The sequence below is a fragment of the Pseudogymnoascus verrucosus genome (assembly GCF_001662655.1).
Source record: "Pseudogymnoascus verrucosus strain UAMH 10579 unplaced genomic scaffold scaffold_29, whole genome shotgun sequence".
NCBI lineage: Eukaryota > Fungi > Ascomycota > Leotiomycetes > Thelebolales > Thelebolaceae > Pseudogymnoascus > Pseudogymnoascus verrucosus.
In genome coordinates, this window is record NW_017263680.1 from 1 (window position 1) to 55,854 (window position 55,854).

General features: G+C 52.2%; 21 protein-coding genes across 21 annotated transcripts in view; 10 read left to right on the top strand and 11 right to left on the bottom strand.

Moving 5' to 3' along the window:
• Positions 1-416: 416 nt before the first annotated feature.
• VE01_05861 (uncharacterized protein) lies at positions 417-2,362 on the top strand. Its single transcript, XM_018275319.2, has 2 exons — positions 417-1,799; positions 1,849-2,362. Exons 1-2 carry the CDS (start codon positions 647-649, stop codon positions 2,277-2,279), a joined length of 1,584 nt encoding a protein of 527 aa, XP_018129328.1. The 5' UTR covers positions 417-646; the 3' UTR covers positions 2,280-2,362.
• Positions 2,363-2,906: 544 nt separating this feature from the next.
• VE01_05862 (uncharacterized protein) lies at positions 2,907-5,379 on the bottom strand. The gene is made up of 2 exons (XM_018275320.2): positions 5,214-5,379; positions 2,907-5,158 (listed from the first exon to the last, which is right to left on the bottom strand). The coding sequence occupies exons 1-2, from the start codon at positions 5,326-5,328 to the stop codon at positions 3,174-3,176; spliced, it is 2,100 nt and encodes a 699-aa protein (XP_018129329.1). The 5' UTR covers positions 5,329-5,379; the 3' UTR covers positions 2,907-3,173.
• Positions 5,380-6,191: 812 nt separating this feature from the next.
• On the top strand, positions 6,192-8,461 carry VE01_05863 (uncharacterized protein). Its single transcript, XM_018275321.2, has one exon. The coding sequence runs from the start codon at positions 6,672-6,674 to the stop codon at positions 8,277-8,279; it is 1,608 nt and encodes a 535-aa protein (XP_018129354.1). The 5' UTR covers positions 6,192-6,671; the 3' UTR covers positions 8,280-8,461.
• Positions 8,462-8,619: 158 nt separating this feature from the next.
• On the bottom strand, positions 8,620-10,637 carry VE01_05864 (uncharacterized protein). Its single transcript, XM_018275322.2, has 4 exons — positions 9,606-10,637; positions 9,489-9,546; positions 9,037-9,423; positions 8,620-8,963 (listed from the first exon to the last, which is right to left on the bottom strand). Exons 1-4 carry the CDS (start codon positions 10,446-10,448, stop codon positions 8,842-8,844), a joined length of 1,410 nt encoding a protein of 469 aa, XP_018129330.1. The 5' UTR covers positions 10,449-10,637; the 3' UTR covers positions 8,620-8,841.
• Positions 10,638-10,928: 291 nt separating this feature from the next.
• Positions 10,929-12,834, top strand: VE01_05865 (uncharacterized protein). Its single transcript, XM_018275323.2, has 4 exons — positions 10,929-11,211; positions 11,256-11,633; positions 11,716-12,194; positions 12,254-12,834. Exons 1-4 carry the CDS (start codon positions 11,124-11,126, stop codon positions 12,407-12,409), a joined length of 1,101 nt encoding a protein of 366 aa, XP_018129331.1. The 5' UTR covers positions 10,929-11,123; the 3' UTR covers positions 12,410-12,834.
• Positions 12,696-18,447, bottom strand: VE01_05866 (uncharacterized protein). The gene is made up of 6 exons (XM_018275324.2): positions 17,577-18,447; positions 17,112-17,471; positions 16,058-17,035; positions 15,920-16,009; positions 14,676-15,872; positions 12,696-14,566 (listed from the first exon to the last, which is right to left on the bottom strand). The coding sequence occupies exons 1-6, from the start codon at positions 18,162-18,164 to the stop codon at positions 12,821-12,823; spliced, it is 4,959 nt and encodes a 1,652-aa protein (XP_018129400.1). The 5' UTR covers positions 18,165-18,447; the 3' UTR covers positions 12,696-12,820.
• Positions 18,448-19,516: 1,069 nt separating this feature from the next.
• On the bottom strand, positions 19,517-21,391 carry VE01_05867 (uncharacterized protein; the record flags this gene model as incomplete). Its single annotated transcript, XM_018275325.2, has 4 exons — positions 19,517-19,761; positions 19,816-20,467; positions 20,565-21,098; positions 21,174-21,391. The coding sequence occupies 4 exons, from the start codon at positions 21,389-21,391 to the stop codon at positions 19,621-19,623; spliced, it is 1,545 nt and encodes a 514-aa protein (XP_018129332.1). The 3' UTR covers positions 19,517-19,620.
• Positions 21,392-22,291: 900 nt separating this feature from the next.
• MET14 (Adenylyl-sulfate kinase) lies at positions 22,292-23,611 on the top strand. The gene is made up of 3 exons (XM_018275326.2): positions 22,292-22,771; positions 22,863-23,115; positions 23,201-23,611. The coding sequence occupies exons 1-3, from the start codon at positions 22,764-22,766 to the stop codon at positions 23,570-23,572; spliced, it is 633 nt and encodes a 210-aa protein (XP_018129412.1). The 5' UTR covers positions 22,292-22,763; the 3' UTR covers positions 23,573-23,611.
• On the bottom strand, positions 23,585-25,339 carry VMA5 (Vacuolar ATP synthase subunit C). The gene is made up of 5 exons (XM_018275327.2): positions 24,851-25,339; positions 24,697-24,791; positions 24,553-24,644; positions 24,005-24,497; positions 23,585-23,942 (listed from the first exon to the last, which is right to left on the bottom strand). The coding sequence occupies exons 1-5, from the start codon at positions 25,146-25,148 to the stop codon at positions 23,733-23,735; spliced, it is 1,188 nt and encodes a 395-aa protein (XP_018129327.1). The 5' UTR covers positions 25,149-25,339; the 3' UTR covers positions 23,585-23,732.
• Positions 25,340-25,613: 274 nt separating this feature from the next.
• VE01_05870 (uncharacterized protein) lies at positions 25,614-26,506 on the bottom strand. The gene is made up of 4 exons (XM_018275328.2): positions 26,235-26,506; positions 26,015-26,174; positions 25,855-25,952; positions 25,614-25,798 (listed from the first exon to the last, which is right to left on the bottom strand). Exons 1-4 carry the CDS (start codon positions 26,371-26,373, stop codon positions 25,686-25,688), a joined length of 510 nt encoding a protein of 169 aa, XP_018129339.1. The 5' UTR covers positions 26,374-26,506; the 3' UTR covers positions 25,614-25,685.
• Positions 26,507-27,107: 601 nt separating this feature from the next.
• VE01_05871 (uncharacterized protein) lies at positions 27,108-30,088 on the bottom strand. Its single transcript, XM_018275329.2, has 2 exons — positions 28,553-30,088; positions 27,108-28,499 (listed from the first exon to the last, which is right to left on the bottom strand). The coding sequence occupies exons 1-2, from the start codon at positions 28,849-28,851 to the stop codon at positions 28,004-28,006; spliced, it is 795 nt and encodes a 264-aa protein (XP_018129338.1). The 5' UTR covers positions 28,852-30,088; the 3' UTR covers positions 27,108-28,003.
• Positions 30,089-32,608: 2,520 nt separating this feature from the next.
• On the top strand, positions 32,609-35,518 carry VE01_05872 (uncharacterized protein). The gene is made up of 3 exons (XM_018275330.2): positions 32,609-33,261; positions 33,316-34,856; positions 34,924-35,518. The coding sequence occupies exons 1-2, from the start codon at positions 32,888-32,890 to the stop codon at positions 34,595-34,597; spliced, it is 1,656 nt and encodes a 551-aa protein (XP_018129337.1). The 5' UTR covers positions 32,609-32,887; the 3' UTR covers positions 34,598-34,856; positions 34,924-35,518.
• Positions 35,087-37,975, top strand: VE01_05873 (uncharacterized protein; the record flags this gene model as incomplete). The annotated part of the gene is made up of 1 exon (XM_018275331.1): positions 35,087-37,975. One exon carries the CDS (start codon positions 35,087-35,089, stop codon positions 37,973-37,975), a length of 2,889 nt encoding a protein of 962 aa, XP_018129336.1.
• Positions 37,976-38,233: 258 nt separating this feature from the next.
• VE01_05874 (uncharacterized protein) lies at positions 38,234-39,107 on the bottom strand. The gene has a single exon (XM_018275332.2). The coding sequence runs from the start codon at positions 38,827-38,829 to the stop codon at positions 38,413-38,415; it is 417 nt and encodes a 138-aa protein (XP_018129335.2). The 5' UTR covers positions 38,830-39,107; the 3' UTR covers positions 38,234-38,412.
• A 254-nt stretch (positions 39,108-39,361) lies between these two features.
• Positions 39,362-41,260, top strand: VE01_05875 (uncharacterized protein). The gene is made up of 2 exons (XM_018275333.2): positions 39,362-40,496; positions 40,591-41,260. The coding sequence occupies exons 1-2, from the start codon at positions 39,692-39,694 to the stop codon at positions 41,055-41,057; spliced, it is 1,272 nt and encodes a 423-aa protein (XP_018129334.1). The 5' UTR covers positions 39,362-39,691; the 3' UTR covers positions 41,058-41,260.
• A 687-nt stretch (positions 41,261-41,947) lies between these two features.
• On the top strand, positions 41,948-43,374 carry VE01_05876 (uncharacterized protein; the record flags this gene model as incomplete). Its single annotated transcript, XM_018275334.2, has 2 exons — positions 41,948-42,184; positions 42,234-43,374. Exons 1-2 carry the CDS (start codon positions 41,994-41,996, stop codon positions 43,372-43,374), a joined length of 1,332 nt encoding a protein of 443 aa, XP_018129310.1. The 5' UTR covers positions 41,948-41,993.
• A 195-nt stretch (positions 43,375-43,569) lies between these two features.
• Positions 43,570-44,146, top strand: VE01_05877 (uncharacterized protein; the record flags this gene model as incomplete). Its single annotated transcript, XM_018275335.1, has 2 exons — positions 43,570-43,989; positions 44,048-44,146. 2 exons carry the CDS (start codon positions 43,570-43,572, stop codon positions 44,144-44,146), a joined length of 519 nt encoding a protein of 172 aa, XP_018129309.1.
• VE01_05878 (uncharacterized protein) lies at positions 43,816-47,860 on the bottom strand (the record flags this gene model as incomplete). Its single annotated transcript, XM_059463743.1, has 9 exons — positions 43,816-44,563; positions 44,652-44,980; positions 45,035-46,086; positions 46,156-46,596; positions 46,650-46,685; positions 46,738-46,912; positions 46,952-47,236; positions 47,309-47,748; positions 47,806-47,860. Coding segments are annotated over 9 exons (2,814 nt in total). The 3' UTR covers positions 43,816-44,562.
• Positions 47,861-48,162: 302 nt separating this feature from the next.
• Positions 48,163-50,151, bottom strand: VE01_05879 (uncharacterized protein; the record flags this gene model as incomplete). Its single annotated transcript, XM_018275337.2, has 2 exons — positions 49,503-50,151; positions 48,163-49,410 (listed from the first exon to the last, which is right to left on the bottom strand). The coding sequence occupies exons 1-2, from the start codon at positions 49,761-49,763 to the stop codon at positions 48,163-48,165; spliced, it is 1,509 nt and encodes a 502-aa protein (XP_018129340.1). The 5' UTR covers positions 49,764-50,151.
• A 1,205-nt stretch (positions 50,152-51,356) lies between these two features.
• On the bottom strand, positions 51,357-53,163 carry VE01_05880 (uncharacterized protein). The gene has a single exon (XM_018275338.2). The coding sequence runs from the start codon at positions 52,567-52,569 to the stop codon at positions 51,433-51,435; it is 1,137 nt and encodes a 378-aa protein (XP_018129379.1). The 5' UTR covers positions 52,570-53,163; the 3' UTR covers positions 51,357-51,432.
• A 716-nt stretch (positions 53,164-53,879) lies between these two features.
• The window catches only part of VE01_05881 (uncharacterized protein), a gene marked incomplete at its 3' end in the record, with an annotated part of 2,587 nt that continues 612 nt past the window's right edge, over positions 53,880-55,854 (top strand). Inside the window, exons 1-3 of the mRNA XM_018275339.2 lie at positions 53,880-54,778; positions 54,834-55,203; positions 55,267-55,783. Coding sequence (XP_018129380.1) covers positions 54,400-54,778; positions 54,834-55,203; positions 55,267-55,783 — 1,266 coding nt within the window. The 5' untranslated portion in view covers positions 53,880-54,399. The remainder of the gene's footprint in view (positions 54,779-54,833; positions 55,204-55,266; positions 55,784-55,854) is intronic.

The following is a 55,854-nucleotide window of genomic DNA, read 5'->3' on the forward strand; positions in this document are numbered from 1 at the left end:
TTTGAAATCAAACTTGCAGTCCCAGAAAACAAAGACGATGTTGGTTGTCTGAGAAAGGGACCAACACAAGGGTAAGGGCCCACACAAGGTGTAAGGCGTTACGGCTAGGCTAGCTTCAAGCCACTAATGTGCCTAAGCGATGAGATCTGTCGCTTTACAGTAGGCATGTAAGCAAGTAAACAACAAGCACGTTATCACATTTGATTACCTGCATTGTACTATACCCCCACCCTACGCACATATCGATGGGGGACTTTTGCAGCCGTGTAGGGACATGGGGAGTGTGCGAATAGGCTCCCAAGTTTTTATGGTGGAGGTCGCGTTTTTTATTCCTATTGGCAAACGCCTCCTGGTCGATAATCAGCCACAACGTCTCCACCGACATGTGCGCAGGGCGAGGGATAGTAGATTGATGAGCTTATCTGCTCAACCCGATCGCTGCAACTATACCAAAGTTCCACCTAGTACCAATGCTGACTGCGATCGATCTTACGGAGTAGTAAAGGCACCCGGTGGTCAAGATGTTTGGTGTCTCTCTAAATCGTGCCATCTTGTACTGCTTGGGCTTGCACTTAACTTGCAGTGCCTTCGCTCTCCAAGTTCTCACTTGCAACGTTGACTTCTATCCGCCTTCACTCCGTCAAAGATGGCCCAGATGACCCTGGCCACCGCAATATCGGGCTTTGCGACCCTCTCAGTAACGGTCCTGACACTGACCGTGCTGTATTCCCTTAGTCTCGTTGTGTACCGGCTGTACCTGAGTCCGCTTGCACAATTCCCCGGGCCAAAACTGGCCGCCGCCACCAACTGGTATCATAAGTACTTCGACCTATTAGCCAAGCGCCATGGGGGCCAGTTCCCGTTGGAAATCAAGCGCATGCATGAGAAGTACGGGCCGATCGTGCGAATCGCTCCCGATGAGCTTCACATCGACGACCCGGAATACTGGCAGGAGGTGTACTGCAACAGTAGCGCAGCAAGGCCTATAGACAAGCAAGAAAAACTGCAAGATCGTTTCGGTCTTCCCGATGCCATCTTCAGCACTCCCGGGGCGGAACTGCACCGCTCGCGGAGACAGGCAATGGCTGGCTTCTTTTCGCGCCAGCGCTTGCGCGAAACTCAGGACAGAGTCAACCAACTCGTCGACCGGGTCTCCCAGCGTTTATCGAAAGAGTATGCCGGCTGCAATCGCGTCCTCGATATAGGCGATATGTTTTCGTCCCTGGCGGTTGACATAGTGACGGAACTGTGCTTCCGTCGCTGCACCAACTGTTCAGAGGCGCCAGACTTCAAGGCGCCGCTTGTTAACACGGTCATAAACAACATCTGGTTGAGCCACTGGAATGCGCACTTCAGATTTCTGATAAAGTGGATTGAACGGCTTCCAGATGCCGCTATCGCTACTTTGGTGCCTCTTATCAAACCGATCTTGGATCTCAAGGTCAGCATCGGCCAGCAGGTCGGTGAAATACTCTCAGAAATGGACAAGACTTCCATCGGCACGAAGGACTTCCGCGGCTCAGATCACGACACTATTTTCGATGAAATGCTCGCATCAAAGCTCCCATCTAATGAGCTCTCATCCGACCGACTGACTCAGGAGGCGATGGCCCTGACCACGGCGGGTGTGGAGACGGTGAAAGCAACCATTACCTTCGCTATTTTCCACGCCCTGGATAACCCCTCTATCGGAGCCCGTCTCAAGGCAGAACTGACGGAGGCTATACCCGATCCTGCCATCATCCCACGCTGGGTCGAGCTTGAAAGGCTACCCTATCTAACCGCTGTTATCAACGAAAGTGAGTCGTCAGATAATTGGCTCACCGCGTAGAAGCTGATATAATATAGGTTTGCGTTTGAGCTACGGTACGACGCAGCGTAGCCCAAGAATCAACAGGCTGCACCCCATGCAATACGGACAATGGGTCATCCCACCCGGGACGGCAGTCGGCATGGATTCTTACCATATGCACATCAATGCAGATGTATTCCCAGATCCATTCGTCTTCCGTCCAGAGCGATGGCTGGATAATCCAAAGGGTCCAAATGGACGCCAACCATTGACGAACTACCTCACCACTTTTGGCGCTGGCTCTAGGATATGCGTTGCCATGCATCTAGCTTACTTGGAGCTCTATGTGGCGCTTGCTGTCATGTTCCGTCGTCATGAGCTGCATCTCTTTGAGACTGATCGGTCTGATGTGGACTTCGCTCTGGACATGGTAGCGCCCATGCCACGCCGGGACAGCAGAGGTGTGAGAGTGACGGTGAGCAAGTGAACACTGTGGGAGGAGTTTTATCGGCTTCTCCTATAGAATCCGTATATTAGCTCTAGCATATTAAATAAAAAGTTTTACTTGTTAAACCCATAAAGACTATGAAGTGTCTGATATGTCATTATATTATTGTTTATATAAAGGAGAAAGGAAGAAGCCTAGAGGTTAAGGAGACCATGTGGTGCTACTACAACAGCCCCTAGGTTGACAGAAATGAAGGCCATCCTCATCTAACAAAAAGGTGTCTAAGCAATCTAAACCAGATTAGAGTCAGAGTAAGTCTGACGATAGCAAACCAGGGCCGAATAAGCCTCGAAGGTCTAAAAGGCTAGAGGCCAAGAGGCTTAAAGAACCTGCGTTGCATTGAGATTTACTTATAACCTAACGTAGTTAACGTGCATCCCTCGTCGAGATCTGCACCCCGTTACGAGACAGACATCGGTACTTTGAATTTAATTGATTCTAAATTTGTGAACCCATTGAAAATTCCGGTATTTTTATGTTAATGATGTCGCCGCCACAGCTATTTTATTGCTCGTAATGCTTTCATCGCGAACTACCTAGCTTGCTGTCGTCCATTCCCATCGAAGACATGTTACCTCCACCACGAGACTAATAGCAGTGTTAGGTGTACGATCGTTTGATATTTCTGGGACTATAGATATGAGAAGGCTGCGAGTCAAGCCTACGAGACGCCAAGAGTCCAAGCTTAGGACATGCCAAGAATCCAAGCTTGGGACACAGAGGTCATCACACAAGGCCCTCTTTTTGCGGCAGGCTTATAGATGAAGGCGAGTTTGGTGTCGCTATTTTTAGCCTGTGTACTAGCTAGTGGTATATATAGGGCTTCGCACCCATAGTTACTGTAACGAATTTGCAATACATTGCGACTAGCTACTATTTCTTGTCATCTTCAGAAAAAGCCAGCTTTGACAACGGATCAGCCAGCTTTGACAAAGTATCGGCATCAACGGTCGTCGGAGGAACCCATAACGCGGGGTTCTTGAGGAAAAAATTTGACGCACGCATCATTATGCTGACTGGCTCAGCAGGCATAATAGGGAAGTCCTCTGTGCGGGGGAAATGCGTGATACCGAATTGTAAGAAGCATACAATGTCAGTGTTCTCAATGGGCTCGTCTCTTTCTGCCCAGTCGACTACCGTCTCATTCTGTGGATGTCCGATTGTCCCCTGTGATTGACTGACATAATCACCGGCGGGGAACAGCTCATAGTCCCGATACGGCGTAACCCAGAGAGTCTTGCGTGCAAAGCCTGCACGCTTCCAAACGATACTCCCGGGTTTGGCTAACAGAGGGGCGCTTTCCCGACTAACGATTTTATACGATACTGGTTTCTTCGCAACAGGGTGGAGGACGTTCGGGTTGACAATATCCCATGTTCGGCTAGTCTCGTGGCAGTATTGTGCGGCGCCCTCTTTGCTTGTTCTCAATGGAGTCTTTTTGCTGTAGAAAGCGTTTCCGTAGTAATTTCCTGGCGATCCGACAGCATCATCCGCCGCTACAGCATCACACTGTATCACGGTATTATTCGGACCGTCTATCTCTGAATCTATGCGTAACGAGAAGATGTGTTGGTGGTTGTGGGCGGTCACGCGTCTTGCAACTTCGGTACCGTATGGTGCGGCTTCCTCTGACGGATGCAGGGGATAGGTATTAAGCATTCCAGTTAGCTTCACCTCAAGTTGGTATGTGCCATCCAAATGGAAAATATGATAGAAACCGTACTCGTAATTTGCTGCTGTGATGATCTGAGAAATGATGAGCTTCCTATCACGTGCTGAGATGACTCTCCCATCACGGAAATCTGTATGTTTGTAGAGCAAACCGTTGTCCTCTTCGTGGATGCAGATGGCGTTCTTGACAACTGCGGCCTCACCTGTAGATATTGCCATAACTCCGTCAAGATAGTGGATCGCCCCCTTGCAATCACATCCTAACTTGAGCGAGTTGGTCATGAATCCCGTCCCATATTCACCGACATCAAAAGCGTGTTTCCTGTGATGAGGTGGCTCAGGACATCCATAGGGGACTACCATCTCCACTATGCTTATCCTGTTGAAGAGAGTCCGCTCTCGATTTTCGTAAGGATCATCAACGCGGATGTCGGAAAGAACGATACCTTCACGGTAGTTAAAACCAACGTGCATACTGAAACCACACCAAGACAGCTCATTTCCGTCTATAGAGAACGAGACTCCCTCAGGTTGGGTAACATTGATTGGCTTTAATCTTTCCGGTTTGTACGCATTGCTAACGAACTCGGGAAGATAATTGTGTTCGTCCATGGGTACAGCAGTTCTCTCTCCGTTCACTCGGCGAATGTCGACACTCAGGATTTCCTTCTTCTCAGTATCAACGACAACACTGAAGTCCAGGGGATGTGCGTATTGGTTGTCGTGTTCTGAGCTGCGGTAATATGCGAGACCTTGCTGAAGCCGGGTATCGAATCCCCAGCGTTCCTCGTGTCCGATAGACCATGCGTCAACATAGACCTTTGACATATCGGTGATTCCAATCTCACGGCATGCCTCAATCACACGAGGATCACTTCGCGTAAGACTCTCGGTGAAATCGAGGTCTTCGAGGGTCAATGTAGGCATGACATCCGTCATTTGTTTCCAGTCTTCCACACTGTTGTGGGTGAGGTTGACAATGACTTCAGCACAATTTGAAGAACCTGTCTCGAATACAATTGCAATCGCCTTTCGGTCTGGCCGAGGGCCTCCAGCGGAGCGGAATGCTGCATATTCCTTCTTTGGAGGCTCACGTAACGTGATCGAGTTGAACTTGATTTGCCGAGGGTTTGCATGATTGCGTATCAGCTTTGTAACAACAGGTATTTCAGTGACCGTGAGCTGATCTAAAGGGTATAGTTAGTGTATACTCAATAACATCTATTGTTGTCATCTAATTACCCAAGGGATGGTTGGGCTTGGTTGTGGATGTCGATGGGATTGAAGAGCAGCATTTGGTATCTGCTGGTTGGCGGTAAATGGCATAGCCAGGAATGGATGCAGTGTCAGTCTCCATATTGTAAGTATTTTATGATGTAGTTCAGATACGTAAAAAAGAGGATGGAGCCACTCTTTATAATGTTACCACATTCACAAACAAAAATCTATGGCACGTGATTTATCGCCAGGACTTGCCTATCATGGTTCCTTCGAGGGCTCCGTTTCTAGGGGAGCATGAGTAGAACGAGGCGCACTTCACACTAAACCAATACCAAGTAAAGTATTAGCACTTGTGCTTAACCCACACTTAGTCTGAGGCTGTTTACCATTAAACCGCCTTGAAAAGACAACACATTGTTTCCTAATGTGGGAACACTTCCAAAGAGGAAATTGCCAATAAGAGGAATCTAAATATTAGATAAAGGGCAAAGACGGGCTGATATGGCTGGAGTTTCCTTTATGAACATAGCAGGTCGGAATTATTTGAGCTTCCATAAGATTCCCTCCGATGATTCCGAACTGCTACGTTCCTTTCCGTACTTGTAATCTGCGGTTTTTCATAAACTAATTGGCCACAATCTGGAGTTCCGTTGAGCACAAAGCAGTACAAGACAGACTATTCCGCTATAGGCAGGTGTATATATGATAATGGTATCAGACATATATGGAGATGCAGGGCGGGGTAGAATGTAGTAGCGCAAGTGTTGTTGGAGATTGTCAACTCGAATAAATTTCTCTTGAGAGGAAAGCCAAGCAAAATCTGCCAATCGTGGTTTACCCCACAATCAGACTCGTAGATGGCTAAGCTAGTCCTAATAAAGTAACTGCAGGAGATATGACATCTATAGCGCCTCTAGCGCCTCTAGCGCGCCCCCACTTTTTCTTTATCTTCGAGTTACTTTATTCCGCTAAGCTTTCCCCGCAAATCCACGCAAAATGAATACCGAAATTCTAAAACCCGTCAGACTCGAGCACCACGGAATGCGAGTGGCAAGATAAGAATACTGCGCTGGACCCTGCATTTCACAGATTATAAATGTAGACTACGCTACATATAGCAATTTGAGGAGATGTGTTCGTCTGCAAGATTACGTCTGCAAGATTATCAGCGAGCTTTGTAGCCGTTGTATAGTCCAGGATCTGGGGAAACGCGATATGGCCCCTGAAGCCGCACGCCGGAATCTGGGGTACTGATAATGGTAGAGGCTGTATCACTCGTCTTGATGCTTTCTATCAAAGTATAAGGAAACCACCCTCTCTGGGTTGTTGCTTACTTTCAATTACTTTCTATACCGAATATTCATTGAATTCTCGCATGACAAGTTTACATCATTCCATACGAACCTTGAGATTCCACATTACTATATCTCCTTACATATACATTCGGATTGGCGCCATATCGCCAACACCGCCATTATCATGGGCGCTGAAACTCATCATCATATTGAAAACACAACGAAAGCCCTCGACGACGTCGACGAGAACACTCAAGATGCCCTCGATTTAGCTGCCATGGGCCATGAGCAATCGCTCATACGAAAGTTCAACATATGGAGCATGCTCGCACTCGCCTTCAGCGTCTTGGGTACCTGGGCAGTCTTCGCCCAAGATCTTGCGATCGGCTTGGCCAATGGAGGGTCCATCACCATCCTCTGGGGCCTATGTCTCGTCACATTCTGCAATCTTTGTGTTGCCGTCTCTCTGGGCGAGATGTGTAGCGCTATGCCCACTGCGCTTGGGCAGGCCTATTGGATCCATCGCCTTCTTAATACACCACGCGGAAGGTTCATTTCGTACATGTGTGCGTGGATAAACACATTCGGTTGGTGGGCTCTCAATGCGTCGCAGATTGCTTTTATGACAAATTTCGTTCTGGCAATAAAGACTATATTTGACAGCGACTGGGAAGGTGGTACTAAAGGTTGGCTGCAATTTGTCGTCTATGTTGGCATCACAATTTTGTTCACTGTTGTAAATGCCGTTGCATGCCGGAGAGATGCTGTTCTCCCATGGTTCAATAACATCGTCGCTATTCAATTTGGTGGCCTATTTATCGTCATCTCACTGGCTATGCTTATCTCTGTTGGTACACGCATGGACTTGCATTTCCAGTCTGGAGCTTTTGTGTTTGGCACATGGGTTAATCAGACTGGCTGGCCAGATGGAATTACATGGTTCACCGGTCTCATTCAGGCAGCATATGGTTTAACAGCTTTCGATTCTGCGATTCACATGGTTGAAGAGCTCCCTTCACCTCGAACGAATGCGCCTCGAGTCATGTACCTTGCTGTTATTTCCGGCGCTGTATCTGGTGGACTTTTCATGGTAGTTTGCTTGTTCTGTATCCAAGACCTAGACAGCATTCTCAACTCCGACCTGCCATTTATACAATTGGTCACTGGCGTAGTTGGTCAGGGTGGTGGTGCAGCTTTGATCATTTTGTTCGTGATCAATGGATTGGGACAAGGGGTTAGCGTCATGACGACGGCGTCACGTCTTACCTGGGGCTTTGCCCGCGATGGAGGGTTGCCTTGGAGCCAATACTTCTCGAATGTGAACAAGACGTGGAAGGTTCCCATTCGGGTTTTGTGGGCGAACGGAGTCATTGCCGCCTTAATTGGCACTCTCTACCTCTTCTCGAATACCGTGCTGGAGGCAATCGTGAGTGTCAGCACCATTGCACTCACGATATCGTATGCGATGCCAATCTTGACGCTTGTCATTGTGGGCCGAGACAAGCTTCCACCCGGAAAATTCATGCTTGGTCGTTGGGGATATTTGATAAATTGGATCAGCATTGTATACTGCTGTATTACAACTTTTTTTTTCTTTTTTCCAGGCGCACCTAACCCAGCTCCGGCGGACATGAACTATGCCATTGCCGTGTTTGGGGTCATGCTCATAATTTCGGTGTTGTTTTGGTTCTTCGGAGGGAAACGGACCTACTTACGAACGGATGGAGCTATGCGGGAGGTCTTCCTTGCAACGCAGCTTGAGAACGGTAGAGATAAGGTAGCGAAGGATTAAATGTACCTAAATTTATATATTCAGCGTTTTTAGGAATTTATCTGTAAAATATTATTATTTGTGCCACCACGCCCCTGTTTACGGGTGGCGTGACATGGGCGACCCTTTTGCTGGGTTTCTACGGGTTGGGTCTAATGCCAGACTGAGCTCCATCGAAGGAATTAGCCAGAGCCATCAATGACCAAGAGAGCAAAAATCTTCAAAAGAGCGAAGAGAGTCAAGAGATCCGAGAGAGCTACGAAAGAATGAAAGTGAGCCAAGATCGACGATATACGGCAAGTGGGGGGGTTTACTGAGTGCCACGTAAATGAATAAGAGGATGCACATAATACCGGAAATACCCGCCGTATGTTCTGACCTTTAAATTCTCGTACGGACCAGGCGATGGATGACATATTTTTGACGCTGCAGACGTGATCTCTCCGGCTCCGCCTGGAGTTGTTTCTACAGCGGTCCGGGTTCATTTTTTTGGACGACGGCGCGTTCCCCACATACCTGACTCTTACCATTCTAAATCCTCCAGTGTTATACAAACCAAACGCTTAAACGAGACCACAGACAATTAGAAGCCCGCTAACATAGGATCTTTCACGATGTACTCCTCTACCAATTTAGACGCCTTCCTTGACATGCTGAAGTTACACCAATACCCCTCATCAGTTTTGCACATGACAGTCGAATTGACTATAAGAAACAATATTAGCAAGTCATCCTTGGTTAACATGCAGAGGGGTGCCAATGTTGCAAATGTCCTTACATCGCTGCGGCCTACTTGCTGTCCCGCTATCCCCAAAGACAAACGCCTTCACGGGCGCGCCCGCATCGCGCTCCCTTTCATCCTCCTTGACAGCAGGAGAGAAATCCAATTCCCTCCATGCGGCAGACCAGTTCGTGACGAAATAGGACTTTTCAAATGGGCGGATGATATGGGACCCTTGCCCGCGGCGTACCATTTCCTGCATGACGGCGATGCTGATACCGATGTCTCGTGGATCGGTCGCCTCAATGATGGCTTTGCGGGTATGGTATGCAATCTCACTAAGCGGTGTAGATTTGCTCATGGGGAAGCGGGCAGTGCTGTATGCTAGCGCGTTGTGGACAAAAGCGTCACGGTTCTGGTCTAGCTGCGGGAGGCGACCGCGGACTTTTGAGGGGGGGCATTCGCGTCAGTAAATGGGTTCGAGATGCTGGATGCGGAATAGAGCTTACTGTTTACAGTTTGAGAGAACGATAGCATCTGAGGGAGCTCATAGCCCATCCGAGTGAACTAGTAATATCGTGAGTGACTGGTCAATGAGTATCATTAACGTAAGTGGGAGGGCATACCTTTAGAAGGATACCAGACACGATGTCGCCGTTAGTTATGCCAGGATTTTCACCATACTTCTCCGCCAATTCCTTGCCATATCGCTCACGTAGAGATTCCACCAGCGGAACAGGAATGAAAACAGTGTAGGCGTCCTCTACCCGATCTCGAATAAGCTCGGGGATTAATCCCAATATAACAAGTGGGTACTCCCCCCACCTCCTTACCGCCACTCGTCCCTTTCTCTTCACATCCTGCGGTAAATAGTCGGCGTAGTCTTTCATGTTTGCGAAAATATCGTTCTTGACCCCAACCATCGGGGGTGGCGATACGCCTCCGATTATACCCATCCATGCCTTGATGATGTTCGCTAGCCCAAGCTGATCCCCAAACACATGCGGCACACTGAGGGCGATGACGGTGGCATCCACAAAGAGAGACACTTGAGCGTAGATCAAGGGCTTGTCCAGTTCATCGCGCTCGCAGTCTAGCGGCCAATCCGCCGGTCTGAACCATTCCTCTATGGTGCGGATATGAGGGAGTAACGCAATTCCCTTTTCAGGAGCAGTGGGTCTCGGGAATGACGGAACTTTCTCTATAGAGTGGTCGTACTGCTTAGAAGTCCAGTTGAACAGCGCATAATTGTCATCGAACGTCAGTGGGAGGTGATATTCAAGCTGTCCATCGTCCCTTCGTGGCGCAAATCTCGCACCCAACTTCTGCCAGTGGTCGCGAATGAGGGTATCTAAGGAATTCCTGAGAATCTCTTCGTCGAGGTGATCATTCAAAACGAAGAAGGTCCGCGTGCGGATGCTAGTTATAGGCTTCTGTTGGTCGGTTGGGGGAATTGGGATTATATCCATTGTTCTTTCTGTGCAGTTGACATTAAGACATGGAATTTTTAGAGAAGAACTGATACTAGTAAGCCTTATATATGTAAATTAGCTATACGCCGAATCTGACGTAAGTTTAACTCATTAGACTTAGTAATGTTACAGGTTGAACTTGTGAAGTAGTCGGATCCTTGTATAGTGGATATCCTATCCGAATCCATGTGTATATCCACTTTTCGTGTTCGCACCTAAATGAACTGTTATAGTGTACAGCTTACTGTACTGTACTTCGTACTGTAACTATAAGGTAGATACAGTAAGGAAGGTGTACGTGGTGTACGTGGTGAACGTGAGTAAGGCGGAAATCGAGTCCAAAATTAACAGATTAGGACCATGGCTTATTCGTATCTTCAGTCGCTGATTGGTTGTGGGAGGCTAGCAATTCAGCGTTCCTGGCAGTTGAATGGAATCTATGGAACTAATAGCGACCTACAATCTCACGTCAGCAAATGAATTTTCCCATGTTCCTAATTTGTCTCCCAAGTCTATCCAATCTCAATGCGTACTTACGTCCGTATTCGTAATCATACCTTACAGAATAAAAACGATTGATTACCTTTGGGGTGCTAGTCCATTACCATATCAACATATCAAGTCTACAGCATCACTTCCTTCCTCGCCAGCGCCAAAAATCGTGACCATAACATGACCGTGCGTGTTGACGTAGGGGAACATGCATATTCCGCCACATTATGGGAATGGATTGTTCTCCTCTCAAAGGCGACCGCGATAAGTAAGTACTGGACAGGAGAATGTGACCCATCACTAACACACTAGCTTTCCGACTCATGTTGAAAGCCGCAAAGGCAGGCCGACGTGACCAGAAGAATGGCTTGACTTTCCACCAGTACATCGCATACCAAGGAATGCGCGACTACCAGTGCGGTCTAGATGCAGTCGCTATCCAAAACCTGCTTCCCTCGACGTCTAAGACTTGCGAAGGATTCGCCAGTAGGCACAGGATCGCGAACTCAACTATTCGGCTTCCTTGCGGGACGACTGCCCAATGGCTCGGGCCCCGCAACGCGCTCAAGGTCGTAGTCCTCTTCCATGGCGGTGGCTACATGTCGCCGGCGCTCAGCGAGCATGTCTCGCTCGCATTCGGCATGTCGGATCCCTCTCGACGAGACGCTGCAGTTGTGGTTTTGTCATATAGTAAGTACCTCACCCAGCCACCCCCTAGCAATTCTGCCTAGATCAAGTTTGATTCAACGATGCCAATTCCCTCACCTCGCAGATCTCGCCTGTGAGAGCGCCAATCGCTATCCACGCCAGCTGCAACAGGCCGTTGCATTGCTCGGCCATCTCCTTCACGTGGAGAAGGTATTGCCATCTTCGATTACCCTGCTCGGTGACTCGGCTGGTGCTCATCTATTACTAAGTCTCGTCTTGCATCTGAGCCATCCAAACCCACTGGTGACACCGCTCAAATTCTCGGGCAGATTATCCGGCGCCGTCCTCGTTTCGCCGTGGGTCACCATGGATACGTCTGCGGCGTCAATGCAGCTCAACAAAGATAAGGACGTGCTAAGCGCCAGTTCCCTCGAATACTGGGCACAGAATTTCTTAGGCGGCGCGGATTATGACTCCTGGAATACGCCAACTATGGCGCCAGAGGAGTGGTGGGGGGATTTGCTGGTAGATGACATCCTCGTCCTATATGGACACGATGAACTACTGCGTGACGATACTCTCATATTCTGTGAGAGACTGCGAGTAAGTGCATGCTGGTGTTCTCTGGAGCACATTTGTTACAGTACTCACGCTGCATATAGGCTGGCCATGCGAAAACAACCGTGTTGGACTTCCCCGGTGAAGCCCATGTGCACATGCTAATGAATCGGTTCCTGCGTATTAATAAACCTTGCAAGTCGGAGGAAACGCTTGTTAACTGGATGGATAGTCATCTAGGAGACGGCGACTGTGTTTAAATCCATAATAGGAACTAAGAACTAGTGCCACATGGTGAGAACTCGACCCAAATCGACGGCTACTAGATTAAGGGTTAAGCGGCAGGGAAGAAACCGAGAAGGGACGAGGAGGTAGAAGGAGGACGAGAGAAAGATGACAAGGGCAAGAACTGTCTTTGCACTGCTTAGTACAGACTAACTAGCTCGCCCTGAAATTCTTGCCATTCTCGAGAAGGGATAACTTGCTGGTGCATTCCTAGAGCGGCTCCATTGTATTTGCACAGCTTCACATTTAGTCTTCACAGTTGCCAGACAGCTAGTAGTTTCTTTGAGAGATTATAAGCTTCAAAGGTATCTAGACTAAAAGCACAAACACTTATCGAACTCCTCTCAAAGCTCAAGAGATCCTCCACCAAAAAAAGAGAATAAATATCAGACATCCCCAGAAACCCTTGATTCCTTGGCGACATTCATGAATACTTCCTCGAGCGTAGGTCCCGTAATCGTATAATCGCTCAACAGCTTCCTACTACTCTGGTTATATTCTGTAGAACTGCCCTCGCCCACATGGGTTCTTGTTGCCTGTTCCTGATCTTCTACAACATTACCCTTTAAACCCTCCATGATCCTCATGATACTTCCTAGCGCCGACCTGTCATGAGGGAGATTAAATCTAATCTGTCCACAGCTCTCTATAAAGTTAGAAACCATGCCATCAAAGCTCTTCTTGATGGTCTCTTCCACCTCTGCAACGTCGGTGCCTTGCTCACGCATGGCCCGGATACTATATGCGCCTCCGTGGGATTCCTGGAGCGAGGCAAGCGTTCCTGTTGCAAGCATCCTGGTCCCCATGATTGCTACATTTGTTGCCAGCGCTTCGGCCTCTTCCATGCTGTGGGTGGTGAGAAGGATGGCGCGATTGTTAGAGATTTCCTGGAGCGCTTTCCAGAGAATTCGCTTTGCGCCTGCGTCTTGACCGGTCGATGGTTCGTCGAGTAGGAGGACTCGTGGATTACCAAGTAGTGCAATGGCAACTGATAACTTTCTTCTCGTGCCACCGCTCAGTGCCGTGACCGTCGTTGTTTCAAAAGAGCTAATATTAAGCGCACTGAGAACCTTTTCAACATTTCCGCTAACGTCCTTGAGACCCTTGACAGTAGCGTAAAAATTGAGTGTTTGCCTTACAGTCAAATTGTCAACGGCATCATCTTGGGGACAGACTCCAATTTGCCTGCGGGCTTTGTGTGGGTTTCGAAGAACGGATACGCCATCTATGTAGATGTCACCGAAGCTTGGTCTGAGTTCACCACGAATCATGTTGATAACTGTTGTCTTGCCAGCACCATTTCCTCCTAAGAGTGCAAGTGTCTCATTTGACGATATATTGAAAGAGGCGTTCTCAACTGCGGAAATCTTGCCGAAGAATTTGCTGACGCGAGACACATTGAGGAGCTCTGGTGACGCTGCTGTGGCTACCCTGCCATTCTTTTCAACCTCAGATGGTGCAGTTACCGGTCCATCGCCAGAGTCGACAATGTAGTGAAGACGGGAAGGCTTAACTTTGCGGCGAAGCCAATCCGCACTTCCATATTCATATATTCCTATGGTTGTAATAAGGAAGAGAATCTGGATAATAAGGTTGACGTAAGGGCTGCCGTAACGCTCATATGATCCCGGGCTAGAAGACCCTTCTTGGTCTCCATATTTGCCACACAAGATCTCGAAGGTGTTTGATGCAATCCACAGTGCTCGTGCAAGATTGGCAGCTGGAGACGATAATCCAAGCCCGTACTGCAAGGCAGAGTATGTTTCATGCATTGTCCAACGATTGCCTGCTGCCTGATTGACAATGTACCCAACAAAATAGATAACGAACAGGAATATGTGTATCCCTGCTGCAACAGCGAAAGCTGCCTTCTTGACAAAGAGTGAGATAAGGTATGACCCTAAATAGGTGGCAATACCGAACAGTATAAAGATCCCAAAAATATATCCAGATTCAAAGTAGAGTTTAGATAGTGGTCCGGCGAAGAGCAATCCCCAAGCAAAGACCGACTGGACGAAGATAAATTGGGCATCAAAAAGAAGGTAGCCAAGCCACAGAGCAGCAGGAGAAACTCCATTACCATAATGCAAGGCCCGGACGTTGTTGACTCTCTCATACACGGGATAAATCGCCTATTAATAGTTAGTCTTGCCTTCTGAAATAAATTATCAGATTATGATGTGTCTGGGTTAGGGAATTGACTTCAATTTGGCAGTATGAAAGGTGGTTCTGGCAACTTACTGATATACTAGTCGCGCAAATAAATGCTAGAATAATCAGAGCCGAAATTGGGAGGCTTAAGGAATTAACCTTATTGCTAGGCGAGCGCATATTCCGAAGGCTGGCAGTTATGTCTCTTGCCGTTCCGGCTGAGGTGGATGAGTTCGAAATTCTATTTGTGATGAGATTGAAAATTTCCGAATACTGTTTGAGTGAATAAATCGACCCTTCACTCAAATAGAGAAGTGTGGCCGTCTCGGGTGTTGGTGAGTATATGCCGAACCCAGAGTAAGAATGCCCAGAATAGTTCGTGATCTGCGTCACGATGTCATCTAGGCCAACAAATAATTGTCGGGATGAGGAAATCAAATCATTGATCTCAGTGTCATTAAGCCTCCCCTCTTGATATTGTCCATCAACATATGAGCCCTGAATCTGAGAAGAACCTTGGACAACGAGTGGGCCGATGACAGACTTGTAAAGTTCATCTTGAGTAGACCCTGACCAAGCAGTTGGAGGCGCCAGCAACGCCACAGCTTGGCCAGAATATGAATAGAGAGCTGTCAAAATAGGTGGACGTAATACAGGGTAATAAACGTCGTACTCGTTGTCCTTAATGTGTATACCGTCTGGATTTCTGAACATGTCGCGGCTCTCCTGACATGTTTGAAGCGGTTCAAAATCGTAGTGAAACTTCGCCAAAGCTGCTGTAATTATGATCACTATGATCAAATTGATCCCATAGCTGATCCAACCTGCCTTCTGCTGTAGTAGTGTGTACCGTTTCATAAACAGAGCTTGGACTTGACGTACGAACCCGATAGTTTGGGCCACCTCTAGGTTAATATCGATTGCCTCCCTATTCTCAAGGGCATATATCTTCTCACCAATCACCGTGCTTGTTTCTTCGTCGCCCACAAAGCCATCACCGCCATGGGAATGAATAGCTGTATCCGAAGTGACTTTGAGGAATACTTGCTCAAGAGTCGGAAAGACTACATCATATGTATTGTCGTTGTCCATACCCTCTAGTTCGAGGAGTTTTGTGGTGGACTCCGCCGAATTAGACATTTGGTATACCATGCTGTTGTCATCTGAGGCATTGGAGCTTCGAATCACGTAGCCATTACCAAAGGAAGCTTTCAAAGAAGTCGCAGGGCCTTCACAGACTAACTTGCCCTTGTAAATTATTGCGATATGGTCTGCTAATATATCCGCCTAATAGAGTTTAGCAATTTGAGTGGGTTTAATTGCGACTAACATACCTCATCGAGAAAGTGGGTTGTTACAATCACAGTGCGCCGGGAATGACCTTTTTGGATAATATTCCAAATATTTCGCCGAGACAATGGGTCCTATGAAGTGTTAGTTAATCGGGGGGTAGAAAGGGAGTTAAGACATACTAAGCCGCTCGAAGCTTCATCAATACAGCAAACTTTCGAACCACCGACGAAAGAGATAGCAAGCTGTAGTTTGCGCATTTGGCCCCCACTGAGAGTCCTAGCAGGTGCATTAACCTTCTCCAATAGGTCACACTCAGCAACCACGTCATCATCGTCTGCAGCAGTATCCTCGTCGGCAGCTGTCTTTAGTTTTCTCCATATCTTAATATGTTGCTGGACTGTGAGACCTTGCCAAAAAACGTTGGCTTGTGGGCAAACACCAAAGCTGACACCAGCCTCATTGAGTTCTAGTTGGGAGCCTGTGTCCATCGACACCATACCTGCGATACATTTAAGAGTCGTAGTTTTTCCACCACCATTAGGACCTAGAAGGAATGTCACGGATCCCTTTCTCACTTCTAGGTCAAACTTGTCAACAGCAACTACTGTCTTCCCTTTCCTGGAGAAAGGCCAGTACCAGCGCCGCTTCCCAAGGTAGGTCTTTGAAAGCTTCGTGCAACGTACAGCAACATCAGAACTAGCTTCGATGCGTTCGAAGTTTCTAGTAACACCCCAAAGATTTCTCTCGACGAGATAGGTGCCAAACGAAAAGGCGACGATCTGCACAATAAAGAACACAATGTAGAGGTAGCCGTCGAGATATTGAACTTTTTTGGTGAGATTTTCTGGGTCCTTGGGCATCCTATTGAGAGAGAATGCCCTAAGACCTGCCTCGCGAAGTGCCACGTCCTCAATTAGAGTAGCCCATGTAGCAGGAGGAAATAAGAGTGCGAGTGCCGTAATCTGCGCCGTTGGTTCTCTGACCGTCAACGTTGCTGCTAAGGTGATTAGGGCAAGTGCAAAAGATAATGTAGACGAGTACAGGCCAGCGAGATTGGCTTTGCCGAAAAAGGAGCCGAGGAAGTGAGATCCCATGATTAAGGATACTCCGGCGAGTAAACTAAGGAATATCATGAGAATATCTGAGGTTCTAGTGAACTAAAATATTTATTATTAGTATGTGTAGTCACGAGGATATGAATATACGGAGAGTTTTGTCAGAGAATATGCATACCAGTACTTGTGTCATGATTATTGAACTCAACAAAAAACCAGGAAAGTACAAGCTGAAGAATGATAAGAACGTTGATAAGATCCTTGGTGCTATGCTGACTCCTTGTGCTGCCATTAACTCAGCCATTGATGTCTCTCGCTCAATTGCAACAAATGTTGCTAGGTGATAAACAACTCCAATGAGTATGAGGAAAAAGAGAGGAGCCGCAAAACTCGCAACTATTGCGAGCCAAAATGCGGACTCTTCCGAATTGTTGCTGCTATCAACACCGAAAGTACTCGATCCAAAGTCGTATTTATTAGGGCCAAAGTATCCCGCCCATGCCTGAGTCGATGGTTTTGCTACCAAGGGGTACTCTCCCTAATAGAGTTCCGAGTCAGCACTATTCTAGCAACAATTGTCTGATAGAGAACCCATAGTTTCCATGGTAGATCTGTTAATGAATGTACCGGAGAATGCACTTACAATCACAGAGCTGAGCGCCCACTGAAGTGGAAGTACTCGGTTGGTAAGAGTATTTTCACCGTTTCGCCAATTCATAAAACCCCATTCCTGGCCAAAGGACGCATCGAGAACGATGCTATATTCGACATTCGTTTCATTAAAAACAGAAAAGATCACCCCTCCATAGCATTCGCTCTGACCTTTGAGGGTTTGCTTGCAAGCATCGTAGAGACTATTGCCGTCATTAATGATCTCAATATTCATATTTTGCATGCCAGGTAGTGCCAATATCCCGTTCAAAACAGGCTCGACATCCTCGCTGGTGGTGCCATTCAGTACAAAGACTAGCTTTTGTTTGGAGACACCATTCATCGCATCTGCGAGATCTTTGATGGGGGTTGAGCTGGTGGCGATTCCATAGTCCTCAGCCGACGAGGCAATTCTCTTGAGGTATTTCAAGTAACAGAGAACGAGGGTGATAATGAGCGGGAAGATCAAGGACCTAATAACCGTTGAGGTTGGCGAGGTGTAAAAGATAAGAAAATTCTTCTGGACAAGAGCAATGGTTTGACAGGATATCCTCCGCCATTGAATTGGTTGGCGCGCCATGGTGAAGTGAATAGCTTTCGACTGGGGAAAATATGGAGGCTTTAGCCCCTGAAAAATGCCAAGAACCCTCGGTGGAAAGAGCGTGTCGGGCTTTGTTTTGTCAGGATCAAGGTGACTGATTGGAAAATGGTGATACAATAGCGATTGGCCTACTCCATCAAGACCTATTTCACAAACAAAACACTTTGAAAGTATAACTTTTGAAAACGAGAAACCTCAGTTCGAATTGGGATTCACGTTCTTCTAAGTGTCTACGGTCTCTTGAATTCGGGTATGGGTAGTGTCTACAATCGCTTACATTACAGACAAAAAATGGTTGCCTATTTCTCCTGTTGGAGATAGAAGCTGCATGAAGTTAAGATTGCCATGTTGTTCAACCAGTGGTGCAGGCAAAAGTGGAGCGCCCACACTTTGACAGGTCAAAGCTAGTCTGTATTTTACAACACATGCAAATATAGGTGTTGCAGGCGGTTACAGTATAGACAAAAAATGGATGCCTAATTCTGCTGTTAGAGATAGAAGCTCCATGAAGTTAGATTGCCATGTAAATATAGGTGTTGTAGGATTCCAATGCACGGACCACCTACAGTCGTTCCCTTGTAAGAAACACCACAGCTTTTCGATACATATTGCGAGTATCCACATTACAGGCTGTCATTCAAGCCCCTTCCGTCAGAACCTGCGACTGAAGGGGGATGCAGGGGTTCAGGCTAAGATCCATTTGCGCTCCTACGAGGCCCACGCCCTTCAGCCCGACTTCTGGATACGAGGATCTGGAGCCAAAATCCTCTGAGAATCTCCGGGCCTCGTAATCACTCTCTTGGCACAACGGAACAGAAGCCCCTATTGAGCATGCGTTGTCACTTGCAGCTGAAAGAAGGAGGCTGCATGTGCCCCCTGTGCTTTCCATCTTCCCGTGAACTACGATCCGATTCCCGAGACGGACCCAAGAGGAAACCACTAGCTGATTCCAGACTAGAGCTCTTTGTACACGCGATGAGCTTTGGACCCTAGCTATGCCACCATCATGAAGCATTATCGTTGTTTTTATTTTACCGTAGTGGGTAGGAGATGTGCATTGCCACTAGGAGCTTTAATGGTAGAGTTAAACTACCCTTTAGCTACTCTCCTATGAGGTTTAGGGACGTATTAAATATAGCTAATAAAAGTAATTAAAGAATCTACTACTCTAGATTATTACTATATGGAATCCAAAGGTTATATATATAATCTAGCCTTTACCTTTTCAATGTCAAAGAGTTGCTATTATTTACTGGAATAGTAGGTAGTAAGTAATAGCAGCTTATAAAGTATGTTAATTATGTCTTTATATTCGTATATCTATAATCTTTCCTTACGCCATCTTATGCCATACCTACACCACTAGTTGACTTTTTACCCTTTGGCTGTTAATTTGTTACATTTTTCCCTTATTCTTAACCTACCTAACAACTATCTAATACTTCGTCGTCACAGCCTCTGCACACTCCCTCTCTACAAGCGCTGCATGCGCCGCGCTTCGCGGCGTAACCTTTACGTGGAATGGCGCGGTGTTGTGTGTGATTTGCGGTATGGTCATCGTGTCGATCTTGTGATTCTACTTTCGCCATTAGAAGACGGCACATCAAGAAGAGTGGGAGTGGATACTTACTGGGTCCTCCGTAAAGTCAAAGCAGTACAGCAGTCGCGCAATCGCAATCCACACGTTCATCTCCCCGACTTTCCAGCCCACGCACACTCTCCTGCCCGGCCCAAACGCCCAATGGCCCTTGAGAGGATTGTTCAAGTCCGCGTTTAGGAAGCGCTCCGGCCAGAACCGCTCCGCCTGCGGGTACTCCTTGTCACTTAGCGCGATCGCCCACGCGTTCCAGGTAAACACCGTCCCCTTCGGGAATTTATAGCCCTCATACTCGTCGTCCTGAATCAAGCTTGTCGGCGCGCCAATCTCGGCAGTATTCGGGCGCCAGCGGAAGCCCTCCTTCACGACCGCCGCAATGTACGGTAACTTGTCGCGGTCCTCCCACCCGGGCAAGCGCTCCGCGTTGTGGCCGCAGACGGCGTCGAGCTCGGCGCGAGCGCGGGCAACCCAATCAGGGTATGTGGCGGCGCCAGCGATGATCTGGCCGATGGAGACGCGCGATGTATCGGAGCCGGCCTCCATGAGCGTGCCAAGACAGAAGAGGTTTTGTGTCTCGGTGAAGTTTTCCTTTTGGGAGATCTTGAGGAATTCCATCGCAAAGCAATCCTTCTGGGTACCGTTGGCGGTGTTGCGGATGACCCTGTCAAGAGCGCGGCGGTAGACGCTAGGTTGAATGTCAACGTTAATGCATACATACGGGCTTGATTTTAAAAGAGAGTGAAGGGGAGGCTTGGGGAGTTGTAGGGTGGGGAAGAACTTACTCAGTGGTCTTCTTAAATATCCGCTCACCTTTCGGCCGCCACCACTGTAGTCTATCCGGAATAATCTTCGCCAACCCTGGGAACCCATCTACAATATTCGCGCCTGGTTGCTGATTCTCTAAAAATAGCTCTATCGTCTCGAACAGCTCTACCACATCCGGATTATCTAAGTCAGACCTCGTCCCGAAAACCACGGACATAATCACACTATTCGCATACCGCCCGTTTGCAGAAAACCACTTATCAGCGTTGTGCAGATAATCCCAGCAGAGGTGGCGAGACTCAAGATCTTGATACGGCTTGTAGACCTCCTCCTGACGGGACGAGAGAATTTGATGCATGATCTTGCGGAGCCGGCGCCAGTCATTGTTGTATGGCATGAGCACGATGCGTCCGCCGCCGGACATGATGTCCTGCGTCATGGGGAAAGGTGGGCGGGAGCAGTAGATGGCGGCGCGGCGCTCCATGAGGTCCGTGACGACGCGCGAGGAGTTAAGGAAGACCCAGGTAGAGCCGCCGATCTTGAGTGTGAACCTGCCGACCTGTTACTACATTGTCACTCGCGCCTGGAACGATATTTCGGGAGTGGTTGGGATAGGCAAAACTCACATCTCACCGTACTTCTCCGCCAAATCCTTTGCCCATGGGCCCTGCTGCGTTGGCGGCACTTGGAATGTATTCCCGACTACTGGCAGGCCGCCTGGTATCAGCGGCGGTAGCTTGTACTTCGACATGCGGATCTTGTCGCGGATTACATATTGCACCAGATACAGCACAGCCGCGGCCACCGCAGAATAGATGTAGAGTGCGATATTTGCCATTGCCATTGTCGTTGTCGTTGTCCAAGGAGTAGGACGACGACGACGTATGATAATATATTAAAGAGGGAGAGGGAGGAGTGATGAACGCGAGACGGAGGACGACGGACGTGGCAAATATGTTTTTATCTACCATTAGGTCCTTGCTCGCCTCATTTTTCGCTCTTTACGCCAGGAGGGCTAAGAGCTACTATTGTATCTGCTGTGCTTAGTACTGCTGTCCTCCCTTACTCCTTCCAACCTCAAAATAATTACCCCACCTTACCCTAAGTAAAATGTGGAGTACCTGTCGACCCCACACCACGTATAGGTATAGGTATACGTAGTGTGGGGTCGACATGTACCCGTACTCTGGGAAAGGCAGGCGGCTCTACTTCCACAGCAGTTTCTTTGTGTAGGGAAATGTTAGGGCGAGAGAGCAAACTACTCATCTTGTCTAATCATGTGAATTTGAGGTATGAGGATGAGTGTGGGGTACGTCGAATAAGGAAGTTTTAGCAACTTTGGTTCTCTGATTCTAGCACTGCTAAAACTCTGAGACCAAAATGATTAGATATAATAGGGATTAAAGGGGCGAAAAAGTCTTAATTAAGAAATAAAATAATAGACATAGTAAAATATAATGTAAATAGGAGAGAAAAGAGATTGAAAGGGAGTTCATATACTTAGCTCCAGATGAGCATAGTAATGTCCCTAGTATGGTATGCATAGCAAGGCCACTACAAACTACCTAAGTATGCATCTAAAGAAGGAAAAATATACTGTTAGACTTACATTCTAGGCTAAGGAAACCGTTTCGTGAATCTAGGAAAATGGGAAAGGGGAAACGATATAAAACGCATAAAGTAAGTTAAGAGCCGGAAAATAGTTTCTGGTTGTCCGGAAGCTAACAACAACAGGAATGTTGATCTCGTTTCTTAGGCATGAATCGTGGTGAGCGGGAAAACAACCCTCCGATTTTGGGAACCGAAATCACGAAAACTACAAACAGCATCCAGGAAATACGAACTCGGATGCACCAAGATTGTGAATCGTCCAAATGATCGTTAGATCATCAACGATATTAATTGTTTAGGGGGAATATGAAATGGTTGATTGTTATCAAGTCATTTTTTAAAAAAATGAATCTTTTTGTTCGGCGAGATGAGTTATAGAGTGGGCCCCTGATAAGGCGTCATCGCCCGCTAAAAGGTACAGGAACCAAACTCCGAAAACCGCTGTTTGCTTTTTCTTGAAACCCGCGCGGCCACCGACATTGAAACAGATCTTCCTTCTTAATATCAATTTACTTAAAAGGAGTTTCGCATCGCCAGGCCCTTCACCCATCAACTCCGACCCCAAAACCCCAATCATCCCGCCCAAAAGCCCTCACCTTGAAAAAATGGCAACGTATGCACCACACCCCTCCCTCCCCTACCCCGCCACTCGACCCCGCCAACAAGGCTCCGCAAACAAAAACCACAACTGACATCCTCAACAGCAACATCACCTGGCACGAGTCCCTCCGCCGCAGCGAGCGTGAGACGCTCCGCGGACAGCGCGGATACACGATCTGGTTCACTGGTCTCTCTGCGTCCGGAAAGTCTACCATTGCGACGGCGCTCGAGCAGCACCTTTTGCACCTTGGTGTGGGCGCGTACCGTCTGGATGGCGACAATGTGCGCTTTGGGCTGAACAAGGATCTGGGCTTCTCGGAGGCGGACAGGAACGAGAACATTCGCAGAATTGCAGAGGTAAGAATGCCCGTTTGTTCATACGTGGGGGAAGGGAGGGGCGTATACGAGGGCACGTGGGCTAACTTGCCGTCTGTGTTTATAGGTCGCGAAGCTCTTCGCCGATGCCTCGACGGCGACTCTCACATCTTTCATCTCGCCCTACAAGGCCGACCGCAAGATCGCCCGCGACCTGCACGCCACCGTTGCGGATGGCGACGAGCCAATCCCCTTCATCGAGGTGTACGTCGACATCCCCATCGAGGTTGCCGAGCAGCGCGACCCCAAGGGCCTGTACAAGAAGGCACGCGCGGGCATAATCAAGGACTTCACCGGTATCTCTGCGCCTTACGAGGCTCCAGAGGCGCCGGAGATCCACATCCGCTCTGACAAGGTCAGTGTCGAGGATGCGGTGGTGCAGATTGTGGAGTACCTGAAGTCGAAGAACCTGCTGCCGGCGGCTGCGCTGAAAAACTAGGGGAGGGATGTAGGGAGATATTTATGATTACGATGATGGATCTAGAAAGTAAAATATACTTTTTTTAGTGTTTCATTTTGGTGCCGCTGGCGCGTGATTCGTACAGTACAATGCTTGCTTTCGTGATCCCATCCAAAGGGGTATGGTGGTTGGTTTATATCTATATGACCTCAAACTCGTAGCAGACGTATGCTGTGTACTCGTTGCCCTCGCCATGTCCACCCACGCCTAATGCACTCATTTCTGAGGACAGTGTTGAGTCGTCCTTGGTGACTCGTCCCTTCTTGTCCCTGCCGAATGCGTTGCCCCCTAGATACGAGTAGGTGGAATCTAGATTCGTCCTTGCTTTCTTTGCCAGTTTTGGATTGGTCTGATAGACGTTAGTACCTGGATGGGGGGAATATAGAAGACATCTGCCAGTGGAGGACGTACCTTGACTAGGGCCGAGACAAACTCAAGGGGCAATCCGTATCTCAGGACCGTCTCGACAAACACACGCAGACACAGCACATGAATCCAAATCATAACACTCTCACTCCACCCCATCCTCGCCAACCTCAACACCTCCCCCCACACCTTCCTCTCATCCTTACTAACCCTTTCAATCTCCTTCTTCTCCTCCTCGCGGCCGCCCTCAACATACTTGTAATCGCGCGGCGTCCAGCGCTGCTCGCGGCACTTTTGCACGAACTCAGCGGCGAACTTCTTGAATACCGTCACCGTGTACAGCGTCAGTTCTTCGTCTTGCGCTACCTCCACCGCCGATCGCGGAACCACCATCTGCGATATGGTCTCGTAGCTGCGCAGGAAGTCTTTCTTGGCTAGGTTTGGGACGACGATTAGGTGCGTCTCGAGGAATTCGGAGTCCTGGATCAGGAGCTTTGGGTCCACGACGGGCGTGAGCGATTTCGTAGCCAGGTTGCCGCTGTGCGAGATGTTAGCTGTTGTTGCAAAGACGATACTTTGTCGGGAAGTCTTACGTCTGCTTTCTTTGTAAAGTGGTGAGCGTTGTCTTGATAGAGTTGTACTGCGTGTACTTGCTCTTCACATCATTGTCGACACTGAGCAGATCCTACACCAACCCGTCAGCCCTAGTGTCCACGCCATCAATCCAACTCACGTACCTTCTGCAACGAGTCAATCAACTCCCTCAACGGCTTATCCGAACGGTACTTCACCGTATTCCACGTAAAGTTCCCCAAATACTGATCCGCCGGCTCTGTCCCAAATCAGTACAACCCCCCACCAACCCAACCACCACAGGGGGGAAATCCATACTATCATTCACCGTCTTCTGCTGCCCAATCTTCGCATCATCACCATCCAAAATCGTCCTCAGCGTATCTCCCATCTTGGCCACGACGCCCTCGCAAGCGCTTTCCAGCTTCCCCAAATCATCCGCCTGCTGCACCAGCGCATCGAGCGTGCCGATCTTGAAGTGCGGGACCTTGAAGGGGGCGACGGCGCCGTTGTCGCCGACGGTGGAGCGGAGGGCGGAGAGGGCGTCGGCCTGGTCGTTGGATGGCGCGATCGAGGTTGGGAGGGAGAGGAGGAGGTATTTGGTTGTGTTCGCCATTTTGGCGGCCGCGGTGTGGGTGAGGGTATGGGTGACGGGTGGTAGCTCTCCAGCTGCTAGGGTTGGGGAGGGGAGGAGAGGAAGGAGTGGCCGCTGATGGGGGAGTGTCGTCGTGGGTTTGGAGCTGGGAGCTCTGAGTGAGCTCTGGCTTGGCTGGCTTTGATAGAGGCGATAACCGATTACGGGTGCCTCTAACCCAATTCGAGGAGTTTAAACCCCAAGGACCCTTGTCATCAATGGAGCCTATTTTGGCTTATATAAACATATAAATTCTATACGAAGTTTGCATCAGTTCTGATTATTCATGTTACAGTAATGGATCCATTAAAAGCTTATTTTCACTACAATTGAGGTTGTTAGACAAAGGTCTACCACCAGAACCCCGTCGAGGGTATCAAAACATGGTCACGGCTGCTCGAAGGCTACAACAAAGTGATACGAATGAACAGATAAGTTCAACATTATGGCTCGACATTATGCTATGCTAGATGCTCATTACTACGATGCCCTCAACCCTCATCTCACTACTGCCCACAACTAAGCAAGATTAGCACGGTGAAGCTCCACCTTAGCACAACTGCTTGGGAGCTCGATATCGGCGTAGTAGTACTGCCAGAACAGCTGCGGAACACCGTGATACCAGTCGCACACTAAAACCACTCAGTCAGCCTTATACACATCTCATTCGAAGTCCGGTTCGACGTACCCAACCACCCCTGAAACTGCGGGTTACTAGAGATCAAACCGCTACCATTGAACGAGAACCCCTCATCGCCGTAGCCGGCGTTGATTTGCGTATCCAACCTAGTTGATCATCAGTCACCGACACTCGAGGCCCCATGGAGGGGAATGTTCGGGGCACTCACCACCGGGTGTAGTATTGGTTGTAGGCAAGCTTGAGGCCGCTAGGGAATGTGGAGCCGGAGAGGTCGAACTGTTGGTACGTTCCGTTGAGGAAGGCGGCCGAGCCACCCTCGGAGACGAGGGCTACGTCGTTCAGGCCTGCGCCGGTGTGGTATGATTGCACTGGGAGGTTGTTAGGGGGTCTGGACTTGTCGCTGTTGGGAGGGGGACGGGTGGACATACCGTAGAGGTTGTTCTTGGTGGCATCGCCGCTGACGACGGTGGTCTTTAGGCGGTATGGCTTCGTGGGGTTGCCTGTGGGGGGAGCTGCGGCTGCAACGCCGAGGACCGCGAGGAGGGTCGCGACGCGGGTAAAGAGCATGTTGAGGTGGGGGGAGTTGATCACAGCTGGGAATGCGAGTCTCGAGAGAGTTCAAGAAATATGAGTTATAGAAAGTGAACAACGACGACTGATTACTACGAGATCGAGAACTGATGCAGAGCAGAAAGCAAACACCTACCGCCGCTATCTATTTATGAAGGCAAAGGGGATAAACAGAGACCACAATAATAGCATCATCGCCGCAGCTTGCGGTTACATTTCTCGTATTCTAAGCGCATGTTGAATCAGGATCGGCGGATATAGTGGTTCATAGGGAATAGAGCGCGTCACGCAGAGCCTCGTATCTGCCAGCCTCCATTATCCAGATTGTAAGACCTCACATAAGCGGGGTAACGTGCCCGAACACTGTTACTATGGGCAAACAGCAGGTTTTTGGTCTTCCCGATTTGCATATCGTGAACCCGATGGGTGGAAAGGAATGATGATGTGAGAAATCTGTATGGGGGAAATATACGTAACCTGTACCAAACAACCAGACAAAACAAATGGATCTATTTATGATTTATGAGATTGCCGAGGCACGGGACTGGGCACGGGGACTGGACTGGAGGTGCACGAGGGAATGCGAGCAGCAAACACAATAAACAAACACAAATTTCTGTGCGCCGTCGTTTCGTTTGAAGGGGTCTCCCTCGTCATCGAGTGGAATTGGAAATTCTCTTGATCTCGGGAAAATCGGGAACTCTTGTGTTTCCCTTTTCTATTCCTAATAAAATTCCCACTTTCTGCGTGTGTTTGCGGGCGCGGATGCTACTTATACTATCCAAATCGCGACTGGATGTGCTTGGGATCGTCGCCAGTAGCGGCGCAGCGGAGGAGAACAGGGAGGAACGTTTCAAAACAAACAAGCTAACACTGACCAACTGCCGAACTTGGAAGGCCGGTAAATACGCCAAAATGAGCTGTGCTAAAACTAAATCTACGATTTATGGCTGGCTGGTTGCTCTGTTTGAAACGAAAAATATGCAGTTCGCGCGATGGTGATCGATGGTTATTTCATGTAGTAATACGAGGTCGATATAGCCAAGAAGGCAGTCATTGACACCGGAGATGCTAAAGGTGTGCCTTGGAACACAGCCATTAACGTCGGCAGATCTCACGGACGAGAAGTCTAATTGGGATGATCGCCCCTCTTGGGGGTGTGATTATATTTGTCTCCGCCTGTCGCTCGCCGTTGAGTTTCCGTCGGCTTGCTTCCGTCGTGACCTATTTATCCAATAACGTGTGTAACATCGCCATATCCCCCCCAGCTTTGGGTTGCGTTTGCCCAATATAGCCTGTCTTCTCTAGAGCGCCTGCCTTGCATCATGCATCGCGAGCGCGCCGTCGTCACCGCCAGCTCCCACACAAAGCGACGACATCACCTACAGTACAGGCCTCACGAGCCTACGAAACGGGTGACTCGAACGGGCTCCCCGTCTCGAAATAGAGTGTTAAGGCCGGCCATCAAATTAGAGCTAGGAGCGGACGCAGGTAATAAGAAGCCGCGCCAACCCGGCGTCCGTAGCGTAGTAGTCTGTTGCAGATATGCTCACCTGAGCGTCCCAAACGGGCCGACTGGCTGCGTCTCTTTCTTCCTTTCCTCCAGTAGCTGGACTGACTGGACGCCTTATCGCCAACCCCCAACCCTCCCCTCATCCCACCTCTCCTTCCTCTCCCTGCGCGAGTAGTAGAGGCGTCTCGCGTCGCGATAGCGGCGCACCCACTCCGTGATCTCGCGCTCCGTAGCGACGGCGCCATCGCCTTCCAGGAAGCTTTCTTCCAGCGCCTGGCACACCATCTCCTGGTCCTGCACGCCGGAGCCCAGGCGCTGGTACAGGGATGATGGCGAGAATGGGGAGAGCGCTCGGTCCATATCTGATTGCTTCTGCCGCCATTGACGTTCCAGTGCATGAGCGGAGAGGAGCTGTGCTTGTGTTGAGGCCTGCAGATGCGATAGACGGGCCTCGACGTCGTTTAGATGAGATGCTAGGGCTATGTTCTCGCGCAGGGCAGCTTGTAGTGATTCGTCCGAGGCAGAGGTGGAGGGGTGCGCGGTATCGCGGGAGTGACATGTCGCTGAGAGCAGCTCGGGCTTACGGAGAATCTCTTCGAGATCTTGAATACTGAGCTAGTTAGCGGTGAGATCTTTATGCATATAGAATAAAGGAATGCATACGATTTGTCTTCTAGGATCTTTGGCAGCCAGTTAGGCCCTGGGTCTGGGATGGCTTGTGGAGCACCTTGAGGGCCGACTTGTTCGGCGTAAAGTGGCCGTTCGGGCGTCGGAGGGGACGGTTTGGCCCCCAGCGGGGACGGTTGATGGGGGAATTGTGACAGCACAGGCGTACTTTGCCGGCTCACGTCTTCGCTGCGTGGCTTTGGCGGTGGCTTTGGCGGGACGTTGGGATCGAAAGATCCCGAGGCACGGTGGTCCGCGTATGATGGGATGTCGTTTGAGGGGGTGTAGGCCGCCATGGTCAGGGTAGAAGCTGTACGAGTATCGCCGATGGGGGTATATTTCGTTAAATAAAGGCCAGCTTTATAAATAGCGAGGTTGAGGTGGTTAAGGGTTGCGGCTCATGGCGTTCTCTAGCCGCAGTACGTGCCAGGTTACGTGGGTGTGCGTATTTGAAGCCTTGGATCTGGTGCCCGCCCAGATCTAATCTAATCTTATCTTAACCGATCTGTACCCACGAATTTGAGAGTGACAGATGGATGTGCAAGCCTCCTTCAAAAGTACAAAACAATACAAATTGTGCAGAGCAGACTATTGCCTGTTTGCATGTATGGATCATGTAGCTTCTCAACGGAATACTCTCGAAAGTAGACCGAGCGCAGGCACACTGCATATACGACCTTGCAGCATTCCAAGCCTCCCGGTGGCATTCGGGCTGGTCCCTGGTATCGGGGAAATACTTTGGACCCGGCGGGTGCGATATGGGATTCATGAGGGAGTGAGCGGTCACCAGCGCCGAGAGCCTTGCATGGCATTGCGTGGCGCGGCATGGCAAAGCAAGGTATGGGCCTGCAATATCATCCTTTGTATGGATGGCATATTACTTACTAAGTTGTCAGTGCAATGTGACCAGCACGGCCAGTCCCTTCCTCGGGCGTACAAATGCTGTCGGCGGCTTGGTGATTTTTAAGGAGACAAGAAGCACGGCAGACAGGCCAGCAATTTTGCCACCTTTTTCCAATTCGCGATCACAGTGACGCCGACGATAACGGCGGAACAAACCGATCCAAGCGGCAGAGGGTACTCCGATTCGGCCAATCTTTTGTTTCGTAATGTTTCTCCAGGATGGCCGAGCGTCTCCCCGAGCCGGAGTGGAGTGGTGGAGAGCCCAAGAAGGGGGAAGTGGGTTGAGTGGGGTTTGTATCTTCAATCCTGTTCCCTATCCGCGCCTTAGTTCCCTGTGTCTGTGTGGAGAGAAATGTCTCGGTGCGATATGTTTGGGTAGGTGTAGAGTACTATGCGTCAAGTACTCCATACTCTGGACATATTGGGGATATCGTCGAAGATCACTCTTGCCTGGGTTTGCCTGGGTGTGCGAGGGTGTCCCCGGGTTCGCCTCCATTACCGTCCTAGGTCTAGGTGAAGCTTGAATCAAACGTGTATGATGCCGTGCTACACCTCGGAGTGTTGGAGGAGGCGCCGCTGGCGTCGCTGGACCGTCGATGAAGTATTGGTGGATTGTTGGTGTACTCGGAGTACTCCATTACAGTGCGTTGTACTGTCTCAGTCGTGGTACTATACTGCGCAGCGAACAGTCCATACAGTCCTGTCCTGCACAGTTGAGGCCGCACTCACAGGGATTAAGCGCACCAATTTTCCGGAGAAGGGCCGTTTTGGTGAGAGGCAAGATGTGCGCACAGGGCAAGAACAAGGCCTTGGCGACAAGAGCGACCGAGGAACCACCACCGCCGCCACCATCCATCACCACCAATTCATCACGCACAACACGCGCTCGCATGTATGGATGCATTGTATGGACGGACTGATATTTTGAGCATTGATCTATCTGTTCGAGAGATCGGCCGAGATTGAGATGTGTGCATCTGGGAATGGAGCTGCCGAGCCCAATCAACACATTGCCACCGAGTTGACAGGAAGTAGCCGGTCTAGTCTGTTCGATGTCAACGCGTCCCTTCTCGGACTTCTCGGGGTTCTCGCCGAGAGCGGGAATAATGACACATTTGTGAAGCTTTGAAGGCCCTTCTCCAGTGTAAATACTGTGTGAACAAACTGCCGCTGTGATACCACTCTACTCTACTACGATGCGGAGACCTCAGGGTTCTGTGCTCGAGTTGCTCGAGTCACGAGAATAAACAAGGCCCTTCTATTTCACCGAGCGCCAATACGGATTACTATCGCGGACAATCCTGAGAGTGCAAAAGATATAGCCTAATCCATCACTGGCCTCTCCTCTCGTCCATGCGAGGCACAATAGAGCAGCCTGGCGGCGCACAGTGCTCCGTCTCTCAGGCCGCATCGAGCTGACAAGAAGGGTCTGGACAGCGAGGCGGGAAAGCTTAAATGCATCTGCGATACAACGAACGATGGATCCTCGCAGATGGCGATGTCTGGAGCGCCCGAAGAGGCAAGTTTGTCGTCGTTATCGGGCATGGCTTCTTGGGTGCGTGCCGTTGAATCTATCTGATAGATGGGCGCTGGGCCAGGTCTTGACTATTCTTGGCCGCTATCGCGTCAATCGCATGGCAAATGACATGGATGGGATAGTTGGGAAGGGAAGGGGGTCGTCGTCGCGGGAAGTACCTCCTGAGTTGGGGGCGAGGTACTGTATGCACTGTGGGTGGATGTACTGTGCATGTACATTCAATGGTTCTGACAGAGACGGGACATATCTCGCCCATACGGAATATCCGGCCCTTTTATCCATCACAGCGCAGTTAGCTGGTGATGAGGTCGGAGGAGATTCACCGAGTCACGAAGCCCACGAGAGGTCGGCCATCCTTCCCTAATAGTGGGGGAATATTATGAAGAGCAGGCCTTCGAGATCATCTGTTTGCCTCGTATTTCCCTTTCTCGGCCAAATATGAGAGAGACACGGACAGAGAAATAAAGAGGACCAGTGAGGCCATGTCGGGGGTAGAGTGAGACAGGCAGAGTACATACGGTGGTACCTGGAACTCCCCATATTGGGGATCATTTAGTGACATGGTCGACGGGGTTGACATGGTCTTGCCTCTTGTCTCCCCCCCGGATTGACAACCAGTCGGCGACACAAGGGCGAGTGTCGACCGTTCGTACGGCGTACTCATATCAAACAATTCTGTGCGTTCTTTGCCGCTCATACTCCATGGAGCACTCTACTCACATTCCAGTATCATATCCGGGTATTCACATGATGGCGTGGCGGTTATCGTCATGTTCCTGTTTTCTTGTCTACTTGGACTCGACTTTACTCCATGGGGATCATCGGTCCCTTGTCGAGACGGGGTACTTTGCCATTCGTTAGCCTTGCTACTTTACTCCGTACTGGTGGTAGTGGCGGCCTTTGAACCCTTCGTCACTTGCTGATCCCTTGCCGGGTAAACTCTGGGTGACCGGCCTTATTGTGGAGAAATTCAAATTGGCGGCGGATGTGGTGTTTCTCCTCTGGGGCGCGATGGGGCGCGATGGGGCGCGAATGTGCTTACTTCACTAACTTTTTGGTACTATCCATATTCTCCATATTCTCCCAATATCCTCCATTCCCTATTGCTCTGTTGCTCCGGCCTGCAGCTCCCTATCACCAGTCTCCCCTATCACAGACGCCGTGTTGGCATTAATGCTTCAGCTTCAACCCCCTACCCCCCCCCATGCGACCCCCCTACCACCCCCCATATCCCCCCCTACACACCCTACATTTACCCCCTACCACCACACAAAACTCACCCACCTAAAGTGCCACTGATGCTGCGAACTCGACTTCTTTTCTCCCTTATCCACTCCGCCATCACGTTCTACTAAACCCATTTCTTCATCCACATCCACCCACTCCGATACCCCATAGTCCCATACTCAGTAGTCCCAATAATCGCTGGCGTACAGCACTAGAAAATAAAAAGGGTACTTACGAAGACCCACGAACCCTACAAATTGACTGTACGATGTATACTTCTTAAATGTACCTTTGGGTTGCAGTCGCTCGCTGGATCACGCACCTCACTACACTACAACACCCCCCACCCCCATCTGAACCAACATCGGCTCTTCTACTCCACGACTCCCACTCACTCTCTCCCCTCCCCCCCACGAACTTCCTCTTCTCGATCTATCTCCAACTATCGACCATCGACGACCATCTCGATCATCACCCCCTCCCCATTTGCGACTTGGGTTCGAAAAACTATGATCTGGCAGCGATACACCATCAACAAACACTGCTCGCTGACGTCCTGAGTGGCTTCACACGCTTCTCTAGAGACGACGGCCCTCCCGCGATCCTGATGCTTCAGCACGACTGTCGCACCCCCATCTGGATGCCATAGGAGCCCGAAGCCGAGCATGGATCCAAGTCACATCACTGAGTTCGCCAGTCCGCGGTACTTTGAGAAGTTAAATTCGCTACACGATGCTGTCGACAATGCGAGCAACCCCCAGGCTGCTGACGCCGCCGCTGGCACGTCGCAGACCTCAACATTCAGCCTACCCATAAGGAACCCGCGCCCGCCGGGAGCGCGAAGGAGGAGAAGCGGCGATACCGATCGATCCGGGGATGGAAAGAGGAGGCTGCTGGTGCCGGAGGTTACGTCGAAGGCCCCGAGGAAACCGAGCTTCACATCATCTCTTACGAACTTCAGGTTCAAGGTCTCGCATAAGGGAACGTCGCATCAAGTTGGGCACGAGTTCATCTTTGAAGAAGGGCCCGTAAAGCAACAGTGCGTTTGCTTTTGATTCCGGTATATCGCTGCTTTGCTAACGTTGACGTGTAGACTTACTCTCGGCGACCGATTCCTTGGACTTCCGAACGAACTTCAACTCCAGATTATGAACACCCTTCCCATGCCGACGGTTCTCAACCTCAGGCTTGTCTCGAGATCCTTCAATTCCTTTATTTCAATGAATGAGTCGCCCATATCGCGGCATCATCTTACCCACAGCGTCCCTCACTACGCCTTACGATTATACCCAGTCCCCGATTCGAAACTCTTCACCCTACATTACCTTTGCGGACTTTGGCACCGCCTTCATGTCGCATCTAAACTTGCAGACCTTATCGCTGAGCATACGACTCAGGAAATATTCCTTCGCGACACCGAAGCAAAACGGCGCGAATTCGAACCGCAACATAAACGTATGCGGTTACGTTTAATGCCATTACTATTTACTATGTTTCATTTCTTCGAAAAGTACCGAGAGCTTCACCTAAAACACCTGGAATCGAATGGAATACCCCTACGACATCAGCCTTTCACCTTGAACCCGATAGAGCGCCAGGTTATGAACATGTACGACGACCAAACACTACTTCAATTACACCAAGTCTTCCCGCTAGTCCTCTCATCCTTCTCTCGGCGCCTGCGACCTCCATCGTACGCCGGTAGACTGGAGCGTTCGATCAAGGGTTATTTAAAAGACAAGCCAGCCGATGAGATTTACGCGACGATAATATTAATAGGAGGTCTGCGGCAGGCAGAACGGTTTTGGGAGATGAAGGGATACAACTCGAGACGAGCAGCTGTCGACAGCTGGTACAGCTCCGTCACCCGGGAACCCATGGAGGCCCCTCCCAAGTCGAGATTAGCCATATTAGGTCTCGGACGGAAGAAGTCTGTCACGTCTCACCCCGATGTCGCGGCTATGGAAGGGCTGTCGCTACACGACCCGGGGAGTTGCAACGAGTGGGACTGCGTTCAGCCCGCTTGTATGGATGCACGCGCACACCGTACCCCTAGCCACACGATATTCCACACAAGCCTTGCCGCCGGGCCACCTATGAGCCCGCTGTCGCGTGATCAGTTAAGGCCGTTGCTCCTAGACCAACAGCCGTTGACGAACATCTGGCTTCACACGGCCGAGGCGCTCATCCTGGAGCGCGGGATAGTCGAGTGTTCCCTGAAGATTAAGAGGAACACTCAGGTCCTGTTGGAGCTGATCAAGGAGGATGGAGGCGTGGACGAGGAATGGGCACCTGGATTGTCACAGGCCTCGCGGCACGCCTTACATCACCCTATTGGAGCTGGTGGTGCTTATTTGGGCGCACACGAGATGTAGGGAAGCATTTATCAATGGCGTTGGTGTGAGCGTATATATAAGGAGCAGGGGCGTCGGTCTCGGTATTGAGGCATAGATATCATATATGATGTTGCCATGTTGGAGACGTATACTCCACTGGGAAACATGGTTTTTTTGGATGGATCATTGTAGCAGATCACTCCTTGTAGCAAACAGCTTTTGCTGGATGAAATGAAATACCTTTTGTTTGTCAACTGTTGACTCTATTGTTACTATGCTGGACTTGATGCGGATGAAGGTGAGTGATTGAGTGAGCGACTGAGCGACTGAGCGACGGATTTATTTACATAACCATCCATCCACAGTTTCCCCAGCGCGTAACGCACATATATGCCTTAATTCGGACTCCTGTCATTTCTCTGAATGGGGCTCAATATTGATTGACCAGTGACGCACGAATCACAGCAGGTCGAGGCTGAACCCCCCAGCCCAGACCTAAGCGATGACCACCCGAGTGTGTTGTTCGCGATGACCCTACCCGCGCGCCCAGATAAGGGACCTCACCTCAAACTCACACTCCTCCACACGGCCACAAGGCATGGCGCCTCGCTCTCCCGCGCCCACGCCCACAACTTTGAAATGGCGACAATGTCCGGGCTCCAGCCCAGCGGCATTGTCTCTTCGAACACCTCCTCCTTTGGCCAATTCCGCCTCACCACCTTCGTTGACGCGCATCCAAATCCCGCCTCCACCAACACCGGTGGAGTAGTCGCAAACGCCCCCGACAACAGCGCAGCTGCTTCCTTACCCCCCCAATCCTCCGCAATGGCAGCAAACACCCCCTCCAGCGACGCGCCTACACAGCTCCTGCGCCCCTCATCCAACCCCTCACCGAACCCCAGCGCCTCCCCCCTCGCCCCCACAACCTCCACCCCCTCAAGCACCACCCACGCCGCCCCCTCCCCCGCGCGCCGCGCCCCCGGCTTCGGCGTCCTCGACCTCACCGCCCCCTCGACCGAGCGCTCTGGCAAACTCGGCGCCCACCGCGACGGGCGCGTGCGCAACCCCGTTCCGCGCAAGCTGAAGGGGAAGACAGATCAGCGGAATGGGAATTTCGCCGTCATGCATATGGATATGTCCGGGTCGAGTGGCGGGGGGCGCATGGTGCCGAGGGGGGAGGCGGCGCAGAGGGCGAGCGAGAATACGGCGAAGGCGGCGAGGAGTATGTTGCAGGACTCGTATAGGATGAAGAGGCGGCGCGTGGAGGGAGGGGAGCCGGCGGTGGTGCAGCAGCAGCAGGCGTATGTGGTGCCGAGTGAGCCCGCGCCGGTGGTGCAGCAGCCGGTGCATAGGACGCAGCCGATGTCCGCGGAGGAGACGAAGTATGAGCAGGCGAGGTTGTTGACGCTGTTGAGGAGTATTAGTCCGTTGGCGGTGGTGGATCAGATGTGCAAGGCGCTTGCGTTCTTTGGCGGGATACCGGGGGCGCCGGCGCCGGAGGACGAGGCGTTCCCGGCGAGCGAGGATGCGAATGGGAGTGGTGCGCTGTTTGTGGGGTGGCTGTCGGAGATTTTTCCGGAGCTGGAGAGGAAGGTGTGGAGGTCGAGTGTGGGGGGGGGAGGGGCGAGGGGGAAGAGGCCTAGGGGCAGGCCGAAGGGGAGTAAGGCGTCGAAGGTTAGGAAGGATAAGGGGATTAAGAAGGGGCCGAAGGATGGGGGGAGGGAGGGGGAGGGAGGGGCGGGGGCTGAGGTAAGGGCTGTGTCAGTGGTGGATGAAGATGAGGATGCGGATGCGGATGGGGCGGATGATGAGTGGGTTGATATTGGGGAGTCGGAGTCAATACTACATGATAAGGGATCTGGACAGACTGGGGCGAATGCCTCTGGCGCGTTTGTCCCTGTCAATTCTACGGGCACGGGGATAATCGAGCTCGAACCCGAGGAATCGAACGAACCCGAGCCGTTAGATCCGCCAGCAACCGCGAATATCGGGAAGAGGAGACCGGGACGACCGCGGGGCTCTCGCAATCGCCCGAAAGAGAAGGATGCTGAAGGGAATGAGGTTCCTGCTGTTGAGGTTTTTTCCCTCAATCAGTCCTCTGCCGCGTCCACGAGCAGCCCTGTGATGACCATGCAGTCTGCGAACTCGCAGACGCCGACGTCACAACCGAAGCGCAAAGCAGGTCGTCCTCCAGGCTCAAAGACCAAGCCTAAGGAAACGCCTATACTGCCAACCAGCGTCAGCCCGACGCTAGCTAGAAGCAATCGCGCCGCGGTTAGCCAAACTGCAACTCCAACAAACAATATCGCTGCTGCTGTGCCCCAAGGCCTAAGCGCCGAGGAGCGAGCTGTCCTAGAGGCCTACCGCAAGTCCAAGACTAGCGAGACTCCTGTCCCTGCACCTACCGCAAAGCCAGTTGAGAAACGAAAACGTGGGCCCCGGAAGTCGAGCAATGGCTTTACCGTGGAAGATGCTGTTACCGTTCCTGCTCCTCCCATTCTGCCACCACAGTCTACCATCACCCCACCAGTGGCGCCGCAGCCAAATGAGCCGTCGAGAGCAAACTCCCAACAGGCGACGCCGAAGAGCGCCTCTGCGGGCCCGGCTGCAAAGCGTCACCGGAAGTCTAAAGACCTTACCACAGCAACTTCAAAGACGAGTGTGGCACAGGACACGACGATTCTCAAGTCTACACCCACGCCTACCCCGGCGTCGGCACCGGTAGCAAGAGCCATCCCTGTCACCAGCTCGCAGAGACCCGTCTCTGTGCCTAGCACCACGGTGTTCTCGTCTCTCCCCGTCGCATCTGAGCAAATCATAACGCGAGCTCCTGCACAAGGACTCCAAGCGCACTATAATCACTTCACCAGTATACAACAACAGCAACAGCAACAGGCACAGGCACAGGCACAGAAGCAACAACAGCAGCAACAGCATCAGCAGCAACAACAGCAGCAACAACCCCAACAACTCGACCCCCGCCACGACCCGCACCTCCTAACTCGCACCTCCCCCCTCCAAACCCCCTTCTACCAACCCCACCACCCCCAACCACAACCGCAAGCACGCCACATCCCCACCCCCTCCCCCTCACACTTCACACACTACCAACCCCAACAAGCCGCCCGCACCTACCACTCCGGCACCAACCAATCGGCGATGGATCCTTACCGCGCCGCCGCCGCCGCTGGCCAGCAACAACAGCAGCAGCAGCACGCGACGTTCTCGCCAAGACAGCAGAACCCAAACCAGCAGCAGCAGCAGTTCGCGCATTATACTGAGGCGTCGTTTATTGATCTGCCTGCGCTGGAGGAGGGGGGGACGGGGGAGGGGGGGTATGGAGCGGGGGGAAGGGCGAATGGGCAGGTACAGGGACAGGGGGGGTTTGGGGGAGGGGGGATGGGGAAGTGGGTATGAAGGGAAGGGGGATGAAGGGGTGGGGAGGTGGGGGGATGGGGGGGTGAGAGGTGACGGGATATGCGTAATGGTAACAGTGTGGTATGATTTCGATGTTACGGGATGGAAGGATCTGGGATGGATGGGATGGATGGGATGGATTGGGATTGGATTTTTTTTTTCACGCCTTGTTTAGCGGATTGAGCGATATGAATTAATGACAGACGGACGAACGAACATACTACTGGGGACACACGCGGGTATTATGGATGGGATAGGGTCAGGTTGCTTTGCTTCCATTTAGCGGCATAGCGAGAACAATAAATGGGAAGAGGTTCGAGTTTCTCAGATGCTGGTTTTAGTGTTTTTGTGTGATATCCGTTTACCACATTCGTACCCTGAATGCACTGGCATTTTAAAGGCCTCTTGCCAAAGCCACTGATGGATGCCACTTGTGTTCAGTCATCGCTTTTGAATATCCATTCATCAAAGATCTTCCCAACCCCCTGCCAATCCCCCTCTTTCGTCCCTGCTTTCTTGCGCGGAACGAACTCCACTATTGAGCCCCCGCCGAAATCCACAACCCACGCGTTGAAGCTGGTATCGATGACAATATTCCCCGGATGAACATCGCCCCACACAAGATCATGGGCGTGTAACTGCGTGACCGTATCGGTAACTTGCTGCTTCCACTTTGCATGGTGTTCTGAAGCTAAGGCGGTGTTTTTGTAGCTGTATAGGGAGGAGTCGGTTGAGGGGATGAGGTCGAATAGGAGACCGATGGTCATTTTGGTGTCGGTGGATACTACGATGCTGTGGAGTTTGGCTATGTTGAGAGTGCCCTGTAGCCCGGCTTGATGGATACGTAGATGCATGTCTACTTCTCGCAGGAGCTGCTTTTTATTAAGTGCTAAGTGAGAAAAGTACAGCTTCAGTAGTTGAAATTTGATTTATGGACTTTTCAACCTTTGAATTTGTTTCTTGCACTCGAGCAGTTTTAATTATTAATGACTCAAGGAAAAGAATAATGCGACTTAATACAGAGTAAACAAGTGACTTTGCAAGTTATAATTAATAAGAGTAGTCACTCACTACCCAACATAGTTTTAGTACTAAACAATCAAAGGCGCAAACTATTCACACCACAAGCAAGACCTCGAAAATAAAAAAAATAAAAAATCGTCACGGTGAGCGTCATCCCGTATAGTATAAGTCTACATGCACACATGTACCACACTATAAATCCAAACCCCTCAAAATTACAAACACCCAGTGCAAATCCCCCCTCGTATCACAATATGCAAGCACTACAACCCAACCAATCCAACCCCGCACCACCCCCGAAGCCACCCTGCATCAACAAAAATATCAAATCTAATTATAGCCCACCCACCACCACCACCACCCCTCTATCGCCCGCCGTCGATCATCAGTCGTCAATCCCCAAAAAGCCAAGCCAGCGCTGGCCTACATGCGCTGAGCTGAGCTGCATCTCTTTTGTAGCCCTCGGATAATCCCTCCCCCTCTCCCTCCATCCATACAGCGTGTGCCCAGCCCACCGCCCATCCGTCCGCTCGACCCCTCCATCCATCCCCGCCGTTACCGCTGCTGCGCCCTCATCCTCCCATTCCTTCCACCAGCACCACCGACTACCGCCTCAGCCACTACCGCAAAAAAACCCCAGCGCCTACATACATGCCTATCTGACTCGTACATTCCCCAACCTACAAAACAAAGATGACATCCCCCACCCCATCACCACGCGCCCCCTTCCCCCCCTCCCCCGACGGCGCGGCCGCGCCGGAGCTGGACCACGCGCCTGCGCTGTCGTCGGCGAATGCAAGGGCGAGGTTTGAGTTTGAGGCCGGGAGGGGGGCGGAGGGGAGTAAAGTTTTGATGGTTGAGTGGAGTACACCCCTCAGAGCTTCTGGTAGTGAGGAGGAGGAGAAGGAGGGTAAAGAGGAGGAGGAGGAGGTGTGGGAAGTTAGTTGGGAGGGTAAGGCGAGGGGTGTTGTTTATGGAAGCGGCAGCGCGACGGTGGATGAGAGCGAGGCTGCGGCCGGGGAGGTGACGGGGAAGGTAAACACGCATCGATTATACTTCCTCCTCCCACCGCAGACACCGGTTCCGCGACTTGTAAATATCTCCCGCCGCGCCGCCCCCGCCTCCGAGGCCCTCCACACAAACCCCCTCCCCGCGATCTTCCCACCCGAACTCGGGGCCTCAGCACGGACAGCGGGTAGGAAGGGGGTATTGCATACGCGGTGGGCGAAGCGGAGGGTAGCGGTGCTTGAGAAGGAGATTGAGAAGGAGGGGGAGGGTGGGGAGGGCGTGGGCTGGGAGATGGCTGTTAGAGAGCGGGTGTGGATTGAGGAGAATTTTGGGGTTGGGAAAGGTGCGGGGAAGGGGGAGGGAGGGGATGGGGGTGGGAGTGGGAATGGGAATGTCAGTGGGAAGATGCCGGGGAGTCCGTTGGGGAGAGTCGCGGGGAGGATGGGGGGGTTGAAACTAGGGACTAGTCCGGGGGAATTGGATGTTCATGGTGAGTTTTCTTTCCTCTTTCTAATTTCACTCTCCCATTTCTTCATCTCAACTCGCTGTCTTGCCCCCTCGATCACAAAACTAACACCCCAAAGCCCCAGAGCCACTCAACCCCCTCTCCCCCGCCCCCTCCGACATCGCCATCGCCGCCCCGGCATTCGCTCTCTTCCACTCCCCCGCGCCCTCCTCCACTCCACAATCCTCCCAAACCTCCCAAACAACCTTACCCCCACAAACGCGCGCCGCACCAGCGATAGTATCACAACTCCCACCCGCCTCCATCATCGCACAACAGGCCTCCACAGGGGATGGGCGACTGATGAGCTCGCTTGATGCGTTGGCGGGGGGTGATACTGCTAGTGCTGGGGGGAGGTGGACGTCTGTGGAGAGTAGCGCGGTGGGTGGAGGTGCGGGTGCGGGTGCGGGGGCTGGGGAGGATGAGGAGGGAGGGGATGGAGAGGGGAAGGATGAGTTATTCGCTATTCCACCACGGGAGAGGGGGCCGGAGATGGCGAGGAGTCCGTTTAGTCTTGTTAGCGAGGAGGTTGTGCCGTGGCGGTGACGTTTGGGGGTTGTTTGAGAGGGTGGAGGAGGGGGAATGTGCACGCTCGCTATATACCCTTTCTGTTGATTGATAGTGGTGGTTGTTAACATATAGCACACCTGGGTCAAGCCCGGTAATATCCCAGCAATGGTGAACATATAGGTTTGATCATATGTTGACTATTACAAAATTGAATAGCTATATCACCATGTTGCTACCCGTTCTCATATACCATATAAACCTCATAATTCTGTTGACCATCTCTTCCATGGGAGAGAGATAGACAGGAGTGAAATATCATGATGCCCACATGCCCATAGGGTATAATCCATTTCATCCCATCTGCAAGTAGGATATCAATCTAAAATAAGATCGACTCACCCAACCATCTTGTAGGTATAGGTAGCGAAAATTAACTTTTGAAAATAGATATAGTACAAGTAGCGCCATATGATAACATCATAAACTAATAAAGACTCTCGCCCTTTAGACTTCCACTAAGTCGACTCATTGCCACCTACTTCAGAACACTGTTGCTTCTCACTGTCTACTCATTACAGAGCTCAGACACAGCTGTCGTTCAACGTAATGTGACAGTGGCATGGTTATATATAAATGAAAACTCCTTTATATACTCGTTCACTTGCATCCGCAACTGAATGGGTGTCCTGTGTCTGTGGCTCAAGTGTTGAAATATATGCTGGCACTAGCAACATATTAATACACCCAACTAAACTGGCTATTTATGGGTCATTATATCTTTTCGTTTTATCTTCTCCTTGTTCGGCATATTAGGGGATTACGTGGCGTAGTGGTGAAGAGAAGCCTCGTGCAGTAGGTTTCTGCTTACAAATCCCATCTTAGCATAAAAGTTCCTGATCCTCGGCCCGACATACCATGAGGATCTGATCTGATATTGATATTCATATTTACATTCCCTAATAATCATTTTCCATGAGTGCTGAAGAATTCCTCGCGGACGCTGAGGGCGGCAAGTTGCCAGTAGACTGCTACGATCGCGTGTTACAGATAGCATTCATCTATATGGATGAGGGGCTGTGGAAGGGCAACGGCGTATTTGATGTCGTAGAAAAGCTACACGCACGCGGGTGGTCGTTCGGCGAAGGGGAGTTGAAGTTTAATCGGTAAGTTACGATCCCTAATATAACCAAAACGAAGACTGATAATCGCCAGCACCCTAGATATATTCTACCTCGCCCAGCTCGTAGCGGCCATCTACCGCTCCTCCTCCCAACTCAACGGCGACTTCCCCTCCCCCTCTGACTTCCCCGCCTTCTACGCTACGCACCGCGCCCTCCTCTACCCCTCCGCATGGCGCTCCTACTACTCCGCCACCTTCCTCACACAGCGCACATCAGCCCGCTTCTACCGCCTGCCCGACCTCCAAGACCTGCCCGACTCCTCCTCCCCGCTAGGGCAGCCGCGCCAGCGACCCCCCCTGACCGCCGCCGGCGCACACGCCACGAAACTCCCCCGCTGGGCCCACAGCGTCGCGCGCACGCGCCGCAGACAGCCCTCCCTCCCGCTACCGACTTTCACCCGGCTAGCCCTCAGCACGCTTGAGGCGACCACCGCGCGCCTGCGCGCGGTCCACCCAAGCGTGCTGCCCTACTCCGAGACGCAGGCGCGCTTCTGGCTCGAGCACATGAAGCTCGGTGCGCCCAGACCGTCTGGCTCGGCCAAGGAAGCGTGGAAGCCGAATGGCTTCGGTGTGCTGGTCGCGCAGGGCGCGTTCGATGTGTGTGCGTGGGAAGGGAAGTACTCGGCGCAGCTGTGGGAGGCGAGTGGGGAGGGGAGGGAGGTCGCGGAGCCGGATTTGGATGGCGTGTGGGAGAGCGAGGTGCAGTGGTGTGGGTTGCCGGATGGTGGGATCGGGGTGCAGGCGTGGTGGAGGGGGTGGGAGGGGGAGGTGGGGAGTGAGGAGGAGGTGGAGTTTTTGGCTGCTGTTGCGGTGGAGGAGACAGTGGGGGTGGAGGTTGGTGAGTTGGACTTTGCGGTGCGGTCGCATGTGTTTTTGGGGGTGATGCGGGGTGCGGTTGAGGGGGTGCAGGAGAGAGAAGTTTTTCTGGAGGAATTGAAGAGGGGAATGGTGGCGAAGGGGAGGATTGCGGAGGAAAGGGCAGGGAGGTGGCTAAGGGAGGCCCTGGCGGTCGTGGAGCCGTATGTGAGGACGTGGGAGGGTGCGTGGCCTGGTGCGGAGGAGAGGGAAAAGGTGCTACAGCGGATCTTGGTGGAGAATGGGCAGCTCTTCGCGAGATGGAAGGTCTCACCGCTCTTGAACGAGTTTAACTTTGAGCTAGGTGCGAGGGAGTAGCATGCATGCCTCTATTCGGATATTCAGGACAATGGTATGACTTTGTTTAAGGTATACTCATCTACATAAGTATGTATACTACCATACATCCCCGTCTCACCACTAGCAGGACTTGCACACTCTCCCCTACGCACAAGTCCCAAAAGCTACCTGGCATCCCGTCCTACAATACGCATTCGTGTCTCCGCAATACCCATGCTCAGAGCAACACTCACTGAACGCCGACCTAGCGCACGCCGCCCCGCTCGGGTCGCTCGCCTGGCTACACGTCCCGTCCGTAGACACCGGCGGGCCGCTCGGAGAACAAGTCCCGAAATCAGTCTAGGAACCGGTGCCACAATACGCAGTCGCGTCCCCGCAGAAGCCGCTCGCGGAGCAGCAGTTACCGAACATCGACCCTGCGCACGTCGCGCCTCCGGGGGTGCTGGCGGAGCTGCAAGTGCCGTCTGTCGACACCGGTGGACCGCCCCCACTGGCATCGCAGGTCCCGAAGTCGCTCTAGCACCCCGTGCCGCAGTGCCCGCTCGTGTCGCCGCAGTAGCCGTACTCCAAGCAGCAGTCGCCGAAGGGCGTGCCGGTGCAGAATGTTCCGCCGTTGTTAGCACCGCAAAGGCCGTTGGTGGAGGGATTCGATGTGGCAGATGGGACGGCAGAGGTCGTGGTTAACGTCTAGGTGCCCGTCGTCGAGGCTTCATTCGAGGCCAGCACGATCTCCGTGGTATACGTCGACTTCGAGGTCTCCTCCACGGTAGTCGTGAAGATCTCCGTGTAGCCGGGGCCCCACGGCTCGGGCGTGTACAGAGCTGCGGTCTCCGTGCGTGTGTTGCTCTACGTAACCGGCGAGCGGCTCGGGAGACTGGCCGTGTCGCTGATGAGCTGGCGCTGGCGCAGCGGCAGCGGCGGCGGATCCATCCCCGCGGATCGCTTCCCGAAGACGAAATCGTAGCCTTCGAATGAACAGGACAGCTTGGGACCGCCAGCGGACACGATCGCGCGCTCGACGCAGCCGGACTTCATGAAGAAGGGCAGCTGGAAGTAGGCGTGTGCATACCGCGTGGAGGTGCGCTCGTTCCATCGCTAGTCCGTTAGGGCGCCGCAGCCCTTCTCTTCAGATTTCAGCTTCGAGCCGCCGTCTGTGCTCCAGCCGTCGATGTTGTATACTTGGAATATGTAGAAGAAATCGGAGATCCTAGTTGCTGTCAGCTTTCACCGTCCGCCATCCAGTTTCTTGCGCCAGGGGTCGGGGTTAGGGGAACAGAGAGAACTTCTCGACTTACTAGTAGGCACAGTTAGCACGCGCGGTCGTCGGCACCACTACCGTCACCGTCTTGGTCGGCGTGTTTATCACAGTCGAGGTTTTGATAACCGTGATAGTCTCCGTCAAACCGAATTGTTTATCGGCAAAAGTCGATCCATCGTAGCCCGCCGGATTCGTCGGCGCGAATGCCAGTGGGATCTGCTTCCCGTTGATAATCGTCTGGTCAGCCACCCCTTCCGCAGACAAGGCCCTCGATACATCGGGGTCTATCGAGCACTGCGGACTGCCGGGCGTCGTTCTGACTGTGGTATCCTGTCCGTTGCAAGCCGTGCTCGTCACGCAGTTGGTCTGTCTCGAAGTTAGCTTTCCGCCCTCTCTAACTCAAGGTCCAGGTCGACTTACCTCTGTTGTCGTCGTGGACGAAGCTAGGTACCAAGCGCTGTAACTCGTGACTAGATACGTGCACGCCGATGCCGTGGCGGGGACGTCGCAGTCGTTGCCGCTATCGCCGCCGTTGGAACCCTGCGTGTTTCCGTAGCCGCCCGGAATGAGACAGCCGACGCCACCGCATGATCCGAGGGGGCAGCTGGGTATGCAGCCGAAGATGCCACAGCCGCCGCCGCAGCCGAACAGGCCGCAGCCTGTTGTGCAGCCGAAGATGCCGCAGTCGCGCTTTCCGCACCCGGACCCTGTGCAGCCGGGAGGAGTCGGGTTGGGATTAGGCTTGATGGTGACGGGTGCTGCCGGAATTGGGGGATCGGGATGGATGACCGAGTAGGTTGGCTGGGGTTGGATGGTGACGGGGACAGGAGTCGGGTGGAATGTGACGGGGGGGATGATGAGTAGTGGTACATCCGTGTCTGTAGACGTCGCTAGTGTTGGGGAAGTGACGGGGAAGGTGGCGTGGTTCGGAGGAACAGTCCATACAAAGGATACTGGAGTGATGCTCTGGACAGGGTTGACTTTGTAGTTTGCTGTGTCTGTAGATTGCAGTGTCACGGGGTGAAGACTGACATCTGTGATGGTAAAGGTCGGGACGGGGATTGTCGTCGTCTTCACATAGACGCCACTGCCGGCTACGTCAGAAGACAGGAGCGTTGTTGTCAAAGCTGGCCAGCTAGTCACAGCGTGAGGGGCACTGAGTGGATATGGTGGGAAGACAACGATGCAGGGAGGATTACAGCCCGTCCACCGATCGGAGGAGCTCCAGATGCTCGGCGGGGGATACACGATATTTGTAGAGGGGCCAGAAGCAATGGTATCGCCGCCGAAGCCTTCTAGATCAATGGCCCAATCGACAACTCCACCTATATTGAGGAGTTTGTAAAGGGCTTTCTGATCTGCCTTGACGTCGCTGTCTATGTAGCCGACCCACTGCGTGGACTCGTACACAGCAACATTCGACTGGCTGTCGGTGTCGAAATATGTCGAGTAGGATGTGATCGGCTGCAGAGCTCTAGATGGAGTCTTCTAAGTCCCGGTCCCATTAAGGATGGCGTTGATCTCGGCATTCGCGATGTAACCTGCGGTTCCAGTGCATGGCCCGGGATAGGCTCCGGAGTCTCTGCCGGTGTATGTGCACATGGGACCAGTGCAGCCGGGTGTTGTCATTTGGAACGAGCGGCCGTAGCTTGTGATGCCGACAACGATCTTGCTTGACGGCACGCCGGCCTTGGTGATCATAGATAGCGCGAGGAGGGTCTCGGTGATGTTGGTCTGCGAACGCAGACAGTTGCCGGCTGGGCAGCCGTCGATCGCGTGCTGGTTTGCATAGTCCCACTGGCCGTGGAGATTATAAGTCATGTAGACGATGTAATCGGCTAGGGCTGCCATCTCGTCGATGTGGTAACCCCTAACATACCAGAACGAAGCCGGAGCGCAGAACGAGACCAACTTGCTAGAAGGCATCGCTGCTCGCAGCTTTGTGAAGAAGGTGAGGTAGTTCGCTGCATCCTCGGCAGTTCCTATCTTCTAAGTCAGTTTGCTCCAAGAAACTCATGAGAGGCAGGTCATGTACCTGGTGGAATGTCGGGGATGTCTGGTGCAGCAGGATCTACGACTCAGGTTAATACCGTTCCTCGTTGGAAAGGCCATAGCTAACTTACATTCCCAGTCTATATCAATACCATCTAGGTCATGCTCTGTTACAAACGAGACGATGTTCGCAACAAACGTGTCCTGATTACCTGGCCTGACCGCATCGCGGAAAATGTGATACGTAGGCGGTTCGGCGGAGAAGCTCCAGCCGCCGAGCGACAGGATCTTCTTGAAGCCAGACAACTGCTTGAACAGCTCCCACTGGACCTAGATAGGGCTGACGTCGACGGCGTAGCTCGAGGAGACGTGGCCGAATGCCAGATGGATATGCGTGTAGGGGGTCAGGTCCATGGCGGTGATCTTCATGTTCAGGCAGGGGCGGTCGAGGTTGTAGCCTTCGAAGTAGCCGATGCTGATGTACTCGGCCGGGGCGGAGCCGATGACGATGCTGGTTCCGCAGTTGGAGATGCAGCCGTTCTCGCCCGGGGCTGATGTTCCTGGTGCTCCTGTTAGCGACTCGGATTCGGTGCAGAAGTCCTTGTTGATACTGCATTGGCCGTGCTTGTTCTAGAGACGGGTTGGGTTAGCTGTTGCAAGGCACAAACTGGGGAGCTCATAGATGAGGTCAGAGGGGCATACACAGCAGGCGTTGAGCAGACAAGGGTTCAAGCTCGCAAGAGTCGTGCCCGGTCCTGGCTGTTCCGTTCCCGGCTTCTGTGGTCCACAGACGGCATTCGCAATCGGCGCCGGCATAGGCGGCGCACCCGTGCTCAGGCAGATGAACTGGAACGCCTGAACATTCACGCAGCCCTGCCAGCCCCAAGTATTTTTGTTGAAGCTCTCGATCTCGACATTCGTGAGGCTGTTCGCTGCGCCGAGGGATGAGCAGTTCTCGTCGGTCTCGACGTAGTGCGCGGCGCAGGTTCCATCGGGGTTCGGCTTTGGACGAAAGTCGGGCATCGTGCCGGCGGAGCAGCAGACGTGCTGGCCGACTATCAGGGTGGAGCAGAGGGTGCTGCCGGGATTGTAGACGGTGAAGTCGTAGGGGGAGATGCCGCACTCGGCTGCTAAAGCTTCGCCTGAACAAATCATCAGTGGCTGTCCGTCGGAGGACTTTTCTACTGAGAGTTACTCACAAGTATCCCCAGAGATAACCTGGATAGTCGAACACAGGGCTCGTCGATCAAACATGCTTGAGCTGCGATGTGTCAACGGGGTGGTGCGGGCAGTGCTGTTTCCAACGCTGGCAGTGCTGTTGCTGACAAGACTCGGCACCGATAATGTGACGTTTAGCCAATCTTCCGCGTCGTCGAAGGAGGTGATGCATTGTGACGAGTATGTGGATATTCCAAGTGTTTATTTGTGTTTGCTATCGCTAGATATTATGTTATGTTATATTTATGGCGTCGATGCACCGTTCCTGGTAGGTATATGACTTATTATATATTCCCCTCCCCCACCTCCTCCACATCCCCCAATATCCCCCCCCCCCATTAAACCTTCGTCCAAACCCACAACCCCCTACTAGCCACCGCCACACTCCTCACACTCCTCGCCACACTCCTCGTCCTCTGCAACCCCTCCCCCTCCCCCTCCCTATTCCCCGCACCCCCCTCCTTCTCCACCCTCTCCCTCTCCACATCCCTCACCTTCCATGCCCTCACAAACCACAACATCATCGCAGCCCCCACATACATCATCCCCGTAAATACCTGCGCATCCCTATAAATCGGCTTCTGGTCCCTCCTCAACTCCAACGAAATCACTTCGGCGAACGTACTCGGCAACACCAAAGACACCCACACCAAACTCAGCGCGGAGGGTAAAATCGACAACCCCACCACCTCCGCAGTAACAGGCGCAACAGTCGTCCACAGCGTCCCCGCCACCCCACCACCAAGCAGCGCAAAAACAAGAAGCAGCGCATAACTCTCCGCCGGGATCCACAGCGCGAAGCACAACACCCCGCACCCGAGCGTGCAGAAGAGACACATATTAATCCTCCCCAACGAATCACTAAAATACCCAATCAACGGCCTCCCAATGCCCTGACCCAAATTCAGAATCGCACCCACGACCGAAGCCTGCGTGGCGGTGAGGCCGATACTAACAGCGTAATTGGGGAGGGAAAACAATAAATTGACGTAGCCGATCATGCTGAAGGAGGCCCACGCGAGGGTGAGGAGGAATTGTGGACGCCGAAGGAGACGGAGGTCGAAGGCGTTGTAGATTGCTCCTACGGCGATGTTGCGATCGCGGATGAGGAGCGTGGCGATGGAGACTACGGTAAAGGAACAGATTGCTAGGATGCGAAATGCCCACCCTAGACCGAGGGATTCGATCATCGCCTGTGTGGCGAGGGAGTATATCAGACCCCCTATCCCGGAGCCGGCGGTGCCGATTGAATTCGCGAAACTCCTGCGTTTCTCGAACCACTGCGGGACTAAGCCGACGGTGGCGTTAAATATAAGTCCCATGCCGAGACCGAAACATACGCCTTGGGAGAGGAAGAGGTGCCAGATCGAGGTAGCGAAGGAGGCGCCCAGCAGCGCGGAGGTTTGGAGAACGATCCCCGCGAGGAGGGGGATGTAGATTCCCCACCGCCGGATTAGGTAGGTTGCGAGGGGCGAGACGACTTGGGACATTGCGATTGAGAGACCGCCGACGAAGGCGTATTCGAGGGGGGAGGCGCCGGGGAAGAAGCCGTGCTGGAGGTAGTAGGAGAGGAAGACGCCGTAGGACTAGAGGGGGACGGTTAGCTTGTGTGCTCATTCCTTACTCTTCAGTCTACCTGGAAATGGGAAAACGGGAGAGGGAGAAGGGAGGAGCTTACTGAATTAATCCCCCAAGTATGCGCATTAATCATAAACACACACCCCACAACAACCCATCCATACCCCCCATCAGGCGCAACATCTGGCACCGGGAGCGCAGCGAGGGGCGCGAGTCCCACGACAACGGGGGTTTTCTCGGTGTCTGTTGTGGAAGAGCCATTGTCAGCGGCGGGGTTGGTTGTCAATTGGCCGGAGGAGGCGGATTTGGAGTCGTGCTGAGGGTGGGAGGTGGAGAGGGCGGCGGCAGTGGTGGTGGCCATTCTCGAGGGGAAGGTTGGCTGGTGGTGCTGGTGGTGCTGGTGGGTGTTGCCAGTATCACTTCTCCCGGTATGGTATTGTTTGATGAGGGGGAGGAGGAGGGCGGTATATTGATAGTATGACCCCGCCCCGTCTAGGCCGAAGAGCCGGCTTGGTGGTGAGGAGGAGGGTGAGGGGAGGGCGTCGTATATATAATCCTCGATCCTCGATCCTCAGTCCTCAATCTTCGGTGTATATTCTCTCGCCGTGTTTGACCCGCGGCAGCACCAAGAAGGATATACAACAAAGATATATAAACAGAAAGAACCACAAAAGCAGCCCAGATCAACCTATATTAATAAGCTCCATCCATCCACCTCCGTCGAGTCATCCCTCCCCCTCCCCCCCAAGCCTCCAAAAAAAAAGATAGCCTAAGAGAAAGCGATAGCCTAAGAGAAAGCGGAGAAAAACCAACGCCAACGCCAACGCCATCGGCAACGCCAAAAGTGTGGAGAGCTACTGCATTCCCGCCGTCCAACTCGCTCTCGGCCATGCGTGCCCAGGAATGAAAAATTGCCGGCTCCGTTTGCCGCTTAGTGTTGTCGCTGCTGTATGCATGTTGGAGGTGGACGTCCACGAGGTGTACATGTAAGCTAAGTCTTCTCTTGTGCTACTGCTTCTATTTTATCAGCCTATGACCAGCCTACAACCAGGTGGAAGATACTTCTAAATGGGGTACCGCAGATGCATGGCTCCCGTGCGACGTTTCGAATGGACTTGCTGTGTTGAGACTAGGCGGGGAAATGGGAATAGTGTGGGAATAACCCCATCCTTGGTATCGAAGTCACGGGATGTATTTCTTCTCCTCCACACCACGCATCGTAGGCAAAAAACCTTGCTGGATCTACAAATCGGTACGCTGACTACCAAGGAACGTGCCGATAGCCGCTGTGGCCTTATATTTCTGGCCTCTATTATGCAACTGGAATATGGGGATGGGATGGAAGGGGAGGGGAGGCTTATACAGTATACAGTATCAACCTCCGGCGTGGCTTACGTGATGGGTTACGGTATACAGTATAAAGAAGCGACTGGTTGCACGACAGAGAAAACCTCGTGGTTGTCATGCTGTTCGTGATTGCGGTGTAGGGGATGGGAGGATGTATAGAGTAAGGATGGACGGAGCGTGTACGAGTCATCCTGACGCAGGGTAACAGGCAGATCACCGCACATCACCACCGCCGGCACAATTAGATCACCAGCAACAACAACAGCAGCAGTCTACAAACTCTCTCTCCGTTCACATCTAGAATTGACCTACATACGTCTACATAAACATCGTGTATCTCCGCAGCTTTGCTTCGCCAATGCCGCCCATCTGTGGTAGAAAAAGAAAAATCTCAAATTTGGTAAGAAAGACCGCTCGCCGACGCCAGACTCTTGATGATGGAAATATACGCCTTTGCTTTGCCTCGCTCGCTCGCTCGCTGCGCTCATTGCTCATCTCTTTCCTCCAACCCCCTTTCCCCAAAGATAATCGTACAACCGCGCGCGCGTCCAAATTAATTGTTTTATCTCCCCCTCCCCATCCCCCTCCCGCCCCGACGCGCGTTCACCTTCCCCACTCCCACGCACGCCTCCCCCAGTATCACTTGATAACTTTTAAAGATCAACCACACCCCCAATCCCCTCTCATCTCAACGGAATCTGCGCATAATGCGACTCCATGTGTCCAAGGGTCTTATACCACATGCGCCCAATAACCGGATCAATATCACACGGCGACGCCTTCACCTTCCACAGCTTACTGTGAATAGTCTTATACCCCTTCTTCACATCCTCCGGCTCCGGGCACGACGTATCCCACTTCGGATCCATCTTCTGCCACGGCATCGGGCCGTCCTGCTTGAACACGTCGTTGATGAGGTTCTGCTCCATCATGCTGACTGAGAAGCTGTCTGGGCGATCCACGAACGCCATGAGGTGGTCGTAGAGCATTTTATCCGGGCTGATGAGGAAGAATCCCGCGTTCATGTAGTTCGCACTCATAGGATTCTCGCGGCTTCCCGACCCTCCATCGACCACGCCGGCGAGGGTATACTTCTTCGGCAGCTTGCCCACATCATTCTCATGCGTCTTCTCCACGCTAACCTCATGATCCTGCGCCGCCGCGTCCTCAAAAATCCCATTCAGCGACTCAACAAGATACACATCCGCATCGAGGTACAGGATCTTCTCATAATCGGTATACGACCACAGCAGCAGTTTATCCAGCATCTCCACCCACGTCGGCAGCGGGACCTTGATCCAATCCGCCATGATATGCGGGACGGGGACGATGGTCGCGCCCTCCGCGGCGAGGATGTCGCGCTTGTTCTGCGCGACGTTGGGGGGGCACATGACGAGGAAGGGGACGTTCTTGTCGGCGTACTTGGTGTGGTTCGAGGTGCGGAGCTGGTAGTTCAGCACGCGCGTGGAGAGGAAGTATTCATCGCTCGCGATGTCGGTTTGGTCGACGTCCTTGAGGTAGTTGGGCGACAGGAGCGTCGCGAACGCGTATTTTGGCCCCGCTGGCACGGGCGGCGCGGCGGGCGCGGCGGAGGCTGCTGGGGCCGGAGGGGTGATGATGCTGGAGGAGGGGACGAGGGCGGGGACGGTGCCGGTGAGGGTGTTGTAGTAGAGAAGGCCGATGACGAGGAAGGTGAAGGAGGCAGCGACGAGGCGGAGGAAGCGCTTGTTGTGTATCCACTGCGAGATGTATTGTTTGGTGCTCTGGGCGGCGCTGGGGAGCTGGAGGTTGGCGGCTTCGGAGAGCCAGGATTTAGACATCGTGGGCGACGAGTGGGTGAGTGCGAGACTACTGTGGTTGAGGAGAGGTAGGTAGGTAGGTCGAGGTGGTGGTCGTGAGGGGGGAGTTGTGGTTGAAGGGGTCCTCCTGGAATCCGGGGGGGCTCGGGTAGTGATCAGCAAGCTTGAGGTAGGTGGGTGAATGACAGGTAAGTGTAGGGGTTCGATTATCGGTGTCAGGGTGTCATGTAGTAGCGTTTGTTTTGTAGGATATGAAGCTGAGTTGAATCCCCTTCTCAGAGCGACGACATGGCGATGGAAAAGGAAAGAAAAGAGCGACGATGGTAAAGGTGTCAGCAATGGAAATGCGAAAAAGTAGCCAGTGGTCGGTCAGTCGCGAGTGAGCCAGCTTAGAGGGTGTGTGTGTGTGTGTTTCGTGGTGGTAGGGGGTAATTAATAGGCGGGTAGGTCATTATTAGGTAGTAGCCAACAAAGCGCATAGGGGGGGAAGTAGAGGGACTTGGTGGGCGGTGGGTGGATGGGTGAGATGCAGGGCAAGAGAGGGAGGAAATGGGTGTGGATGGAGGGCGTGTGGGTACGGAGGGTACTTATCTGTGCATGGTTGATTTGTGAAGTGTGTTACTCTAATATTGGGTTGTAGTGTAGTGGATAGCTGGATGGGTATTATTTAGTGGTTAAAGGGTGTAAGTTGGTGCCTGAGGGTGTCCTAGTAAATGTGTTAGTTGGTGCCTGGGACAGGTGTCTTTGTCCTGTCTTCCTCCTGCCTTCATCCTGTCACCCCTCCCCCTGTCACATTTTTGGCACTAGCGTCCACGAAGGATCAGATGGGATCGATTAGGGTTAGTGTGGCTGAGTTAAATGGGATTACCTAGGATCGACTAGGATGACCCAGGATGAGTTAGCTCCACTTGGCATCAATGAGATCACTTAGGATCAAAATAGGGTCACTTCGGGCCAACGTAACCAACGTAACCAACGTACCAAGCATTGGTCCCGATACACCTAATCGACTTTCCAACAACGTCATGCCTCGACATCTCTAAACGGTTTATTTACTCTATAATACTCTAATCTATAATATTTATACATATCTATATATACTATACACATACAATGCTGAAGAATGAGGCTATTCCGAACCCTGCCACCCCCCTTTACCGCCGTAGTGAGACTCGCTTACTGCTTACTGTACCTTCTTATCTCCTTTGCTGACATACTGAACACTTGTATCTCCCCGCTGCTCCGCCCGTATCGTATTCCGTGCCTGGTCTAATTATAATTAGGGGTTGGGGGGTCCATCCCATACGAGGAAAAAAAGATGGCTAGCTGAACTGAACTAAAGTGTCGTACACAAAAGGGGGGGGATCAACAAAAAGTGTTGGAAAAAGGACGCGTAATCAGATCAGCACAAACTCTATAGCTAACGTTGCCGCCAGCGTGCACTCTTCTCTAATAATCTTACCCCCAAATACCCCAAATCCCATCGGAGAGAACTCACTACCTCACTACTACTGTCACTACTACTGCCACTACTGCTGTCACTACCCGCCGTCCTTCCTCTCCTACTGTACCTTACCGCGCGACAGACCAACCCAGTCCAGCCCTACCAACACGCCCAGCCGGCCCATCCATCTCCCGCAAACCACCACACCACCACCGGGCCCCAACCCAACACCACCCACCCAAGCCCTGTTCCCGGGTCCCTTATATCATACCACCCTACTATAACCACAGCGCCAGTGCACTACCACACCACCACCACACCACCACCAACACACTAAAACGCCCTACAAAAAAAACACTTGGCATGCCCGCGCGCACCCAAGCTCCCGCTGTGTCCGCGACGACGCCATGTATCCGGGCCTCGAGCAACGGCGGCGCTGCGTCACCCTCGCGCTGATCCTATTCATCTCCTTCTTCCTGTGCGCGTCGTACTGGTTATGGTCCGGTGGGGAGCATGTAAGGCTTGTCCCGTCGTTTCAGGATGGAGGTGCAGTTCAGGATGGGAGTGAGGTGAAGGATGCAGCTCCAAAGGATGTGGTGACGAAGCCGTCGCTGGTGCCGGCGCAGGAGGAATACACGCCGAAGACGGGGACTGGGGAGTTGAGACCGGATGAGATTGTGCTCTCGGAGTATGATGAGACGCCTATACGGGAGATGTGCGCCAATACGTCGTGGGCGGATAGTCGGAATGTCGTGGTTAACTGCGCAGCTCGCGTCGGCGGAGTCGGTATGCTCCCCCAGTCACCCCCAGATATAGCTCCCAGCTAACCAATTCCCCGCAGGCAACGTCCGCCAGGAATTCCTCGTCTGCGTGCGCCAGGCCATCGAAATCGGCGCCTCGCTGATCCGCCCAGATATCATGCTGCGCTCTGAGGGGCTGATAGAATACCAGAACGGGCCGGTGCACAATATGTCGTACCTCTTCAACCTGGAGCTGTTCGACGCGCGACTACGCTCTGCATGCCCGCATATGCCTATCTACAACGACCTAGCAGAGGTTGAGCGAGTCGGAGAGATAGCGAAGGTAGATAGGCCGTGGGACTTACCTAAGGAGCAGGGTGTACAACTCTCATTCACGGCGTGGGCGGCGTTGAATCGCCAGGCGCGGGATAAAATCACAGTTATCACAATGCCACGGATAACAGGACAGACGTACGTTCTCCCCCTCCCCCCCCAAAAAAACCTTACCAGAGCACAAACTAACCCCCCCCTCAGACCCGTCTGTGCCGACCCCCCTCCCTTCGTCGCCAACTTCGGGCGCCTCGTCGAATTCCGCCCCGACACCCAACACCTCGCCTCCTCCATCCTCACCTCCCTCCTAACGCGCTTCTCCCTCCCCCCCCTCCCCCACCACGGCGTCTCAAACTCCTCTTTCATCGGCCTCCACTTCCGCACCGAGATCGACGCCGTCAACGTCGGGTATACCAGTTTCGAAGAACAGACAGCGTCCTACCTAGCTTTCATCGCAGAGGGTCCAATCCGCACAATCTACGCAGCGTCGGGTAACACAACATCCCTCGACCTCTTCGCCATCGAAGCCGCGAAACTGTCTCCCCCCGCTACCGTCGTAGCGAAAGGGGATTTACTGTCCGGCGCGGATAAAGCGGCCCTAGAGGCGTTGACGTGGGACCAGCAAGCTCTCGTCGACTACCTCGTCCTCGAGAAAGCGGCGCGGTTCGCGGGCGTGAGCGACTCCTCGTTTACCTGGGGGATTGCGTATGCGCGCCAGGTCGTGAGCGGGGTGGCGGGGACGTGCAGTAGCGTGGGGAAGTTGGAGAAGGGGGTGCAGTTCCGGGATGAGCT

Bases quoted from the DNA above. Each gene is read 5' to 3' on its own strand.
- VE01_05861 (XM_018275319.2), top strand. From the start codon at position 647: ATGGCCCAGATGACCCTGGCCACCGCAATATCGGGCTTTGCGACCCTC. The intron at 1,800-1,848 runs GTGAGTCGTCAG...GATATAATATAG, and splicing joins AACCGCTGTTATCAACGAAA to GTTTGCGTTTGAGCTACGGT.
- VE01_05862 (XM_018275320.2), bottom strand. From the start codon at position 5,328: ATGGAGACTGACACTGCATCCATTCCTGGCTATGCCATTTACCGCCAA. The intron at 5,159-5,213 runs GTAATTAGATGA...TATACCCTTTAG, and splicing joins CAAGCCCAACCATCCCTTGG to ATCAGCTCACGGTCACTGAA.
- VE01_05863 (XM_018275321.2), top strand. From the start codon at position 6,672: ATGGGCGCTGAAACTCATCATCATATTGAAAACACAACGAAAGCCCTC.
- VE01_05864 (XM_018275322.2), bottom strand. From the start codon at position 10,448: ATGGATATAATCCCAATTCCCCCAACCGACCAACAGAAGCCTATAACT. The intron at 9,547-9,605 runs GTATGCCCTCCC...CGATATTACTAG, and splicing joins TGTCTGGTATCCTTCTAAAG to TTCACTCGGATGGGCTATGA. The intron at 9,424-9,488 runs GTAAGCTCTATT...CCCCCTCAAAAG, and splicing joins GTTCTCTCAAACTGTAAACA to TCCGCGGTCGCCTCCCGCAG.
- VE01_05865 (XM_018275323.2), top strand. From the start codon at position 11,124: ATGACCGTGCGTGTTGACGTAGGGGAACATGCATATTCCGCCACATTA. The intron at 11,212-11,255 runs GTAAGTACTGGA...CTAACACACTAG, and splicing joins CTCAAAGGCGACCGCGATAA to CTTTCCGACTCATGTTGAAA. The intron at 12,195-12,253 runs GTAAGTGCATGC...CGCTGCATATAG, and splicing joins TATTCTGTGAGAGACTGCGA to GCTGGCCATGCGAAAACAAC.
- VE01_05866 (XM_018275324.2), bottom strand. From the start codon at position 18,164: ATGGCGCGCCAACCAATTCAATGGCGGAGGATATCCTGTCAAACCATT. The intron at 16,010-16,057 runs GTATGTCTTAAC...AACACTTCATAG, and splicing joins ATGAAGCTTCGAGCGGCTTA to GACCCATTGTCTCGGCGAAA. The intron at 14,567-14,675 runs GTAAGTTGCCAG...AACTATTAATAG, and splicing joins TTTGCGCGACTAGTATATCA to GCGATTTATCCCGTGTATGA.
- MET14 (XM_018275326.2), top strand. The intron at 23,116-23,200 runs GTAAGAATGCCC...CTGTGTTTATAG, and splicing joins ACATTCGCAGAATTGCAGAG to GTCGCGAAGCTCTTCGCCGA.
- VMA5 (XM_018275327.2), bottom strand. From the start codon at position 25,148: ATGGCGAACACAACCAAATACCTCCTCCTCTCCCTCCCAACCTCGATC. The intron at 24,792-24,850 runs GTATGGATTTCC...GATTTGGGACAG, and splicing joins GCAGAAGACGGTGAATGATA to AGCCGGCGGATCAGTATTTG. The intron at 24,498-24,552 runs GTAAGACTTCCC...CATCTCGCACAG, and splicing joins ACTTTACAAAGAAAGCAGAC to CGGCAACCTGGCTACGAAAT.
- VE01_05870 (XM_018275328.2), bottom strand. From the start codon at position 26,373: ATGCTCTTTACCCGCGTCGCGACCCTCCTCGCGGTCCTCGGCGTTGCA. The intron at 26,175-26,234 runs GTATGTCCACCC...ACAACCTCCCAG, and splicing joins CACCAAGAACAACCTCTACG to TGCAATCATACCACACCGGC. The intron at 25,953-26,014 runs GTGAGTGCCCCG...ATGATCAACTAG, and splicing joins AACCAATACTACACCCGGTG to GTTGGATACGCAAATCAACG.
- VE01_05871 (XM_018275329.2), bottom strand. From the start codon at position 28,851: ATGGCGGCCTACACCCCCTCAAACGACATCCCATCATACGCGGACCAC. The intron at 28,500-28,552 runs GTATGCATTCCT...TAACTAGCTCAG, and splicing joins AAGATCCTAGAAGACAAATC to TATTCAAGATCTCGAAGAGA.
- VE01_05872 (XM_018275330.2), top strand. From the start codon at position 32,888: ATGGATCCAAGTCACATCACTGAGTTCGCCAGTCCGCGGTACTTTGAG. The intron at 33,262-33,315 runs GTGCGTTTGCTT...GTTGACGTGTAG, and splicing joins GAAGGGCCCGTAAAGCAACA to ACTTACTCTCGGCGACCGAT.
- VE01_05874 (XM_018275332.2), bottom strand. From the start codon at position 38,829: ATGCATCTACGTATCCATCAAGCCGGGCTACAGGGCACTCTCAACATA.
- VE01_05875 (XM_018275333.2), top strand. From the start codon at position 39,692: ATGACATCCCCCACCCCATCACCACGCGCCCCCTTCCCCCCCTCCCCC. The intron at 40,497-40,590 runs GTGAGTTTTCTT...AACACCCCAAAG, and splicing joins GGGGGAATTGGATGTTCATG to CCCCAGAGCCACTCAACCCC.
- VE01_05880 (XM_018275338.2), bottom strand. From the start codon at position 52,569: ATGTCTAAATCCTGGCTCTCCGAAGCCGCCAACCTCCAGCTCCCCAGC.